The 72,089-nt window shown below is 32.6% G+C and overlaps 4 protein-coding genes across 6 annotated transcripts; 3 read left to right on the forward strand and 1 right to left on the reverse strand.

Moving 5' to 3' along the window:
• Positions 1–1,900: 1,900 nt before the first annotated feature.
• Positions 1,901–9,972, forward strand: LOC132274236 (transcription factor TGA7). 2 transcript variants are annotated; one of them, XM_059775476.1, is made up of 9 exons: positions 1,901–2,354; positions 3,859–4,094; positions 4,199–4,270; positions 4,447–4,506; positions 4,837–4,914; positions 5,027–5,057; positions 5,911–6,182; positions 6,857–7,084; positions 9,491–9,972. In XM_059775476.1, the coding sequence occupies exons 2-9, from the start codon at positions 3,942–3,944 to the stop codon at positions 9,533–9,535; spliced, it is 939 nt and encodes a 312-aa protein (XP_059631459.1). In that variant the 5' UTR covers positions 1,901–2,354; positions 3,859–3,941; the 3' UTR covers positions 9,536–9,972. The 2 variants fall into 2 exon arrangements, with proteins under 2 accessions (XP_059631459.1, XP_059631457.1); XM_059775474.1 differs by having other exon boundaries at positions 1,906–2,354; positions 9,487–9,972.
• Positions 9,973–11,172: 1,200 nt separating this feature from the next.
• On the forward strand, positions 11,173–20,704 carry LOC132274237 (NAD(P)H-quinone oxidoreductase subunit T, chloroplastic). The gene is made up of 5 exons (XM_059775477.1): positions 11,173–11,594; positions 14,332–14,406; positions 15,820–15,959; positions 18,988–19,125; positions 19,913–20,704. The coding sequence occupies exons 1-5, from the start codon at positions 11,330–11,332 to the stop codon at positions 20,120–20,122; spliced, it is 828 nt and encodes a 275-aa protein (XP_059631460.1). The 5' UTR covers positions 11,173–11,329; the 3' UTR covers positions 20,123–20,704.
• Positions 20,705–25,264: 4,560 nt separating this feature from the next.
• LOC132274238 (uncharacterized) lies at positions 25,265–30,337 on the forward strand. The gene is made up of 6 exons (XM_059775478.1): positions 25,265–25,471; positions 26,101–26,233; positions 26,395–26,498; positions 28,622–28,793; positions 28,897–29,037; positions 29,109–30,337. Exons 1-6 carry the CDS (start codon positions 25,422–25,424, stop codon positions 30,063–30,065), a joined length of 1,557 nt encoding a protein of 518 aa, XP_059631461.1. The 5' UTR covers positions 25,265–25,421; the 3' UTR covers positions 30,066–30,337.
• Positions 30,338–34,107: 3,770 nt separating this feature from the next.
• Positions 34,108–44,549, reverse strand: LOC132274239 (somatic embryogenesis receptor kinase 2). 2 transcript variants are annotated; one of them, XM_059775479.1, is made up of 12 exons: positions 44,065–44,549; positions 42,900–43,032; positions 42,700–42,771; positions 39,723–39,866; positions 37,525–37,596; positions 37,363–37,434; positions 37,149–37,261; positions 36,898–36,972; positions 36,613–36,744; positions 36,191–36,532; positions 35,533–35,927; positions 34,108–34,637 (listed from the first exon to the last, which is right to left on the reverse strand). In XM_059775479.1, the coding sequence occupies exons 1-12, from the start codon at positions 44,156–44,158 to the stop codon at positions 34,323–34,325; spliced, it is 1,959 nt and encodes a 652-aa protein (XP_059631462.1). In that variant the 5' UTR covers positions 44,159–44,549; the 3' UTR covers positions 34,108–34,322. The 2 variants fall into 2 exon arrangements, with proteins under 2 accessions (XP_059631462.1, XP_059631463.1); XM_059775480.1 differs by lacking the exon at positions 36,898–36,972 and having other exon boundaries at positions 44,065–44,548.
• Between the last annotated feature and the right edge of the window lie 27,540 nt (positions 44,550–72,089).

Here is a 72,089-nt window from a genome sequence, read left to right on the forward strand (position 1 = left end):
AAAAGGCAAACTTCACACACAAACACACACATATATACACATAATGTATCTGTATATTGGAAACAACTCACTCAATATTCGAATAACTAAGAACAGAGAGATAAATAAGGAATAAGAGAAGATGGGGTAATAATTCCCACATGTTTGGAAAAAATAGTGGAGATAAGAAAGAGAAATTAATTATTTTATTTTGTAAATGGTAATGGTAAAATAAAAATTCACTTGTTTTAAATATTAGGAATAAAAATGGTAATTAATTATTAAATTTTCTATTTACGTATTAATTTAGAAATTAGGAATAAAGTGTTTAAAGTGTTGGATCATCCCTTATTTCCCCTCCTAATCCTCTATTTTCTGACCTCTTAATATTTAAAATAAACAAAAGATAAGTTACCCTCCTTGGGTCCTCCTTTCATTTTTCTCCTTATGTTTACAATAAATAATTTTTTTCTTTTTTTCTTTTTTTCCTTCTAAAGTTAAATAAATATTTATACACACATTAACAAATTGTCAATATGAGACACGACTCGAATTATTTTGGAACAATCCAAAGGCATATATCAAGCTCTCAATATCCTCTCTCACATTTGACCTTTACTTGTAAATGGAAAGACCAACAATGTTGAATATCAAGCTCTTTAATACCCTTTCTCATATTTGGCCTTGATTCATGAGACAAAATACAAAAGAGTAACGTTGCTTAAGCTAAAGAGTTAGACTAAATTATTTGATCGAATACATTTAATTAGTTATTAAAGCATGAGATAAGGAAGTGATCAAAAGGTTTCACTTTCTTATATGAGGCTGACTAATTAAAAATAACAAGTGTGACAATTTTATCAAACTCTTTTAAGTCAAATATCATTACTCAATATGAAATGAAAATAGCCCCCAAGAATTTGATAGAGTTGGTAAGGCAACAACTTGAAGTGCCATATTTTTCAGATTCGAACTCGTCCATTCCCATTATACTTCTTGACTGAAATTGGTGCTGAGGTGTGGAACCGTCGATAGCATCCCCAGCTTTGTAACTTATGGTGGATTCTGAAGGGGTCTTGCCTAGGTGAGTTCTTGGTGTAGATAAAAAATAAATAAATAAATAAAATGAAATGAAAATATAAACGAGAAAACAGAAAATAAAAGTCACAATGATGCTTTTAATACTCTGATAGACGACTAGTTGCTCTAACAACCTGCTATCAATGATTCAACTTAATAAATGTATATCTTAAGTCAATGATAATTTACTATCTTTAGTGTTGAATGGTGTGCAAATGTGATTGCATGGGGGATGCTTTGATGCTATGTTAAATTTCTTATCATTTATAAAATATATATATATATATATAGCCAAAAAAATATGCGGCTGCTCAGATAATATGTTAAAATACATATATTATTTTCTAAAAAAATACTCATATATATTTTTCTTTTATTTGTTGTCAGTGGAATTGTTACAACTCAAGTCTTGTGGGATATTGTTGAAAAAAAATTTAATTGAATTTGGTTGTAACGATAACATGATATTATTAGCTTATTAAATACTAACAAGTAATGAGATCGTAACTACGGAATTTTTTCTCATGTTGTTAGCATTTATATGTGAAGTATATTTTGGTGGATGGCATAAATGACGACATAATATTAAAATGCAGGAAAGTTGCATAAATAACAAAATAATATTAAAATGCAGGAAAGTTGCATAAATAACAAAATAATATTAAAATGCAGGAAAGAAGTTTTTTTATTTTTTATTTTTTATTTTTTGGCGTTTATATGTGTGGAATATATTTCCTAAATACGTAGACGAGTTTTAAAAAGGTTAAGCATAGACCATAACAGGAAAGTGAACGGTATCTAAGTATCTACACTACGTGTGGTGACAAACTAGACCTAGCTCTTGAAATCAAACCCCCTCACACACATTTGAGACAGCAGAGATATGATTAGAGTGGTTCTGTTGGTGATAATGGTGTAGGTGGTGGTGGGGAGTTGGAGAGGAGTGAGTGAGAGAGAGTGGGTATGCATTTTTCAAACTTCCGTGTATTATTAACAAACAAGTGGGGAATGTAAACATATAAGATGACGCTACTTTGTTGACTGTAGCATTCCCAAATCAGACACTTCTTTATCAACTCACTTTGTCTTTTTTCGCTTCTCTGTTTTTGAAGCACTTGAGTGGCCTTTCTATTCTTGTCAGAGATCAATCAAAGCCTTCGATTTTTAGCTGATTTTTTTGCTTATACAATTGATTAATTAGGTACAAAGGATTAGTTTTCAATTTCAGGGTTTCAAAGCTTTTGGGGTTTTCAGAGTTCTTCTACTTTGGCTCACAATTTTTTTCTCATCAATAGGTTGGTCTCTCAATTCATATTCATTCTTATGTTTCTGCTAATTTTCTCATAATATACGTATATATACATGCTTGATTTAATTTGTTGCTTTGTTTTCTTGCTATTGGCTTACCATCTTCTCCTCTGTCACTGTTCTCTGTTCTTGCTCTTATCTTTCTTGAAAGAGTTGGAGTATATATATATATATATATATATAAGGGTATTAAAAGAGTTGAATTCATCATCCCAATTTGTAATTTTTTTTTTTGGAATCCCTTTAACACGCACAAGCACACCTTAATATATATTAGTTTTTGGTGTAATATATGAGTATTTGGAGTTGCAAATTCACTCATATTTGTTGGTGTATAGATTTTGCTTCTGCTTCTGTAGTAAGGTCTTGCTTTCATCAACTCTTTACGGGTTTGATTGGGAGTTCCGGAGCTAATTCTCCTGCAGTTATGTTTGGGAGCACCAAATCGGGGCCTTGGAATTGGAATTGGATTTGGATTTGGATTTGGGAGAATTTTAGTTCAAAGTTTGAACCTTCAATTCTAATTTCAAGACATCGATTCAATGCTCCCAAATGCAACATGAAAGATACCTTTAAATTCGTTGTATTGCCGTGTTTGATTATGTTTCACAAGAAGGGATGAAAGAGTGGGGGCTTAATGAATCTTGAACTTCAATCACCCAACCCGGGTGTCAGGACTTCTTGTGAACAAGCCCTTTGCAAACAGTATATACTCCGAATTAGCTATCTTGGTATGTAAATATTATTCTATATCTGTATATGTTATGCATATTAATGTGGTGATAGGGAACATGGTAAATATTTAATTATGAGAAGATGAAATGAATGCTACATGGCACACCCATTGTGTTTATTTCAGTATTTCGGAAGGTCCGCTAAAATAATTAGTAAGATTGTTATGACATAGCTTTCCCGGACAGTTAGGAATCCTTGGTTTGTCAATACTCCAGCTCATTAGATTCTTTAGCCGATTTCTCTCTGCTTGTCATGATATCTTGAAAGTTTACAAAGAATTTGTAAATGATAATTGTTTTAAAGAATTCATGGAAAAATAATAATAATAATAAATAAATAAATTTGTTTTAAAGAAACCAGGAGAAAATGCCTGGTAGAGGGCCTAGAGGCCTTATATGGTATATGAGTAGGTCAATAGGTCATGTAATGAGCATCTAAATACTGACCAACATCACATTTGGTATTGTTTATGGCTTAAGAGCTTTCTTTTTTATTTTTGGGTACAAGAATGCTGCTTGTTACTGCCCGCGTTAAAATCACTATTTCTGATATGGAGTTAGGGTGTCTAATTTTTTTAAGCGAGCCATTGTAATTATTTTTCAATGATCCAACTATTTGTGGACTTTGCCTTGATTTCTATTGCTTTTGTTTGGCATCTTTGTGTATTGAGATTACGAAGTGTACCGCTTTACTTGTTTTGTCACTGAATTAAATCTTTTAACATTTTCTGACATGTCATTGTTCATTATCTTACAGGCGATTCTGTAACTTTTATCACATCATCTGCAAGATGATGCAACTGAATAAATGAATTTGCTCTCTTATCCGTCAGTGATAGCATGAGCTATCCAACTCAATTTGCCACAACAAGGATGGACATCTTTGAGCCACTCCACCAGATGTGCATGTGGGAGGACACTTTCAAGGGTGATATTAGCCCGAACACAGATGTGTCCACAGTGGTACAGGTGGATGCGAGATTAGACAATAAGGTAGGATGCACGAAGTTTGCTCTTTTGATTTATCGAATTTTGGGTTATTCTTCTGACTTTTGACATCTATTCCATGAATGATTTTACAAATTTGGAACTTATAGTCCGAGTATACTTCACATGAATCTCCGGGACCTTCTCAGAACAATGGAGAAGCAAACAATACTTCAGATAAGGTATCTCTCTCTCTCTCTCTCTCATGTGTGTGTGTGTGTGCATGTGCCAATGCAACCTTGCCAGGCAGAGGATTAATATTTTATTTAAGACACTAAATAGGTTATTTTGCCATTGCAACTTGGAAAAATGAGAAATGTTATGTACCAGTGATTCCTTTGATTTTAATTGACATCAGCAACGAAGACGACTAGCACAAAATCGTGAAGCTGCCCGTAAAAGTCGCTTGCGAAAAAAGGTATGAAGAATGTGTTAACTACCATCTGTTCTAAAAGCTTAAATTGTTAGAAAGGGTGTAACTTTGATATCTATTATGTCCTCTAATACATCCCTCTCATGTGGCTTTCTTTTGATTCAACACGTGTTCAAATTTAATTATTAAGGTGACAGTGAGGTTTGAACTCGAGATCTTTTGATTTTGATACCATGTTAACCACCATCTACTCTAAATTCCTAATCTGTTGTAGAGGGTGTACTTTAATTCAGAATGTATGCTCATGCCGATATCTACTCATGCAAAGTATATTACTATTAGGACCCACCATGTATTCTAATTTCTCTTATGCAGGCTTATGTTCAACAATTAGAAACTAGCCGTATGAAGTTGACACAAATGGAGCAGGAACTTGAGAGAACTAAACAGCAAGTGAGGGGGATATTACCTTTTTCAATTTTTCTCCTTTCCATAATTATGCATTTCCTTATTGACCAAGCATTATAGTATATTATCTGATGGATTTGTGAATGCCTTATTGCAGGGGATGTATTCAGGGAGTGCAATAAATACTGGTTAGGTTCTTGTCTTGTGGAATTGCTGTCGCTGTTAATTTGTCTTCTTGATCTTCTCGACCTTTAGATATTCTATTCTCAATTATCAAACTTTTTCTGTGAGCTACTGTTTTGCTGTTCATTTGCAAATACATCAACTGCGGATTGGTTTCTCTTCTTGATTTTTTGTTTATCTTACATTTTAAGATGTAATTAGAAAATGCATTGTTGATATTTTAACTGGAGGGCTTTGTTTACTGATTTTCCAAATTGAAGCTCTTTTGATAGTTATTGCAATTTTTACAGCTTATTCTTATCTGTCCTGTGACCTTCTTGTGCTTTCATTTTTTAATGCATCTTTGGAATATCATTTGTTCGTTGATTGTTTCGACACTATCAATGTGGTATTGCCTGAATGAAGGTGGTGGTGACTGTTCGGTTAGAATTCTCAGTGGGACCTTTCTTATTATGTTAGTGCCAATGGAAATCCGCATAGGTGTATCAAATGCTATAATTTTTGTGGAGAGTGTTCCCAAAAGAAATGTATGATCGTAAACTTCACCAGAAAACAAAAATTGATAGTTGTTCAAGTTGCTGATATTGGCTTGACACCAGAGAAGTCCAATAGCTCATTATCTTTTCTGACCTTTCATTCTTGTATATCACTTTACAAGTGCGCATGTTCATGCATTCACAAACTTTGTGCATAAATTTTATAATATAGCTCGATAAAAACTAGGTTGACTCTGTACTTGTAATGACCTAATTATCAATTTGCTATATTTAAAAGGTGCACCTATAAAATATTGTGCTTTACCTCCCAGCGATATTGGTTTTTTTTTTTTTTTGAATGGTTCCGACTATTAATATGCAGGAGTTGCTTCTTTTGAGATGGAATATGGACACTGGGTTGAAGAGCAACACAGAAAAACTTGCGAACTTAGAAAGGTGTTACAAGCTCATATAAGTGATATAGAGCTCCGCATACTTGTAGAAGGTGGCTTAAACCACTACTATGATCTCTTCCGCATGAAAGCTGATGCTGCAAAGGCTGATGTCTTCTTTGTGATGTCTGGCATGTGGAGAACGCCAGTTGAGCGCTTTTTCCTCTGGATTGGAGGATTTCGCCCATCAGAGCTTTTACACGTAATGCTTAATTCAGTTAACTCGGTGTTTTAAGATTTTTCATCTTTTAGAAACTGCTGATTATGCCATAATTCAATTATATTAGATACATTCTACAAGGAATTGTCTGAAAATGGCACTTTGATAAGAAAAATGTCAATTTTTTGTCAGATTTTAATCATGATGTCCTTCTATTCAGCCCCACAAAAGAGTGAGTATTCATATTAGGGTGTCATACATATGCTCAGCATTCATGGAAATTATACATTTACTTCTTACTGTTGCATCCCAGATGGTACTTATACTACAATACTACAATGGTTCAAAACGCTACAGTATTATCGACTCTCTGGATGATCAAGTTGCCTTCAAATTATTCACGATTTTTATATTCAGTTGATGAATTGCTTCATTAAAAATTTCATAATATTTTTCTCACCATGATTTCATCATATACCCAAAGAAAATGTGTTGGGTTTTCTTGATTTTTCTGAAAGTATGCTGAATTTATTCTCTTTGTTCTGAAGATGCTGTAACAGACATGTTTCTTATTGAGACCAAAATATGGTATAACAACATGCATTTCCATGGTATTCATTTATTAGATACAAAGCCTTCTACGTTTAACCATTATAACTAGGTTTCAGTGTTCACTTTCTGAATTCTGAAACTACTTTAAGATTTTTATTTTACAGGTTCTAATGCCACAACTGGAGCCCTTGACCGATCAACAACATATGGCTGTCTGTAACCTACATCAATCATCTCAGGAAGCTGAAGATGCGCTCTCTCAAGGAATAGACAAACTCCAGCAGACTCTTGGACAGAGCATGGTTGTTGATCCTACAGTTACAGGAAGCTACAGTTCTCAGATGGCTTCTGCAATCGATAATTTGAAAGCATTGGAGACGTTTGTGAACCAGGTGGTATATCGCTTCTCACCATCAAGAACTTTGTTGTAAATAGTATTGTCTGTATTATGTTTATTCTTCATGGTCTTGGCTTTTACTTTTTTACTCTTCTTATAGTTTTTCGGAAAATGCCGAAGAGGACCCAAAAGGGGAAAAGGAAAAAGTGCAATTACTTGGGGCCACAATAGTTGTTTCATCATTTCAAAAATCTTCATTGCTTTCACCATGTGTTGTCAGTGACAAATGAGCATAAGAAACAATCATAAATTGAGAGAGCAATAAAAATCTTGACATAGAATCTTCTTTTTGCGCCCTCTGGTTACCTGAAAGAACAAGCAAAAAGAATGATAGCACTTGTATTAGTCTTAACTTAAGAAATTCTTTAAGAATTTTCAATTATTTTTTCTCATTTTTTTCAGAAATGGACTATAGTTTTAGGATAGGAAATGTAGCCGTAGAAATAGCAAGAAAAGTTACCTGAACTTTTTTTCAGACAGTAATAGTAGGGCATCCCAGGACAATATGAGCAAATAGGTTCAGTAGCTGTTGAATTAACTGCTTCCATCTCGTTCACTTCACATTTTCATCCTAGTTTTTGTTTTAAAAAGGAGATACTGGACTCATAAGAGGCACCAAATGGTTTGCAAATCACAGCCAGCCATTTGCAGCACCTTATATCATATGACATTTTCTATACTAGACGTCTTTTGATGTTAACTTTTTTCCTTTAAATGTTGGTTCCTCTTGAGTTAAAAAGTCTTTTTTTTTTTTTTTTTTTTTTTTTTGTTTGCCAAATTGGTGGTTAATAGATATTTGAAGTCAGGATTCTGCTCCATACAGGACCTGATTTATCACTAGGCCAAGAGGGCAGTTTAGAATTATCCTTTTTATGTGTTAGAAAGATCAATTGAATTTTTTCTAATTTGTCGGTCGGCTCCACCGCAATAAAAATCAGTTGCTAGAACTATTTAGAAAATTGAGACAGCAGCGTTCATGGTAACATTATTATCTATAGTAAGAGGGTCCCCCCTGCAAGGGGTACTAGGAGGGAAGACTGGAGATAGACTTAACCCTTGGCTATATTTGCACAAACTAACTGCTCTTAGACTCAAACCTGTTTACTCATGCTTGTCAACCAAGCATTTGTAATTGCACCAAGTAATCATCCATGATTGGTAGTGTTCGATTGTGAAGAAAAAAAAAGTTTGGGGAAGACATTCAAATTTCTTACTTCTTTTTCTATCACCCGTGTGTTGAGCCTTGGATGTGGAAGGGGTGTATGTACTTGCTTTCTGTGGTTCTTGATTTATTGAGGTTCTGTTATAGGTTGTACCCTGGTTTTCAATCTAATTAGTGCTTGTTGCACCAAAAGCTTCCAAAAGTAACGCGGTAGGTGCAAGGACTTTAATTATCATAGTCTGGTGCCTCACTGCAATTTAAAGTATCACAGACGTTTCTCTGATTTAAGGTTTTGTTTACATAAAAAAAATGCATCAACCAAATCTCAATTAAGGCTTAATTCCAACTATTTGACTTCATCGAATAGAATACACTTATCCATTCTACTCCATAAAGGGTCCATCTTTCACCACTGCAAGTCCTAAGCTTAGAGAGAGGGGAGGAGTTTTGTTTGTTTCAAATGTTGATTCAATTGAGACTAATACCGTAAATATCAGTGAGCCACCAAACTAAATTATTAAAGTCCCTGCACCCACTGTCTTATTTTGAGAAGCTGTTAATGTGACTGTTAGAACTTAATAATGCATTGTTGGGCCTATTTCTTGAAAGCTCACACTTTTTGGGCAATTTGTAGCCTATCAATGATGAGAACTCATTGGTTTTTCCACCCAAATGTTGGTTATCCTTACGATATACTGTATATATATATATTTTTAATGCAAATAAGTGGTTTTGCATCAGCTCTATGTAATGTATAATTTTTTAGTTGAAGGTTTCACATTTCAATTGGATCTAGATTAGCTTTGTATCACCTGTTGTGAAATCCTGACTGGTGTTCTGTTCGAAATGACTTGCTTTCAGTATGCGATTGTGTAAATTGTTGAATACATGACTGTTCTATTAACCAAACTTCTCGGCACCTGGAAATTGTTTTGGAGGAGAATGTATAATGATTTGTGGGCTTGGTACTTTTGCTTAAATAAATGCAACATAATTTCTTTCCCGAAACTAAGCAGCACAATATCTTCTAGTGCAACCAATACAAAAAATTTATCAACCAAGTTTCCTTTAACCGGCATAGAAATTCATGAAGAAATGGATAGCTTGTGATAGCAAGTACCAACTAGATTATTGAAGAATTGCTTTAATCATCTGTATTTGATCGTTGTGTGTGTGTTGTAGTCCTTAGAAAATATCTCTGTTTTTCATAGTAATGTTGATCTTTTCCGGAACAGGCAGATCATCTTCGCCAGCAAACTCTGCAGCAAATGTCTCGTATCTTAACACCCCATCAAGCAGCCCGAGGCTTGCTCGCCTTGGGCGAATATTTTCAACGTCTTCGTGCTCTCAGTTCACTTTGGTCTGCTCGTCCTCGTGAACCTGCCTAGTTTACTGTGGTAACAAGAAGTCATATATTAGTTGTGATTGCTGCCGAAATCTTGCCCCGAGTTACAATGGGAATATATAGTCATAGCTTATTTAATATCAACTACAATTTATTCTCCTCATAGAATTTCAAAGCAGCTTCTCAAAGTTGGAAAGTGTATATATGAATGATAATGTTGTGTATCAGGTGATTAAATTAACTAGTATCATCAATTCTTGTTGTATAATGCTGTGTATCAAGAGATTAAGTTTTTTTTATCGTCAATGCATGTTGTATGGTATATTGTATCAAAGAGAACAGAAATTGAAATGCCAGATTTGTGTTTGAGTGGATATATTGTACTTCTAATATAAACTTGGTGGTGCTGTTGAATTCTTCTCTCTTTCAAAGTTACGTGCGCTAGAAAATTTGGACTTTTACCGTGAAAAAAATAGAAAAGATTCACTTGACATTTTGAGAAACGCTTTGAAAGGTATCCAAAGTTGTTGTAAAAAACATTGTTTTCACAATTTTTGCAGCTTGCTTTCTTGAGTTGACTTGTGTGCTGTGTGTATGTGATGTGCTGTGTGCATGTGATAAGTAGGAAATACAACCGTCAATTTTTCATGTCAAATGGTGAACATTAGATCTTCTGTCTTAAGAATTGGAGGTTGCTCAACAACTTCATAATATCATTCACTCCCTCTTGGGGTTGGGCCATCCTGTCTGCCGGGATGACAAATTTAGACAATTTTGGCACAAATTTAGATAGTTTCGGGTAGTTTCGGACGTGGCGTTTAACGTGCCACTTGATCATCTGACTCTAATATTAATTTTGATCAGTGGAGTGTTACCTTCTAACCCGAAAGCTTAAATTGTTAAATAGTATTACATATTCATCCATTTATACTCATTTCACTTTCCATTCACGTACGATGGCCTCTAATGATTAACACTCAAATTCAACTCTAGCATAAATTTCTTACAAACTATTTTTTTTTTATTAACTATATTTTGAGAGTAGTTTTCTTACTTCTTGTGGCTGTTTAAAGCTTTAAAGGTACATTCAAAATGTTAACCAAAGATTACCTGGACAACTAAAAATCACGGAAAAAAAACTATAATAAAAACAAAATAGCAAATTTGTAGATATATATATATTTTTTTGTAACTGAATTTTTGATAACCATCCTGATTCCTGAACTTGATGTATTATGCATTAATTCTACAATGAAGGAACATTTTTCAAACAAGATTTTATAACTTTTATTAGAAAATTCTCTGATTTATATTTTTTAACTAAATTTCCAATAACCACGATTGAACCATCTCACACGCACACACAAAAGTTATTTCTTTTTCTTTTTTTCCATACCATTTTCGTAATTGTGTGATACAGGATGGACATAATGGTAAAACAACATTTTCCAACCGTCGAGCGGCAGCCAACCAAACCGTCAACAAACTTAATTTGCGGGGTTTTTGTTTGTTTCTTCAAAAATCGTAGTAAATGAAAAAATAATAATAATAATAAAAATAAAAAGAAAAAATAAAAACTGAAATATAGTCACATTCAAAGAAAAATTTCGCATTTTCAATTATCAAAACTCGATGTTCACTTCCTTCACGTCTTTCAATCTTTCATCAGATTACAAACCGAAAGAGTTTCTCCGATTCCAGCGAGTGATTTGGGGCTCCAAACGGTAAGAAAAATGAGCAATTTGAGAACAATTTGTCGTCCCAACACGGTGTTCTCTTCAATCATATGTTGTTGCAGAGACAGAGCTCGATATCGATCGCAATCCGTTATTAGGGTTTCGTTCCGAAATCCCAACACCAAACCTCGCCTGTCTTCGGCTTCTTGGTTGGAGTTGTCGGACCTCGGCAGGGTAGAGCCGTGGGTTCGATTGAGCCAGAGGAGGACAGTTGCTCGGGCTTCAAAATGGACGGATGAGAAGTCTCCCTACGAAACTCTCGGTAATTAGCATATATGTGTATATATATATATATATATATATTCATATGCATGTATATTAGTATGTGTTTATGCATTTACTTTTCCAATTTGGCCTTATGTTTGGCTTACGATGAATTTTCTCTGAGGGAAATAAATTCAAACTTTTTTATTTTTTCTATTTATTTTTATTTGCAGTAGACTTCATTGATAGTTGATGTAGACTTGATTGATAAAGATTTGTATAGCTTTAAAGACTGGATGTTTGTGGGGATGTCTGATGAACTTTAGTTGGGATATACAAATCTTGATATTTGTTGCATGGGTTGTTGCCACTGTGGTTGCTAATTCTATTATCTCTTGTCTAGTTTCAATTACAGATTTCAAATTATTAATCTTTTCGTTTTATAGGTATGTGATTTTTTGTGTGGTGAAATTTTATCGGAGTGAAATGATTTTTAAATATCATCATAAAAGAAGTTAAGGTCATTTTTTTTTTCTTTCAACAAATAATATTTTGATTGTCTTGATTGAAGCGGCATGCCCCCATCTCTATGCTTTATAGACTTATCTTTCCCAAGCAAGTTTATCTACTAAATTTGTTTTATTTTTTTATTATTATTATTTTTTTATTTTATATATATTATCTAAATTTTAGTTTTTGAGTCCATTTCAATTTTCCGGTCATGGTTTGAATTTAAGTAAAAATAGTGGTGAAAATGATGCTTTGGAGAGGTTTCCTACATGATGTTAGGAGTTATTTTATCTTTTTCCATTGGTTTAATGAGAAGAACTTTGTAGCTTTAAGCAAAGTAATGGCATGTTGTCAAGAAGGTAATAATGCAGTTGTCTACTTTTTGATAGGATTTAAAATCTAATACTCCACATCAATTGGATAATGTTTTTCTACCCTTAGCTGCATATTCACTAGGTTCACTAGAAATTGGGTATTTCATATAAATTTAATACTGTGCATTATAGGGTTTTACAAAAATAAAAACTAGGCAGACCCAACTCTTGAGAGTAGTGACAGACTGATGGGGCATGCATCATGTCTGTGCCTCCCAAAGTGGGTTGTGACGCCTTGGTAGTGTGCATATCAGTCTATGTTACATGGACTAAGTACCTGTGTGCAGCACATGAAACTTGGGTATGAGTATAATATATATATGTCCGATACACTAGTTAGTTATGCACTTAGAAAGTAAAATTTATTATATACTTTTACATAAAAGTCATTTATTATACTCCTTTTTCTTTTACATGATTTATTTAAAATGAATTATGCACTAACGTTAAACACTTTTGGTTGCCCAAAGCACCATCTATCCTATAACTTAAAAAAGCAATATTAAATATGTAAATTTAGCTATATCTCTTTGTCTTTGGGTCTGGGGATATGATAAATCTGACATGTAGATACATATCTCCGCACACAATCTTACGTGTACTCTATTTTAGATGAGAATGTCTTTATTATTTCTAATATTACTAGTGTGTTTTTTAGCTGATACTAAAAGGTTACATATTTATACCACATAATAGAAATAGTTTGAAAATCAATAAGATAAGATATAATTAGCAATTCTATTTTTCAGATACTATTTGGCATCATCATCTAATCAAATTTATGAGTTTGGCTGGTTTTGTGACTTTTGTCTGTTCATATTACTGAAGGAAACTTAACGTTGTTCATGGTTAAATAGTAAAAATAAATAGAAGTTGCCTATGTGTAGATGAATGGTAGACTTCCTTTTAAAGTTTTTCAAGGCATCAATTAGTGTAAGCATTGCACTCAACCCTTAATTACTTAGTTTCTATGTTATATGGACTTGGGTAAGCTCCTCGAATCCCAAATCTTGGGATACGGGGATATGTATCCAAAAGTTGGATAGGGGTATGCAAACACATACTAGCATTTAAATACATATATACTTTATTATGTTGTAATGTTTAAGCTTGTTTTATAAGGATATTTTCAATTATTACCCAAATTAAATGGAATTTGGTTAAAGAAAAGGGTTTTGATCTATCTAATAGATAGGAAATTTATTTTGCTATTAAATTTGAATTTTCCCTTTTTGATATATCTAATAGATAGGAAATTCATTTTGGTATTAAATTTGAATTTTTTCTTCTTTATGTCATGTGAAGGATTGGGTTGTCCAATTTGTGTTCATGTGTCGCTCACATATCCCGTACTTGTACCCACGTCGTATTTTGTCGTGTCATGTTGACACGGGTACTTGAAGGGGAAATAGGGGAGTCCATGTAATAGAGCTTAGTTTATGCTCTCAAACTTAAGTTCCAAGGAATACTTTCAAACAATAAAAGACCAAAAAACGTTGTGCATTATTTGTGTCTTTAAAAGTAGTTTAGGGCGTCAATAAAACCTCTACGAATTATGTGTCTTGAATTTTCTCTTTGTGACTTATTTGCCCTTTTCTTTATTCATTTCTATATTTCTGAAGAAGACTTCAAAAGTTGTGGTAGATTGAAATTCTCTTCAGGATTTCCTGTTGGGCTGTTAGAATTTACTTTCTGAGCAGGATAAGTTCTCTATCAAAATTGAATTTTGAATATCACATGCATGCATGCCTCTTTCTGATGCATTAGTAAAACCTTTTGTTCTTTATGTTCTTCATGTTCTCCTCTTGATGGAGAACAAGACATGTTTTTCATATTACCTCTTGTATCTCATTTTATTATGAAGTGATGAATAATTTACGATATTTAATGCAATTTTATTTTCGAATGCAGAATTGGAAGGAGATGCTGATGATGAGAAAATAAAGTTAGCCTATAGACGTTTGGCCAAGTTCTATCACCCAGATGGTTTGCTCTTTATCTTGATCCTCATATGTTTTAAAGTGTTATAGTTCATATAAAATATATGTTCAAGGTTTTGATGTCCTTTGTTTTATAGGTTAACCACCTGGGCTGTTAGGCCCATTCTAAGTAGGAACATATAGCCATGCTTCATATTTGGATAATTATTATTATTATTCTTTTTTGTTTAGCTACCAAGTAAATTTCTTGATATATAACTATTTTTAAATTAAGGTAGAGGAATAATTATTTTTAAATTAAGGTAGAGGAATATTGGTTTTAGTTTTAGGTGTTTGAGTCTAGTACAGTAGTAATAATGGTGCAAATCTGTCTCTCTAAGTGGCAATATTTTGGACATATGGTATTGTGTTATTTTTAATCTAAATGTAAACAGTACCAATACAGGAAATATATTATGCACTTTAATATAATTTGTTTATGTTGATATTATATAATTAAATCTATATGATTTATGTTGGTATCCCTGCTGTTAAGCCCTGAAAAAGCTGGAGATGATGTAGCTAGACACAAACTAGTAAATGCAGGCCCTCTATTTGCACCCTCTAGCACGAGTAGGGGTAGGGGTTTACTTCAATGCTCAATCAATTGGGTATTTGATCCTGACCAACTATGACCTTTACAGTTAGGTCTTGTTTGGTCCATCCAGAGATACTGCCTTAACCCCACACTGTCATATGGTTTTGATGCAGGAGTATATTTATAGTTTTTCTTTTATTCAAAAGCATTGATAAAAAAAACGGTACCATTAGATTCTGTACTAAATCCTTAAAAAACCTTTTATCTTGTATGTTTGGTTTTCTAGAATAGTGATTACGACATGAATAAAATGGACTTTACACAAGATAATCAGATAAAGATGTGTATGGTAATCTTAGAGTGATCAAATGATTACCAACTGCCTCATGTTTATTATTTTAGGACGAATAATCTGTAGATAAAGTGCTGGACGAAGTCCATAAAATTTGTTGTTCATTAGTCATCTGACCGTGCATATAGCATATAATTTATGGGTCCATCTAATTGTAGGCCATTTGTTAAATTGCACTGATGAAGAGCCCGCTTTTGGGAGATTTTAAAAGAGATGTAGCATTGTTGGTTTTTTTTTTTTTTTTTTACATAAGAATTGCTGTTCTAGGATAGGTCAAAAATCAGGATGTAGCTTGTGTTACATGTCTTTCTTTTGGATTCTAATAACGTTGGAGATTGATGCGTTGCTGTAAAGTTGCACTGTTTGTTTTGATATGGCAGTTTGTTCAGTGTGCCAAATATTGTCCATTCACCTTTAGTCTTTGAAATCTCATCCCTTGGTGTTACCATCATTTTCTATAACATACAGTGTCCACAAGTTTCCGTCTGGTCTTGAACTTGGAACTGATTTATTCTTTTTTCTTATTGAAGTCTATAATGGTAGAGGGACCCTTGAGGAAGGGGAAACAGCTGAAGCTCGATTTATTAAGATTCAAGCTGCCTATGAATTGCTCATAGATAAGGAGAAAAGGAAACAATATGATTACAATAATCGAGTCAACCCGATGAAGGTAATTTTATGTTTACGATCAATTCGTAGCTTATCTTATATGAAAATTTTGAGTTTTGACCTTTGTCAGGCAAAAACCGAGGAATTTTTGTAACTATTTGTGAGACATGTAGCTCTTTGTGTCTACTTATTAAAAATACCTGACTTTGTATGAAAAGCAAAGGAGGAAAAAAAGTGCATGACATCTAGGCTTCTGCAACATCACTTAGTACTTGTTTACTGTAATGGTTCGACAGGGGCTAGAAGCTCTTTAGTTTGGAAACTTATTTTTAGTTGTGTTTTGTGGCAAAAAAAAGTACGGTTTGATAGTCAGGAAAAGGACACAGAATGAAACAGATATGCAGTGACTGAGCCAGAAAATAATTCAAGAGGGAGCGGTCTTGAACGGTAACAAAATAAAGAAAAAAAAAATCATACTATTGTAATCAACAAAAGAACTTTAACTTGATTGATATTTTCATACAAAGTTTGAATCGTTAAAAACATAGCACTTGAAGTTGCACAAAACTGTAAAAAAGAGAGGAGAGAGAACAAGAAGAGAGAGAAAGAGAAAACTCTTCATCACTCTCTAAATCTCTGATTTGAAAAGCCATGAGACATATAAAGAATGAGATATATTTTAAAGAGAAAATGTTGGAGAGAGAAGGAAAGAGAGTTATGGGTTTAGTGAGAGTTTCAAAAGTAGATAAGTCAATTTTGTGAAGTTTAGAGGGGAAGATAGAGGAGATTATTGTGGCAATTTAGGGGGGAAGTATGTATAAGGGGTTTTGTTAGGGGGGGCATTATTAGAATTTTGACAAAATTTTAGGCCAGTAATATAAATAAATAAATAAAGTTCAGTGGGAGCATCATGGCTTTGTGCGTGCAGATATGTAAGCAAATCTTTTAAGGTGGATATGGACATAGAGTAGACACGGTGATATATAAGTGATTTTTTACTTTTATGCATATATTAGATAATTTAGATGAGATAATATAAAACTTTGAGTAATGTGAAAGATGAAGCTACATAAATATCATAAAGATTATTATATTATATATCTCACCAATACTCTCCTGTTGTCTTTCTGCCATAATAATTTATTTTTATTTTATGTTGACTTTTATTGGCCATGTTTACAATGTCAAATTGTCTTTACAAGAAGAAAGCTTGGGTTAGGTTTGTTTATCTTGTTTTCAAGATTATCAGACTTTGCTCTTTTAAGATGTCTTTGCTATATTACATGCACTCGGGTGTGTGCGTCAGGTACGGGATGTATCCATGTGTCGTACATGTCAAATCTCTAAACAGAAAGACACATGGACACTGCTAAATATTCATTTCATTTTATTTTCTAGAGTAAAGTAATGTTTTTATGTAACATAGTGTTCTATACATTTTAAAGTAGTAATATACTAAAATTGAATAATTGGATATGTTTTTTAAGTACACGTCCAACCAAAAGTGTCAGACACATATTACTCAAACATGGGTCAGAGTAATATGTGTCCGACACAGGTTCTTCACTACTTTTGAAGAGTCCATGTAACATAATGTCTTTGTACTACATAAGCATTTGCTGAAGTGTCAGGGATGCGATGGTCAAGTGTCCAAAATAGTGATTTTTTTTTTGAAATTATACACACATCCATGACCATGGGTGTCTTTAAAGTAGAGTATCTGTGAAGTGTCAGTTTTTGACAGATTCTGTATACCAACAGAGCACCTTTATAGAAATATCTCTGCTTCTCAGCTAAAAAACAACCAACACAAAAATTACAAGCAGCAAAACTAATGATATTTTTGGAATAGATTTGTGTCGAGTCTGCTTGTGTAGCCAGACAGAAAATCTTATAATATGTTGGATAAGAAGGTTTCTCACCAGTCTTATTGTATAGTTAATAGTCTGAGGGGTATATCTTTGCCTTTTCCTTCTTGTGCCCCCCTGTAAAGTCAAATAGAGCATGTTTTCATTTCATATATCTAAATTTTCTCATGATTCCTGGTTATGGTATTGTTAATGATCTGGATGGCTTGTAGTATTTTTTCTCCCTTTTGTGCCCAGATATACTTCTATTTTTGCCTCAAAGAAAAATATAAGGATGTCAGTTCTAATATGGGAGGAGGTGTTCTGTCAAGTTCTTGATGTTTGTCTCTTCTGAATATTGTTGTAGTGTACATTTTTATTGATTCAAGGCCCTGCAGCAGTTTTTTGTATAACCCTCTCACTTCTTGGGGCTTTGCTGCAGATGCACTGGATCTTTCTTCAAGGTCTTGGAATTATGGTTCTTGACTAAGATGCTTTGAATTATCAGGCTTATCAACAAAACCATGGATACTTAAATACACATTTTCTATATGAATTTTTCTTCAATGCCTCAATTTACTGCAAGAAAAATGATCCACACACCTTGGTATTTTAAAGCATAAATGCCACGTCGTTGGTGGCCATCCATATCGGTTACAAGTTGCTACAAATCAAAAGGAACTCTTAAAATTTTTAAACTAAAAGAAGATCTCAATTTTGACTGGTATAATAATCGGGTATAAGAGGAATAGATATTTGTGTTCTGTAAGCAACCTTTAAAATTAGAAGTTAATATTAAAAAAAAAAAAAAAATAGAAGCAAAGAATTTTCTGATTTGAAGTTTTTCCTGATTCTGGAATCATTTATTTATTTATTTTTTAAATCGGTGAAATTTTTTCCTGCATCTGTGCAATGTGCCTGTTAGTCTGGTACCATAGGAAAATGACGTGGTACACACTGAATAGTGTCTGCAGAACCACCTGTTCCTGGCTTGTCCTTGTAGAACTTGGATGTGTCGTATGAAGTTTGTTCATTTGCAAATTGCATGATAACATGAAGTACTGGTTTCCCAATTATTGGATTAACACATCCATAGACTTCTAGGTTCTCAATTGCTTTATCTTTACGGAAAGAAAATTTTAGTTGTATAGAAAATTCTCTTGAAGTGAATGAGGCAATTTGTCTTTTCTTAATTCCTCATTCTGATAATTTATATATGTTCTGATATCATTATTTTGACAGGCATCTCAAGCATGGATGGAGTGGCTTATGAAAAAGCGAAAAGCGTTTGATCAGCGGGGGGATATGGCCATTGCAGCTTGGGCTGAGCAGCAGCAGCGAGAGTTGAATCTCCGTGTTCGTCGTCTTTCTCGTTCAAAGGTATTGAATCATTCTTCAGTCTTAATCTTTCTATAGTGACTCAAATTAAGCTCAGGAAGTCCCTAATGGTCACCTAGAGAGCCATTTACCTAGTTTCAATTTTGTCAAAAGGTTATACATCATATTTTTATTTTCCATCAGAGTGAACTGATGCTTGTGGATTGCTATATTTATGTAACAAACTATTCAAATTAAACATGCAAGCTTTTAGTATTTAAAATTAGTTGTCTAAAAATATTTCAGATACTTCAAGTATATTTTCATGATTCAAAATGAAACCAACCCCCTCGTTTCTTTTCCCGTTAGGCACCATTGGGGGGAGGGATTGTGGATATTTAATGCTGCATTGTAATGGAAATGAGGATAAGTAGCCCGTATTTCAAATTAGTTGTCTAAAAATCTTTCAGATACTTCAAGTATATTTTTATGATTCAACATGAAACCAACCCCACGTCTTTCTTATCCCGTTAGGCACCATTGGGGGGAGGGGTTGTGGATATTTCATGCTGCATTGTAGGAGGAATGAGGAAAGTAATATTGTCCTTGTTGTCCTGAACAATACTGTATAAAAGTTATATAAATATATATATATATATATATATTTTGTGACAAAATTCATCTGTTTGTTTATTAAGATGATACTTTTTGGTACGTTGATTTATGTCTTCTCAATGTTAAATTATGGAGGAGACCGACATTGCACACACTTCATCTGGCAGCTTTGATCATACTTTTTAAGTTTCACCCGTATTTCCATGGACATTTATGTTCTCTCATGGAATTTCAGATTGATCCTGACGAAGAGAGAAGGATCCTGGCGAAAGAAAAGAAGGCTTCTTTGGAGAATTTCAATAACACCCTTAAGCGGCATACACTTGTCTTAAGGAAAAGGGATTTAATGCGGAAAAAAGCAGAAGAAGAAAAGAAAAAGATTATCAGCCGGCTTCTGGCTGCTGAGGGCCTTGAGCTTGCTACTGATGACGATGAAGCAAAGTAGACAATGCCAGAGATTATTTGGAGTTGTCTGTTTCTTATTGGAGGTACAACATTCCATACCTTATTTGTTCCCAAAAGAAAATGTTGTATATATGATTTATAATTAATTGTAAATTTCAAAAAATGAACAAAATAGTCATTACTCTCTCTCTCTCTCTCACACACACACACACGTCTGCTTCAAGTTTTTATTCGATAGCTAGAATATTCATTTCCTTGTCTTCAAATGCATCATTTGGACATGGTTGCATTTGAAACATTTACACATGCAAACTGGACACAGATTGTGGCTTTTGCTCTTAATTCTTAATTTCTTCTTTAGAACTATACAATGAAGTAGAGTTCAAGGGCAATTCAGAGAACTAGAGACAAGCATATGAAGTGAGACACAGAAAGAGTGATTTTAAAAGACAGACTAACTACTCTGCCAATTGCTCTTACTGGTAAATTATTTCAGAACATAAATATTTTCCTTTTCCGCCATACTTTACTCCCTGTAATTTCTTTATTTGTGGTGTGTGTGTGTATTTATATATACTAGATACATAAATGTATGCATTTTAATAATATAACTTTGATATCATTTGCTATTCATTTTGATTCTCTTTACTGTTGCTCGGCTCATACTTTGATTTTTGAGTTGAACTTAATGACAAACCGAAAGGAATAGACTTTTGGCTTGGAAATCGTAGGACTCCCATGAGCTCCTCTTAATTTATTGAGTTCAGGTCGGCAATGACAACTTCGATTTATTTATGTGAGTAGGGATTGACGTCATCATCGTGATCTCATTAATATTTCTAACATTATGGTGACATCAAATTCAACTATCGGACTCCATATCATTACTCTTCTCGATATGGATATGCCCAAATCAATTTGAATACTCTTCTCGATATGGATATGCCCAAATCAATTTGAATACCTACGTACAAGTTCAATGCTACTATGCTCATATATATATATGGTTATAGGAAAGTTTCTTGATTCGTCGGAGGAAGTATTATTTCCTCAGTAGTGGACATATTGATTCAAATGATGTTGTTTTGTGTGTTGTGTATGGTAAGAGTTGTTTTGTAGGAGAAAAGAAGCCAAAAAATAGAAAAGGTAGAGAAGCTTGTGATACAATAGAAGATAATGGTTATTGCTGCACATAATATGACATTGATAATCCTAGTGCAATAAAAGGGTCTGCTTTGTTCAGCTTTGCGAATAATTTTACGTAAAAATCTACTTAGTTGATCGTTTCTGAAATTATTTTCTAAAAACTCAGTTAAAAAAATGTCTGCTTTAAAAAAATTCTCTTTTATTATACTATAAAAGGTTGAGAAGCTTGTGATACAATAGAAGAATATGGTTATTGCTGCACATAATATGACATTTGATAATTCTAGTACAATAAAAGGGTATGCATGGTTCAGCTTTGCGAACAATTTTATAGATTCTGAAAATTATTTTTTAAAAACTCAGTTAAAAAAATGTCTGCTTTCAGAAAATTTTCTTTTATAATTTTTAAAAACAATTTTATGTTTTCTCGATTTTTTAACTTTTATTTTTTCAATGACAACCCAAACAAGCCCTATACACATTACGCAAACAAATTATGGAAGAATGGTATAGATAAAACAAGGTAAATTTTAACACGAAAACACTTTTAGAAGCCAAATACCTAAGAATAAGCCTAACACCGGAAAACAAAATGAAAAAAATGGTAAAAAATATATATATATGGAAAATTACATGTTCTACATTAAAAATGTCTTACCGAACTTCTTCTTGTTTCGATGCAAGCATCGAAACATGCTAAGAAGTACTAAAGACAGCACTTATAAACGCAAAGGCATGTTTTGTGTTCATGGACACACTGCCCATACCAAATGGGGACCTGGTTTCCCCACTTGAGAACGCATTCGTTTAAGCACCTGCCAATACTGCAGTTTTCCATTTCTATATACATACCGCACTTCATCTGCAGGCATCCCTCCTCCTCCTCATCCGACGTCACACCTACCGCATCAAAACAAATAAGAAAAATGATAAAAGTCCCGATCGATTTTTATTATTGATTGATGTGATAATAATTGAGTCATTTAAATTAATTATACCAAACTATGAAAGCCCTAATTAATCCATGTGGTGGCCTTTAGATTTCACTAAATTTGTAATTAGTGAATGAAAATCAATATTGCAAATTTGCAAGTTTAGAAATATTTCTCAAATGGTCTTTTCAAGTGGTTGTTTAAATGTCTAAATGATCGAGCAGCTTTTTCGAATTTCCGAACTTTCTTACTCACACCAAAATTATGTATTTTATAAAGTTGATTGTTAAAATTTATAATTGAATCTTGTCAAAGTGGTAAGAGTCTGACTATCAAAAGAGTTCGAGTCTAGGGCAACCAATTGAACTCTTGAATTCTGTGCATTTCTTTCGGCGTCTTTGATTAGCGAAAAGTATATTAAGTATTTATCTTTGTTAGAGTGATAAAAGTTTGACTATCAAATGGGTTCGGGCAATCAATTGAACTCAATGCATTTCTTTAAGCATCTTTGATTAGCGAGAAATATATTAATTTATTAATCTTTGTTCGGGTGATAAAAGTCCCACTATCAAATAGATTCAAATCTAGGGCAACCAATTGAACTCTTTGGCATCTTTAATTAGCGAAAACCGTATTAAGTATTAGCATTTTTCTGAAAACAATGTAGGAATTGATCCCCATTTAAAACCTGACTTTTTTTTAAAAAAAAAATATATGAGTAAAACCTTCATAGTTGCTCTTATTAATTTGGTATACATGCATTGAACATATGCATATAATTCTTTAACTACTGTCATTTTGTAATTCAAAATCTAGAATTTTCCAGATTGATAAATCTAATTGAATTGGGTACAAATTTGAGTAGAAAATTAGTCAAAATAAAATAAATAAATAAATAAAGAACTAATTTATCTATGATGGAGAAGAAAACATACCAGAGCCAATGAGATGGAGTAAAAGCAAGCAAAGAAAGGTAGAGGCAAAGGTCTTCTGCATTATGTTGTTATATTTGAGAGCTTTACAGAGAATGATTTATTAATTAGGAAATCAGGAAAATCACATTTTCCAATTATACAAACAAATGCTATATATATATATATATAAGGCTTGTGTTTCTGGGAATCTTTCACAAGAGAGGTGCGGTCCATCACGCTTATTGTGAGGTCCACTGTTTTTTTTTTGGTGAAAGAGTGGGTACAAATCCTTCATTTGTATATCATTTTTTTTTTTTCCAAATTCATACACATAAACCACACATTATTTTTCTAAAATTGGAATCATTGCAGTTCATTGATTAAGCGTTACGTTAAATTACCCATTTCGACATGACGTATAAGAAGACACACACTGATACACACACATACTTTAAATAGTCCCAAACTTGCCTGGCCAGTGCCTGACCGGCCGGAAGGGCAGCTCGTGCGGGGTTCACGTGTGATTTGGTTTATCTCAATTAATTAAACAAATTAAATGACATAATTGTCTTTAAAAAACCCACTCATATAGTATTTTAGGAAGTACTAACTTATAAATTATATTTTTATTTTTTAATGAATATTATCTTCCAATAAATAATAATTTTCTGACTTTTTTTTCTTCATATGCATAATTATTATGAAGCCATGGTGGTCCCTCTTCCATTATTGAAATTTAATGGGTAAAATCCAAAAAAAAAAAAGAAAAAGTCTCACCTACACTTTTGCGAAAAAAACTCTTGATCTATCTACCATTTGCAAATAACACCCACTCTTGAGTCAGCCATTAATGGCACTGTAAAATTAACTACGTGCCCTCATAAAAACAGAAAATTCAAAAAAATGCAACAAACTTCCCTAAACTAACACAGTTTTGCAAAATACCCCATAAATTATTAATTTGGTAAAAAAAAACCCTGAACTATCCAATTTTTTTTTTTTCTAAGTACTCACACACACTTATATCTTCCGAAACTTAAAACCCTAACCTATGTATATATATGTGTGTACGTATAAATATGAAAATATAATAAAAGAGCGAACAAAGAATCAATAATTCTTCTAAGACCCTCTCATTTCTTTGGCATCTCTTACTCTTTCTTCGTCTTTGCTCAACTCATCTCCACCATTATCATCATCTCTCTAGTCGCACACTACCATTTTATGCAATTTACCCTATATATACATACATATATATATATATATATATATATATATATATATAATTAATGGGTGGCTCAATTGTAAAGAAAATTAAGCAAAATGATATAGTTTAGTTAGGAATACAACTCGGGCAAGTTTAGTTGATTGAAGGGTTAATCTTAACCCAAGCCCGCCCCGTTAGAAGTTGAACCCAACCTTAACTTAAAGAGAGTGAGCCTAAAATTAATCATGTTTGGCTGGGTTGATGTGTAGTCTAGTCAAGCAGAATAATTTTTCAAACAACTCAATTTTTTAAACACGAATGCGCTTGCATTTTTACACACAAATACATATTTATATGCATAGTATGATGAAGATTTAAGGAACACATCAATGTGTGTGTATTTATATAAACAAATGTATGTCTAATATTATTATTCTTTTTTTTTTGTAGGTATATTATCATCATTTATCTTTCAATTTTTCCTTTTCTCAAAAATTCTTTCTTTTTTGTTATTTTATTATTATTATTGATGATAATCTAATTGACATAGTATTTATTTGGTAAATATTTGACGCTCCATACATACCAAAAGACTAAATGACGTCTTGATATATGCCGCAGCGTGCAACTCACATTTTTTACATTCGAATAATGTTCATTTCTTTTTTATATATATGTGTGTATATAGATTGATTAGGGTAGTTCAGTCATTTTAGTTATATGATATTTTGTATTAAAATGTAATAAAGAAATGAGGGTAAAATTGTTCATCCACATTTCTTTAATGGTGGGAAAAATAATTTTGGGTATGAGTGAAAGTTATTTTCATAATCTGTCTACATGTGAGATTTGACCAAACCTCAATGGTATTATTGTAATTAACCCTAAAATATTTCAGAACATTCCATTGATGAGTCATCAGACACGACAGGTCATTTCGCTTAAAGGATGTGCTCTACGCTCTGCACACGGCTTTGATCACTTTCAGCGAAATAGATGTAACAAATAAAAAATATCTGTGGTATTATATATATATATATATATATATATATATATAATCATATACATATTCATTCATATCGTTATTTGAATTACTGTTTCTGTTAGGAATTCTGATCTGAGCTTTGGAGAGAATCGGCCATGTCGATGCTCAATTCTTTCTTCAACCAGGGCTTCAAAGCGGCGAGATGGTTTGTATAATTTTCTCGAAATTCGATCTTTCTGTCTTCAGCAAGAAATTTTTTCACTTTCTGGTTGCTGATAAAATATTAGTATTTCAAAATAAATATGAGTGCGCGCAATTTTGGTACTTTTCTTTGTTGCAGTTCTCCAATTCCTATTGTTTTCCCTCAGTTTCTCAACAACCAAACAGATGGAACTGGATAAACTGTTTTTTTTTAATTCTTTACTAATTTCATTTTTGCTCCGATTTTGCTTTCATGCACTTTGTTTAAACACAGAATTTCATAAGCTTAGTTGTGATTGAAATGCAGTTCCATACGTGCACGAACACACACACATTGACACACACACTTACGCTTTTGAAGGTACATGTTGATGGTTCTTCTTATGATAAATTACATTGGGAGTACCTAATGAAAATTTAGTTCAAAGTTTCACCTAAATTTGTAGAATTTTTTTTTTTGTGAGTTCTGAATTTTTTTTTTTTTGTTATGTATGAATGTAGTTATATCTAAATGATGTCTGTATTATTACATACATACACTCCTATAAGTGACAATACTTTCATGTGCAACTCAATGTTCTGAAACTTGGGGAATTATAACATTAGTTATGTAATTTTTCTCCTTTCATACAGCAAAACACTACTAAAACTGACCATTCCGCGCATAAAGTTACTAAGGAACAGGAGAGAGATTCAGATAAAGCAGATGCGCCGTGACATTGCCAAGCTCCTTGAGACGGGTCAAGAAGCCACTGCTCGAATTCGGGTAAAAACCAGTGTAGTTCTTAGTATATGAGTTAATGTGGATATGAATTCTCTGAGGCATGAGCTTGATGCCTTTACAGAATTATGGGTGAGTTATAAAAAGGATTGTATCGATGATGTTTGTATCCTGGTAGTTATGTTCTTTTGGTATTTGTTGTTCAGGTTGAGCATATTATAAGGGAAGAGAAAATGATAGCTGCACAGGAGATCATTGAGCTATTCTGTGAGCTTATTACTGCCCGCCTTCTCATAATTGAAACACAAAGGTACTTCCGAGTGAAATTCTTTGCTTTAATATATTTATATATATTTACTGTTCTCTTTAAATAGCAAATTAATTGTGAAATCTCATTCAAAACTATGGTATACAATTGTCACTTATGTGACTAATATGGTTAATGTGAAAGTTTGTGTAAATTTTTTGGACAAGGAGTCATTTGAATTTATGAATAAGTTGAGTGAAAGTTCAAAGAAGAAGTTCTGTTTTAAGATTCAATGGAAGTTTTAGGAATGCAAAAAAATCAAGTAACCAAACTTGGACATAATTTGGAAATTTTGGCAAAGCCAGATTTGGGCTTGAAAGAATTTGCTAGGAATGTTGCTGGCTATATAATTCTATTTTAAAGCCTTATTGTGTTAAATGTTTGATTCTTCATATCTCTCATTTAAAATTTTCTTGTATTAACTGGTGTAAGATATGGATCAGAAAATATTGCTGGAAATTCTGGGACTGCAACTGTTGAATTTATGGGTGCTATTATGGATGGAAACAGATGTCTGTAATGAGACATGAGGAACCATTGATTAACACAATGCAGCGGTGTAGGACAATTTATTAAATGAATGGTGAATTCTTCCATAAAATTGAATGTGGAGAGTAGGGCTTTGGTTTTTCGGTTGTACAATTAAAAAGGTGGAAATGGCTTTAGGTTTAAATTGGTTGGGGTTTTAGGTTGATTGTGGTATAAAAAATAATGGAAACTGGTTGAAGTTGGAGTGGTATAAAATTGTAGGAAACAGGTTGTAGGAATTCTGGACTGCGAGGAAAAAATTAGGGTTTTTGGTCTGAAATTATATGGGGTAAATTAGGCTTATGGCTTTGTGGATCAAACTCTTAGAATTTTGTGAAAAATTTTGGATTTTAGTTACCATAAATAAGTACTGGCTAGTGTGCCATGAAACAGCTAATGTAGGGCAAAGCACCAACTCTGCTGCCCCACCTGAATCAAGTAGATGTTATTTTCTAATTGTGGTTCTTGAATGAATTATGTTTTAATTGGAACAAATTTGCTAATGGTTTCAGCAGTGGGGAAACTATTGACAGATTTCACTAAACTCACTATGTCAATGAAGGAGTGGTAATGGAAATGATAAGCCTAATAAGAGTATGTTTTGTTGTTATTTTGTCTCAGTTCATAGAGTTTATATGTCTTTTGCTATTCATGCAAAATGTGCCTCTTATTTGTTGATGTTGGTGTCCTGAATAGGGGTGCAACTTGGGTGGCCAAGGTGGTCTCTACAAGGACTTGGTTAACTTTTCATTGCTTGGATTGATTTTTGTCAACCCGATCCCAATTCAGGTTGGGTTTCATTCATCAATAGGCCCCTGCTCGGTCACCACATTCTCCTTCGGCCTTCAAAAATGAGGAGTTTGGTTGAAATGTTTATAAATATCACATGGTCTGTGGATGGAATCCCCTGAGAAGGGTTAGATTCAGGGAAAATTGAGCCACCAAGGGCAAACCGTCCCAATGTCACTAGATGATGCAGGAGCTAGCTAGCTTTCATTTCCTAAATTTGAAATAGGACCCCCCTCATTCTTTCGTCTACTCTGATTGATAGATACTTCGCTTTCGCCTGCGGTGTGATACTTCGCTTTCGCCTGCGGTGATAACCCAACCCGCATGACTTCAACCTAGCTAACCTAATCAACTGAGCTAACCCTGTCAACCTGGGTTGGGCTCGGGCTTGGATGGAGGGTTCTACATCTTGACTTGGGCTTGATTTGATCTCTCAACCTGCCCAACTAGTGCAAGTTGCACCCTTAGTCTTGAAGTTAGTCATAACATTGTAGCTATGCTACTCTACTATCCACATGATATTATGTCATTTCAGCTTTTAGACATCTCTAAATTCTTATGTCACTTCAGTCAATTTTCCCACTATTATAGTAAATGTGGTACTAATTTTTTGGTCTATGCATAAATTATAGATCTGTTTATTGATTTGTCTAAATTGGCTTTTGTTCTTTTTTAGACCGTATTTACTGATACTTGCCTAAATTGTTATTTCTGTATTTTTCTAGACCTTTGTACGAACTGCTACTTAGCTTCTAAATGCTCAGTAAGAGTTGCTTCATCCTCTGAAATTGATTTTTTTCACCATGCAGGGAATGTCCTCTAGACTTGAAAGAAGCGATTTCTAGTGTGTGTTTTGCCGCACCAAGGTGTGCAGATCTGCCTGAGTTGCTGCAGTTTCAAATGCTATTAGCTAGCAAATACGGGAAGGAATTTGTATCAGCTGCAACTGAGCTCATGCCAGAATGTGGTGTCAATCGCCAGGTTATATTAGTTTTCATCTTATAGGGTAATTAAATTGGGAGGTTAGCTGCTTTATTTATTTCTATATCTCCTTAATGACATTGTTGTTCTTTTTGTATTGCAGTTGGTAGAACTGTTATCTGTCCGTGCTCCTGCTGCCGATGTGAAACTTAAGATGCTGAAGGAAATTGCAGAAGAGCACGACTTAGATTGGGATCCAGCTGCCTCTGAAACTGAATTTTTGAAGCCACATGAAGACTTACTGGTAAGTAATATTTTTCACCGCCCTTGTTCCAGTTATCTCTTCGTGCCTAATCTGTGTCATCTTCTTGCCAGAACGGGCCAACGCAGTTTGTCAGTGGGCCTAAATTGCCCCTTTCCGAAGAGGAACAAGACGAATCATTGTGCTCTGCCGTGGAACAAGTCCCCAATAAACAATCAGATTCCGATCCAGCCTTCAACCCATCAGATTTTCCTGAAGTTCCCAAGGAATCACTAAAACCAAGTGTGGGTACTGCCCCAGCACTAGAAATGCTCCCTTTCCCTCTCCCTCCACTGCCTGAGGTCAATAAGGAATCACCAAAAAAATCTGAAACAAATGAGAATCTGTCGCATGAATCACACACAGAGCCTGCGAAAATGTTGCAGAAGGAAACGGTGGTGCCTAATGAATGTGAACCTCCGAATATTTCAGTTGGTCCGGTGGAAGATAAACAGTTTTTGCCATTCATATCTCCTCCACCACTATCTTCTGAGTCATTTTCTGCGAGACAAAGTGATCCTCCTCCCTCCATCCCAAGGATCAAAATTAACGGCAATATAGATTTGCAGGATATATTGGCTGCTGCTCAGACCGCTGCGGAAATGGCTGAACTTGCGGCAACTGCTGCTCGCTCTGCAGCTAACCTTGCACAGGTTAGAATCAGTGAAGTTGTCAAGAAAAAGGATGATGAGAACTTGTTCCATGCAGATCCTTGTCAGTCTGGTGCAATGGAGAACCCATATTTTGATCATCAGAACTCCCGGGATGATTCCGGTGATGCTTCAAATACCCCAAGCCCTCGTCAAGAAAATCACCCTTCATATGCCAATCCCAAAGTGGAAACTGGTTCTCCTATTTCCAGTGAATATGTTCTTGGACATGATACCACACTTCACCAACCTCAGCGGTTGAATTCGATGGATAATGAAGTTTTCTTCTCATACCCAAACTTGTTCGTATCAAAGGACTCGAATTTGGAATCTGGTGTCCGTCCATTAGCAGATGATATCCGGACCACCCATGAGCTTTGAGTTGGCTATCTACCAGTCACTGAGACTTCTCCATAAGTTTTTTTAGCTCTCCGGTGAGTGATTTCGATGTGGTAATGAAGTTCTTAGACATATTTATGAAATGTGGTGTTAGATTTATTCATTTCTTCCGTAATACAGAGCAGTTTTAGGCAGTTCAAAATACACAATGTTTTTGAAGTATGTAATATATATATATAACCTTTATCTATTTCAGGAAATAGAGGCCTTCCATATATTTCACATCTATATTTTGTGGTGTTCTTTAGATCAAATGCTACTCTTAAATGTACAACATATATGTATACTATATATTTATGTATGTATAAATATTTATGTATGTGGTACATTTGTATGTAATAATTAAAGGGTAATTTACACAGACCTCTCCTATGATTTGCCCTAATTACAGGGAGCACTCTTCCTGTTTCAGAAATTACGCCACTACTTTTGAAAATATTCTATACGGACCTCCCTTCTGTTAGAGTCAACGGCAGTCAACAACGGAAAAATGATGACGTCATTTACTAATTTTACTAAAATTTTTAAAATACCCTCGATAATATATATATATATAAAATACACATATATAACCCTATTAGTCAACCCACAGACAGTGTACTGCATAACTTTACATATATAACATTAATCTGAATGTTCTGAGCAAACATAAACACCTCCTGATGATGATGAACAATCTCAAAAACCCATAAACAAACAATCTCAAAAACCCATAAACAATAGTTGCAATCAGGACACAAGAAAAATGAGAAATTGTCAACCAAATCGGACCGGCTTAGATCTGTCCAGCTATGGAATCGTTTCAGTGATGGAGGTCAATTGAATTATTAATGGTTGTCGATCTGTGGTGCTTTGCTAAGAGAGAGAAAATATGTGGTTCACCTTGTGTGGGGTTATTCGTGTAGAATAAAGGCTTAGATCTGTTCAGCTACGGAAACAGGGGTCGCCGCCATCCCCACCACCAAAACAATAGCCATTGAAATCAACCAATTCTAACCCAAAATTTTTTTAACTCATGATTTCCAAAAGAGCAATGATATGGAACCGAAAAAGAATTTCCAAATTAACACCGAATTTAACGTGGTTGACTATACTTATCACTTGTTAAACAATTATTTTATAAAAACTATTTAAGTAAATAAGGTGGACAAAAACACTTCAGAGAACTTATTCGGAAAAATCATTCGGTGACGTGTCATTTTCCTTTCCAAAAATAAATTGGCGTCTTTTAGGCTTCCTCCAACAATTTCAATGCCGATCTAGTCGATTTACATATATTTTTTATTATTTTATTTTTATACTTTACTGCTTTCTGTTCTTTGAAATTTGTGGCAAAGAACTTCTCATGGATTACCATTCACAGATTTAAAGGGGGGGAAACGGGATTATATATATATATATATGTGCATACCTCAAAGAAAACCCAATTCATGTTGTTGTCCCAGCGACCTCCACCCACCGGCGAATCGTTCCGGCAACCTCTTCCTCCACCTCACGCACACTCTCTCTCTCTCTCTTCACTTTCTAACTTTACATAATATACGCATACACAACAAATATATATATATATATATATATATACACACACACACAAAGATGGAGGAAAACAGAGATGTTGGTGGCGGTAGAGGTGGCGGTGGCGCCCATGGTGGTTTTTTATGTAGATAGCGGCGGCGACGGCCCCAAAACAGTTTAAGATTATTATTATTATTATTTTTTTTTTTTTTCTCTCTCTATATATCAGTCATTTATCATATAAAATTAATGGCATTTCAGTAAATTAGCAAGGTCCATTAGTGTATTTAATGGTCCGTCACACATAAGGGAGGTCCGTGTAGAATATTTTCAAAAATAGGGGAGGTCCGCGTAATTTCCGAAATGGAAAGGATGCTTAATTAGGGCAAACCATATGGGAGGTCTGTGCAAATTACCCAATAATTAAATAACACTCATTTATTCGGCTGGATCATGTGAAGAAGAGTACTCAAGAAATGAATCTTGGGGTTAGTTGGATGTAGGGATGGCAAAATGGGTCATGACTCATCAATCCGTCCATATCCATTCGCTTTAAAATGGATATAGGTGAATCATTTTAAAATATAGGTCAAAATGAGTGATCCATATTCAAACCATTTTTATAAATGGTTAAATGGGTTAAATATAGGTTATTCATTTTGACTCATATTTCATCCATTATATAAAAAATCCCGTTTCACAACCTCTATTTGACTCAAATTTATCTCTTCCTTTCTAAAATCCTCTCACACGATTCCAAATTCTTTCTCTCCCACTATCTCTCTCTAAAATTCTTTCTAAGATTCTCTCTGCATCATGGACTCCTCGTGTATATAATACTATGGTTCGAAAGAAACCTATGTTTACATCCATATTTCAAAGTAGGACTACCCGATTTATTCATTTAATTATTTATTCTATAAAAAGCTTAACAAATGATTTCATATATATATATATATATATATATATATATATAATATCTTACCTTCATGCATGTTTAGTCACAAAATAAAATAATACTCTATAAATTTAAAGAAATTCCAAAATAAATTAGAGGATTTATAATTATACATACATATTTTTACAAGCTTTTATCCATCTAAAATAAAAAACTATAATAATTGTTATATATATATATATATATATATATATATATGGTGTGGGGTCCACTATTTATGAAAATTTGGAAGAAATGGAATTAGTAGCGTGACCCACTATTGAGAGAATTTGGTACGCAAGTTTAAATTATGTGTACAGGTTCATTATATATATAATGTTGTAGGTGTGAACACATTAAGTACATATAAGCAAGTTATTTCCTTAACTTGCTTTGTAAATTTGGCTTATGGCTATATATATATATATATATGGGTATTTGTGTGTATTCAAGATGCATAGAAAAAGCAAAAGGAAATAAAGAGAGTTCTCTCTACATTCTGTCTCCTCTCAAAGTTCTTGGTTTTGATATTTTTGTTTATATTAATTAATATTTTATAACAATAATGAGATTTTTAAAAATAATAATTTTTTTTTACTTAAAATGGGTTGGCGAATTATAACGGGTTGACTCGTCCCATTTTCACCCAACCCATATTTAACCCGTTACAAGCGGGTTCAATATGAGTCACAATCTATATTCAACCCGTTCATATTTGACCTTATCCAAACTTAACCCAACCCGCCCGTTTGCCACCGGTTGGATGGAATAAGTTAGTAATACGCGTAATTTAATGAAATTCAACGAATGCCGTTGAAGGGATAACAGCAATGTGCGGATGTTTCTAACCTTTATGTACATGATACCCATGCAACTCTTCCCAAATAAATACAAAATTGTAGTTTGTGTAATTTAAGATTTGCCACCCATCGACTACCAATTTTTTTTTTTTTTTTTTTCTGGAAATAACCCAACAACATAGCTTCATAGCGCGTACCACGCCTCTAACTATCATACATACAAGATACAGAACAGAAGTTCAGCAGAACTCAGCTCCATCAGTGCATTTTTTAATGATTCTTCTGTTATCCATAGGTTCATCTCTTTCAAAATACACTCTAGTACTTCAGAAAGCACTAAATCTGAGTTTTGACCCGAAAATAATAATAATAAATAATAAATAAATACAATAAAATAAAATAAAATTTACAATAAAACAGCACTTGCATGGATTATGGATCCAACACAGGCATAAGAAGTCGAAACACCATAAGACTATTGAACCACAGCCCTTACGGAACCCTAACATAAGAATGACCACTTCAACGGGATCCTTTTTCATGTTCATCTCTGTATGCCGCGGTAGACTCTACATTCAAAAACCCTGCTAGGGCTGCCACTACACCTCTTACTTGGGTGCCGCCGGGGAGGCTGTCTACTAGTCTGTTTATGTGGAACATATCCTCTCTAATAATCAGAGTATTCTCTTCTAGCCTTTAAAAGCTGTTGCACTATGTCAACAAAATTAAGCAAATTTCACTGATATTTCTGCTGTAAATATCGCAGCATGGATTGTAAAAATTGCCCGTTGATACTACTTCATATATGCACAAATGTAATGAATGTAACTCACAATGGGCTTACAAGAGCTCATAAGGGGGTATTTGGTAAAAACATAAATAAAATAAAAAAGAAAAAAGAAAAAGGCAAAAGGCAAATTTTTATGACAAAAAAGAGAAAAAATAAAGGTCATTATAATTCCGTTCTTTACTTGAACCATGGAGGTGTCACCTTGGACCTGATAATTCAACTGCATGTAGATTCTCCGTTGAGTCAACAATCCAATCAGAATTTGGGTGGGGAGCGAGTTCCACCTCCTGGCGGAGAACTTCTCCCTTCTGCCACTCATCCCATCTTTCTGCCAAGCCATCACCCTCTAACATTCTCACCACTTCAGACATCTTGGGCCGATCCATTGGGGAGCCTTGTGTACAGAGAAGTGCAACCTGGATTAGCTGTGCCACTTCAGCCTCTACATAGTTGTTCTGTAGATCAGGATCTACTAGCATTTCTAATTTTTTCTCCTTCAAAAGTCCTTTCACCTGAAATATAGGACATTTATGTCAGATTCTGGAGCTTGGGTGTAGACAGTACTGGCAAGCAAGGCGGTGAGCACTGGTAAATATACTACATAGAGAGCCTTATTTTCATAATTGCTGATTAGTTATTTGACTAAAAGAGAGTGCTCTTGAGGTGGTGGGCACATCAGGCTAAACGAGGTTTAAACCCTTCTAGATGCCAAAAAAAAAACATTTGGAGAGTATTCTAGCTTGTGTTGAAGTTTTCCTAGAGTTAAAATTAGAACTGCTCCAGAAGTGAACAGATATAACCAACCAAAACATGTACTATTACATTATTCTTCCTCTCTTTTAGCTCTTAACATCTGCCAGAAAGAATATGATGATGTCTACAATGCTTTAACCATCTAAAGAAAGATGAATCCAGCTTTGCAATCCAGCCTACAAAGGAAAAAAATCTTGGTAGATACAGAAACTAAGCCTATGTTTAGTAGGAGGGACAGAAGGGGAGGAGAGATGGAGCATGTAGAGGAAGAGGTGAAGGATGGGAGGATGGTTGAGGCATCTCTCCTGTCCCACAATTTTGTTTCTGTCCAGGAGGAAGAGGAGAGAGAAAAAAAGGATATATGTTGGATAAAGTTGAGAAGCTTGGTTAACCTCATTCAAGTATATTAATTCATATATTTAAGGGTAGATTGGTAAAAGAGTGATATTATCCATTTCCTTCCCTTCTATTCAAACAAACAAAAGGATGGTATCCAAGAGATGCATACCAATACCTCCTCTTCCTTTCATCTGTTTTCCATCCCTCTAACCAAACAAAGCATAAAATGTGTAACTCAAATAAAGTCCAAGGAGTTGCAACATAGACAGAAGATAAGCAATACCAATAAACATAAAGAAGATTGTAAATGCATACCCAATCAAGCAACATGACGTCGTCATCATTTGCAAGACGAGCAAGATCAAAAGCCCTTTGTCCTGTAATTAGCTCCAGAAGCATAATCCCATATCCAAAAACATCAGTTTTCTCAGAAGATTTTCCAGTGGAGAGGTACTCTGGAGCTATATGTCCAATAGTGCCACGTACGGCAGTAGTGACGTGTGTATCCTTGTAGTCCATCAGTTTAGCCAACCCAAAGTCTCCAACAACAGCCTCAAACTCCTCATCCAACAAAATATTTGCAGCTTTCACATCACGATGAATAATCTTTGGGTCACAATGATCATGCAAATAAGATAGTCCTCTTGCAGATCCCAATGCGATTCGCTTCCGTGTAGGCCAATCAAGCGGCGGTTCAGATGGTGGGCGTTCTACAAAATTGCACAAATAAAATCAAGTGAATAACTGAAGATGGCAAGGCCTTTCCGCTTTGTAAATGGCATTCTACAAATACTGAAACGGAATTAAACGTGTAGGAATGATATCAATAGTGCAGCCGATGAAACCATATTGTAGTTTGAAACATGAGCCCTCACAGGAACAGTACAGCCAATGGAAATGAAGAAAACAGACCTAGTGAAACGAATGAAAAGAAAGCTTCCACAAATGCTTGGAAATTTTATAACAAGAATACCTCTCAAGCATGATGCAACACTTCCATTAGCCATATATGGATAAACGAGCAGCCGTTCGGTTGGTGTCATACAAAAGCCACGTAATCGGAGGAGATTTCGATGCACAGCCATGCTAATCATCTCGACCTCTGTTTGAAATTGCAGCTCTCCACCAGGTGTGCGCTCCTCCTTTAGTCGTTTCACAGCCACCAACGAACCATCTGCTAGGCGTCCTTTATATACCTTTCCAAAACCACCTCTACCAAGAATATTTTTATTGCTAAAACTATCTGTTGCAACTTGTAATTCTCGTAGAGAAAATCTTTTAAGTTGCCCCAAATGAACTTCTGGATCCTCTTCGGCTGCAGATACATGTAAAAATGAGATAATTGGACTGTATAACATGTTAAAATTTAATCCAACTTTCAGTTAGACCACTAACCAGGCACATCAAAGAAGTACTCTCGTGGTTTCCTGCGACGCCACCATGCAAACGCTATTGCAGGAGCAGCAAACAGTAGAGCAGCACCAGCAGCAACCCCTCCAGCAATTGCCCCGGTGGCACTATTTCCTCCTGAAATTTTATTTCAAAAGCTAGATTGAGTTTTTTGTAGATTCACTTCTACCGTCAAATTTAAAATTGAATGCATTATTCTGAATTGTATTAGAAGACCATTTGAGGTGAAGAAAGAGGAGGAGATTGCCCACACAACACGAAAATGCATACTTCGGGGATGCCCCTGCATACTTCGGGGATGGTCTCTGACTTGATTGGCTGACCTAATAAATGCATACGCAACTCCTAACCGAAATCACAACATATGGGCGTAAAGATAGAAGGTCCATTAATTTCTTGCACATCGAAACGAACCAAAACAATGGAAGATAGGAGAAATTAGATTAGAGGTGAAGACATGCTACAACATATTCGGCATTCAATAGAACTCAACTCTTAATAAGCAAGAGTAGGACAATCACCTGGATATGAAATTGGCGGTGGTGGGACAAATGGAGGGGGTGGAGAAAACGGAGGAGATCCGGGGCAAGGGCGTCCAGTAACCGGGCCGCATAGACCCACGTTATTAGCAAAACTGCAAAACCGAAAAACAGAAAAACCGAAATCAACTATTAAGCATTATCCCGGAAACCAAAGTCAGTCAAGATGAATGCATATTAATTTATTAGCAAGGACCTGATGGGCGTAAACAGAGAAAAAGAGCCATTATCTGGAACTGCTCCTGACAAACGGTTGTTTGATAGATCCCTGCATGATAGTGCAACGCGATAATATTGCATTCTTGAAATCGAGAGAGATCGAGAGACAGTAGTAAAAAAAAAATCAATCAGTACTCACAATACTTGCAGTGATGAGATATTAGTCAATGACAATGGAATAGGACCCGACAAGCTGTTGTTGTTAAGTCGGCTATCCTTGCACAGACATTTAAAGATTATACAATGTTAGGATCCAAGATGGTTTGAGAGATATAACGCTAATCAAAATTGTTAATGTACAAGCTAAGCAAAACCAGGATACTTCAGAGCACAAAACCATCTAGTGAGGTGCATATAACTTATATAAGAAAAGGGTGCAGCTTGGACAAGTTGAGAAGTTAGCCCAAACTCTACCAAAGGTATGAAATTCAACTCAAGTCAACCTTCAACCCAAGCTCTCCAATTCATGATCAAATCTTTGAATTGGAGTCATAAAAATCATATTCGAATTCAGGTTGGTTGTGGATTATACTTGGTTGAGTTTGGGGAACCTCCGTAAAAATAAATAAATAAAAACTTACCAACAAGCCAGTGGTCTAGTGGTACCAGGCCCCTACTTCCCAAAGGGAGGTCAGGGGTTCAAGCCTCAGTGGAGGCATGTGTGTGTGAGTACAACTAGGGAATAAATAAATAAATAAATAAAAACTCCATCAGAAAAGACAAATAAAGGTGAACTGAAACATTTTATTTTAACTGGCGGCGCGCGCGGGGGAGGGAGGCAGAGAGGGAGGGGGGTTGTTGGTGGCTGGGAAAGGCACCCCAAAGTTTCATCATAGACCTAATTGCACCATAAAGTGACATATATATCCATATACATATATATAAAGTGGGTTGAGATTTGGATTAAACTCAGGTTGTCTATTCTGCTCAAGGTTTGGAATGTCTATTGTCACGGGCTCTTTATTATGTTGGGTAATGTTAGCATCATATCATGGCTCAAATACATTTTTAAATTTCCGCTGAGGAAGATTGAAATAATCTAGTTTATTGCTTCAGAAAATAACACATTTGAATTATGCATTTATATTTGATATAAGATACTTTTATAACCACAAAATTCTATATGTCATAGTGTACAGCATTCCGACCTCTGCCCCCCTCAACACACATACAAAATAAAGAGGGAAAAAGCAGTTCAGCATAAAGAAATACAGTGGACCCAAATTTCATTGGAGAATTTTACTTTCACATAGATCCTTTTAATCCTAACAACTCATTCCTTCTTTCCAGATACTTAAACTTCTAAGTTATAATGCTACAAAAACAGCTTTCCTAATCAATCATTCAATGTGCAAGGAACCTGTCCTTATCAAATTGAATGCCTAACATTCTTACATTTGAAGCAGGCGTGTTTCTATCAAAAAATATAAATTATTGGATAAGGAATTTAACACTTATTCTGGATAATTTCAAAAAAAAAAAAAAAAATTACCCATGTCTTGATTGGTTCCAGTCCATAATCCCTTATTAAAGTTCAATACAGCCATTCCTAGAACCACCCAACAACACCTCAATGCTACTATTAAGGAAGCCTAAAACTACAACCCCATTGAAACACCACCACCAGCACACCACAACTGCTGCACAACCAGTGAAACACCACCACCATCACTAGAACCGTGGCATTGATACTTGGTAGTTGCTATGACTGCCACCCCCGTTACCACCAAGGTTTTCAGTCATTACCATTACTTGACAGTGACCATGTCAACTATAAGAGCTCCTGCTGTGAATTTTGAGTAACAGCAGGAAAATGGCAGGTTTGTACATTAGGTTTTCCACTACATCAATTTCTCTCTCCAGCTACATCAACGAGTATCTTTGATTTTTTACTGTATACTGCTCTCCTTTTTCCTTCTTTTTTTCCCTCTTCATCTGGTCTCTGGCCATTATAATTGCCATAGTTTTTAAGACGAATTCCTTCATCTTTCCCTTTGCTATTATTTTTCATGGTGTTCAAGCCTTTTTGCTGGAAATTGCAGGAATCTACTCTAAAGTTAAATTTTGTAAGTTGTTGGCCCATCAATGTCAGATTGGTCATATGGGCTATATCAACCACAAAAACCTACATGTCACCCAAACACACCAAGACCACCACTGAAGCACCCCTCCCCTCTTCCTTACTGTCAAGTGTCCCCCTGCCACCCACATCAATGCGTTAGGCACATCCCTCTTGTTAGTATAAATTAATGGCAAAAAAGCAAAATGAACATGTAAATTTAGAACTACAACATGAATGCCAAACAGCTGAAGAGAAAAGGTGACAAGTGTACATACAGGAACCGCAACTTTGACAGCTTGCCCAAAGTGTCTGGGATAGGGCCAGTAAAACTGTTCAGGTAGAGATCCAAGCTCACCAAGTTAGTCAGATTACCAAGATCACTAGGAATCGGTCCGCTTATGTTATTACTGTAGAGTTCCCTGTCATGCAAAAATTATGTTAACGATTTGTAGATGAGAAACTTCACAATATCATACAACTTCCAAGTTAAAGAGCATTAAACTAAGTTGTACATGAAAAGTTTCCCTTGGGCTGGAAGGAAGCCTAAATTGGGTCCAATATTTTATCTAGCAAGTTCAATGGTGCATTACAATCAAAAAATGGAATGAAAATTTCAAAACATATCTGATATTTAGAGAACAATTTTAAAGCAAAAACTTCTACGGGATTAGAGCCCATTCAAACCATAATTGGATATGTTTTGCAAATTCTCCAAACAGATCCAATGGACCAGTCATGGGGGACAAACATTTCAAGAGTTAGGCATATGCTTATAAAATGCATGTTCACGGTGTCATCCATTTTGAACCAGCAATTACGGTGCTTTCAGCATTAATACATAATATACAGGCTGTTTTAGCATGAGTAAAAATCCGTGACCCCATGCGCAGGGACGGAGCCATTCACAAGTCAGTGGGGGCAAATTGCCCCCACTGATTTTTTTTTTTTTTAGCAATATACCCTATTAATTTACATTTTGATATATGTACCTACAAAATTACACTACTGCCCCCACTGGAATTATTAGAAAATTACACTATCGCCCCCCCTCACACAATTTTCTGGCTCCATCCCTGCCCATGCGGGAGACGTGCAGGGATCAATCACAGTCAGGAATGTATGCACGTGTTTTGTATTATCCAAATACGATTATGATATATAAACTTGATAAGTTGATATATGATGATTATCATTAATGACGTTATTGCTGTTCAATCCACGTTTTTTTTTCCCTGGTAAACCGAAGTATCTTACCAAAAGCCAAAGGAGCACGGCACAACCTATAAGTCGCTCTTTAGCTTATTAGATGTATGACAACTTTTAATGAAAGAGAGATTCCTTCTGGTCCAACAAGGTGGAAAAGGAAATGAAATAGATTGATGAGAAGCAAAGAGAAATAAGTCGAGGGTTCACACCTCTAAAAAAGAAGGAAAGGCCTAGGGAATGACGAGGGTACTTCGCATTCACACTTAAGTGAAGATGCATCAAATTACAATTTACAAAAAAATTGGCTTAAGAATTTTATTATTCACTTCCTTTAGTAGGTGTCAATATTTCTTCTCTTCAAGAAGAGAGCTCTATTTTTAAATAAACAATGCTTAATGATACTCAATGATATTAGTACCCAATAATCTTCTTATTTTTTCCAACTATAATTTGATCTTTGTCTCAAAAAATTCTAAATTTCAAGGAGTGAATTCAGAGTTGCTCTGATAAGGATTCTCAAGATCATGTTCTATTATTATGATTATTTTGTTCTTTTATTTTAATTAAATTTCATTTTTTTTAAGTAATATTATTCATGAACCTTAAAGAAGCTTTAGTAAAACCACCAACTTTTTTTTTTTTGATAATTAACCAACCTAGACCAATCAATGATTTACCGAAAAAAAAACTAGACCTATCAACAGTTAAAAGTTGATTAATTAATTCTCACCATGATATTTGATACCCATACTCGACTAATCATGCATGCATGACTGATTACATAGTGAGAGTAACTCGACTCAAGGTCACCAATCTACAAACTTTTTGATAACATATACGATTTTTCAAAATACTGACTGAAGGCCCCCCCCACCCCCACCCCAATTTAACCTTAAATTAAAATGAAAACCCGATCTCTCAAAAACTAAAATAGTGCACATGGTCCCACCACCAATATGGCAATATCTTTCATGCAAAAGAGAATCTTTCTTGTCCTTAAAAAAGTTCCAAAAGATATTAAGATGAATGGCTTCAATATGCATGGGAGCCAAGCTAGAGCGATCAAGAGATGCACAAGGCTGCTCACCTGCAAATGGAACTTTTAGTCACAGCATCCTAACTCATTGGAAGCCACATGGAATTGATCAAAAGCCAGCTGGTTAAATATACCACAAGCTGTCTCTCTGTGTTAAAAATATTTTCTCTACAAACAACAATTTAGTCACACCCTAACTCATCCAACAATATAAATAATTGGATAGCCCTTCCAATTTGTTCCAAAGTCATCCAAATATGCCTCTTGTGTTTCTTTTTTTTATTTTTTTTTCCTAAATACCTCTTGTATTTCAATACGAAGAATATCACCTATATCAATTTAACTCATTTAAAAACCCATGCACCAACCGTTTTTCCCATTTCTTAAAGCAAAAATATCTTTAAGCAGAATTCACAACTAGGATACACGAAGTATTCTCAATGCAATATGCATGAAGTACCCCTATTGGACACAAAACAGTTGGTTATGAGCATGAGATACTTGTCCACATGCCGGACATTTTTTATTTGACATGCCCTAGAAAGAGTATCCAATTTTCAAATATTGTATCTGTACACAGAACTCTCTTACTAGGCTTCTTTTGCTGCCTCTATGTTGCACATTTTCTCTATCTCTATAGGATTTCCTTCGAGATCCATTTCTCTTTCCCACCAAACCAATAGCTATGATCTTTGTCACAAACTGTTAATGTTCATGTTACCAGATGAAACCACAATATGAGGAATCGTTTCTAATGCAGGGAATTCCAAAACTGCTTTACACATAAGCAAAGGATTAAACATAAATCTTAAGAACATGCAACCATATTCATTATATTAAAAATAATTATGAGTACTATATGCAAAGAAAAACACAAAACCAGCAGCTAGCGAAATTTATTGAAGACAACAAAAAGGAAAAAGAAAGAGCGATGCAGCATCACTGATAAATCCTATAAGAACAAACTAAAACAGCTAAAAGAAAGTCCTTAGCATGAAAGTATGGCTTACAAATATTGTAAATTCTTTAATAGGCCAAGCTGGGGGACCAATTGACCAGATAAAGCTGCATTCCCAAGATCTCTGAAAAAAAAAATGTAGGTGGGTAAAGTCATCAGAAATAGTACCATTTCCAGATTAATTCATAGGCCAGCTTTGAAGGTTAAATCATAAGCATATACATGGAATACATGTCTAGAGCAGCCGCTTACACTCTTATAACACTGTTATCATTGTTGCATGTAACATGAAACCACGTGCAAGGGTTGACAAGTGTAGGATCCCAACTCTGTAACACATTGTTGGGATCTTCTAAGTTGGTCCTTAAGCTATGCAATGCATCACCTGGTCATATATCAAAGAAACCAAATTAGATGGCACTTGTAACACTAGAATTGTAAAGGCATGCTATGATAAAGCCTGGACTGGGCAAAATAAGAAAGCTTCATCCCCAATTGCCACAAATCTTGCTACTCCAACAAAGAAATGGGGCTTTAGTTCGAAAAATGGGTTTAAATTCTAAACAGTTTATCCAAAGAAAAACGCTTAGGTTAGCAGAGGCAACTTGGATGTGTGCCACGCTGCTTTGAAGAGAAACAAATGGATCTGTTAAAACCAAAAGGAGCTTTTGATGTTTTGAAAAAAAAATTGTTGTGGACATAAGAAATTGTGAATGTAGATTTACCAGAAAAGCTCTTCTAATCAATGTTTATTTTAATTTGTAACTATTTCAAAATCAAAAGTTCCACTTGATTTTTTAAGTTCATTTTGAAACCAGTTTTTCAGAAAAGCACACGTTGCCTGCTTGATCAGCGATTACTCAATGTCCTGTGGCTGAATGGTATCTGCCAAAGCCCCTTAAGTGAATCATCGTTGTAGAATATAACCCTTGAGAAAGCTACCCAAGAACAAGTTTATCAAATTTAAGGCAATTGCCAGAGTTTTACAATAAAAAAAAGTAATGAAGAATCAAAACATGTTTCGAATGTCACGGGGTAATTAGTCACAGTCGCAGAGAATAATCTATCATGTGCATACTGTAGCCATTTTACATATTAAGCATGTGAGGAATAATGTTCAATAAAGGGCATTGTCCAAAAAATACATTCAAGTGCCCATTTTTCTAAAGAAGATCAGTGATGATCACTACTGTATTCACCCATTTCATACAGTTCAACAGAATAAATAATAAATGCCACAAGGAAGATAAAATTCAACTACATGGTCTTTTTTGGTCCCTATACTACAAAATTGAACAAACCAGAATCATACTGAAAATACCCATTTCTATATATAAACAATACAAGATAAAAATTTACATAAACAGAGAAAAATCAGACAAGAATGAAAAACCAACCCACATACGCATATACACACCTTCCGTATTAGCACTGATGAATTTCAGTACATAAGCCAACACGATGAACCAGACAAAAATCGATGCCACCACCCCTCTCTCCATCACTATCATCCTGATATTCTCAGATCCAAATCAACAACCTCCGAACACAGCATTCCAAAGCCCTCAACGCCCAAAAACCCTAGCTCCCCAAAATCAACAACAGCTCGCCCAAATCTCCACCATTGTCGTCCAACAAACCATCGATAAGATCAGAACCAAAAGCCGATCTCAACACAGTTACCGAAAAGGCAAGGCAAATGGGAATCAAACAAAATCGTCTTTCATTGTGATTTATTTTCAACAGCCCTCTTTCTGTATATGTTGCCTTTTTCTTGCCCCCTTTTTATCCCTCTGAAAACTTTTCACCTCTGCACTCCTCTTTTTCTCTCTCTAGAACTCTTACTTTCTCTCTCTACTCAGTTGTCCTCAGTAGTGTGTGTGAGAGAGATCATTATCTTTTTGGGCGTGTGCAGTGTTTAAGAGCTGCCCGAACGGTGGAAGGGTCTGCCCCGTCTGCCCGAGCTGGGTCAAAACGGCCTATCGCTATATATAGTATATTTGTACGTATAGTTAGAAAATGACCCGACTCAATAAGGAGAACCCCGTTCTAGGACAAGGTGGGCCCCACAGTTTTCGAGTGCAAAATCCCACTGAATATATTGAGTGAGAGAGAGAGAGAGAGAGAGAGATATATTTTTATTTTTCTCTGTTGAGAAAAATACTACGCGAATATTACAGAATGGACTGGTTTTTCATTGGAGTCAACTTTGAGTCACTTTTGAATATTTGGAATCCTTTAGATTAAGACATCGTCTTTGAAAAAAATGAAAAAGTTTGAAGGCATTGTCACTTTGTATTTATTGTGTTTTTGTGCATGCCTTAACAATTTTATAATTTTGACTCATTCTCGTAACAACTTTAAATTGGCAATATAGTTTAATTTCTTAATTTAACGGTGTTATAATATTATAATAGGTAAGAAATATATATTGCATAGATATTGTTTTTTTATATATAGATATGTTGCATAATTTTTTAAAAATTGGAATAGATGTAGCTTTTTGTGATATAATTGTGTTGCATTATGATAGAACTATGTTATACTATGTAGATAGGTTTTAAATTGTTTTGTTAAGACATATTTGAATTATATTATTATTTTTAAAAATTAGTGAAATGTATAAAAATTACAACAATTGGGTACAATTCTTAACAAGACTCTATTCGAATTCATTTTTCAATTACTAAATTTAATTCAATATTGTAGCTGAAACAAGTTTAGATTGAGATTAACCGATGTTACTAGTTGTGTCATTAAAATAAAGTGACTTTAAAAGACTTGTTTTGTTCATATTTTTAAAGACATTTTTATTCACATAAATTTCAGAAATGATAAATAGTACGTAAATTTGTTTGGATGCAGTTTTTAAAAAACTGGATTAGAATTGATTCTGTTTACTAATAACAATTTTATTTTAAAAAAACTACAAAAGGTTCACTTCGAACCAAAATCGGATCCTGATCTAAGTTGTTGAAAGTATTAATTGATTGTTTTTAATTATAAAATTCCGTTTTTGGTTAGAACTGAACAAAACATATCTAAGTTGTCCAAGTCTTAATTAAATTGGGTTAATTTCAGACCAAAATCGGATCATGATCGGACCAGTTTATTGCCCTACCAGTTCTTGTCTTTAAAATTAGGTGAGTTTTAGTTGTCTTTAAAATTAAGTGAACCAAATCCGGTTCATGGTTTTTAATTCATTTCTGTAACCATTTTTCAGTATCTTAAACAAATCTATTTGCACGTATTGTAGTAGGTCTGGATGGTCCAAAGGTCAGTTGAACATCTCACAAATATTATAGGTTTGGTCCTATATTGGACCCAATTTTTAATTAAAGGTCTTAAAGTTATACAAAGTTACAAACCTATTTTTTTTCTTAAATCTCATCTCTCTGGTTAGTTGATAACAATAATTGATGACTCAATTAACTCTTGCTCTGATGGATAATGGGGTATTCTAAAAGTTTTGATCAAGATTTGCAATTGCGGTATCGGTAACAATCACAGTGTAACGAAATTGGATTCGTATCAGTTTTTCGTAACAATATCGCAATCGTGAATTTTTTTTATAGCTCACACATAATACCCAAAATTTACCAATAAGCAATTTTTTACCACATAATTTAATAAAAATGTTTTAAACGAATGTTATTGAATTTTTAAAAATCATTTACCACAAGTAATAATCTAATCATGAATTTTAGATGTTGTTAGCAAAAATGCCGATCAATTATATTTTTTATGAATAAGTAATTCAATTAGTAAATTTTATTTAATATTGAAGATCATTTAATACAATTAGTTAACTATTCTTGAATTAAAGAGTTATAAATTTTATTGGGCTAGAATAAATAAAAAATAAATAAATAAATAAATAAATAAATAAAAACATCTTGTTTTCAAAGGTCAAATAAGCCCCTCAATTATCAATCAACCTCCTGAAATCACGTTGCCCCCCTTTACATGACAATTAACTTGTTGCGAAATGACAATAATATTCTTGATAGTATATTAATATTTTATTAAATTGAAATTATAGTGTGAGAAGGGAAATTTCGTTATTACGAATTACAAAGTTATTTTGATCAAAAAATGATGTAACTGTTGCACATGATTTTCATGTGATACGATCTCGTTAAATTTAGACGGAAAACTATAAGAGAATGGGTGATATGATAGACTTTTTAAAACATCAAAGGGTAATATAATAGTTTTTAGAACATCAAAGGGAAAGATAAAAAGATGGCAAATAGTTCGTTTAATTATTTCATTTAATGTAATTATTTATTTGAATTAATTCTTTAAGCATGTTTGGTTATATGATTTAATTGTTAATGAATTATTGAGTTAATGTGTTTAAGTGATATTTAATTGTGTATAATTGATTATTCAATTTAATGAATTTAGTTATTGTTTAATTATTTGTTTGCTTGTGAATTGTTGTAGTTACATGTTAATTTGATTGTATTAGTTTAATTAGTTGTTAATTGTTTATATGTTTGTTGTTTTAATTTATTTTAGTTTTAAACTAGTTGGGCTAAGTTAATGGACTATGAGTTGGGCTTTGAAGGAGAAGGCTTTAATTAATTTAAAGGCCTGGTTAGGTGAAAGACTATAAGCCCATATTTGTATTTATATCTATATAATTTTTTATGTGGTTATATATATTTATATACATATTTATTTATGTGTATCATTAAATATATATATATATATATATATATATATATAATTATTATATGTCTTCCTAATTAAATTAGAATTAAGGTTTTGATAGTTATACAGTGTGTGTAGCTATTAGGAGAGTTTTTGATACATGAAATTTGAGAGAAGAGAAAATGAGTTGTAGCATAAAGGTGGAGGGAGAAGGTTGATTAGAAGAGGAAGAAAAAGGTGATCGGAGCAAGAAGTATTAGCTGGAGATAGCTTGAAGGTTGCCAAAATGAGAAAAGAAGACCAGAGAGCTTGTGTAGTTAATTTTCAATTAATCCGAAAATAATAAGGCAAGTTCCTTATCTATCTCTTACCCTTTGAATCTATAATCTCTCCATCACATGCTAAATTTTAAGGCTTAAATCAAAAAATTAATTGAACAATTAATTGCTATGCATGAACTGAACCAACTATTTTCATGTTTATATGTGTTTGTTTTTTAATTTAATGGGTTCTTTGATTTTATGCATGAAACTTATTTTTAATTGTTGGGTCTTATATAATTTCGTTATATATATACCATTGGTGATCGCATGGGACTTTGAAGTTATGTTTTAGGACCCCAATGACGGAGTTACAGACCTAATACGGACCTTTCGATCTGTTGCCGCGATTTGTGCTTAAGCACAACACTGTCCCGTACCTAGTGCTTGAGCATTAGGATTTGTGCTCGAGTACATGGAGGTTGTGCTCGAGCTCTGGGAACCCGTTTTCTTCAAAAGTGTTTCAAATGACCCCGGTTTGAGTATAAATGATCCTGAACATGTTTATTAGTATTGAGAACAGTGACATGGGTTTAAAATATATACAATTATATTAGACTATCGATATTTGATATTTGATGGAAATGATTAAATTAAGTAATAAGTATAAGTTAATCTTTCATGATATTTAATTTGTGTAATTAAATGTAATTGTTGGATTCATGATTAGAATCATGGTTAATGATGTACTTACGGTTTACACACATGTTACATGGCTATAGTTATTAGTTTTACCATTGCTTAATAATGTGAGTAAATGATATTATGATTTTAATAATGATTTTATTATATTATGATTTTAGATTCGATAAATGTCTATTTATATTTGTTGTGCCATTGTTAGATATGGTTATAATAAGATTTATGCATGTATGTGATGAGATCATTAAGATAACTAATAAATTAGGCTTCTTGATATTTTATGTCATTATTAGATATGGCTTTGACGATTTGATGTGTATAATTTTGTATGAATTGCGATACGAGTTTGATGTCTCGGGATCAATGGTTATAACTCAAACGTATATTGCCGGAAAGATGAGTAGCTGAATATAGGAGATGTATGTGCCTTGGTAGAGGTGGACTTTTGACCACATTGTGTACGATTTTTATCAAGATAGCCACTATTCGGTTGAGACTGCCCTATATGTCAATAAACATCTTAGTGTGTATATGTATGTATCGACTATGTAGTAGTTATTGCATGAGTTTACCTAGGGATCTATTGATTATTAGTTCTCGTGGGTCTAACACATAATTTATTTTTCAGGTTCATGTTAGTTCCAGGCTTAGAGTTTATTCGTGCTGATCAGAAACTTTATTATTCATTATTCCGGATTGTCGACGTAGGACGATATCCTATATTTTATTTATTGTTTAGACTCTATTATGGGGTTTATTTATGTGTCATGTGTTTATGGATTCCCAAGTTGTACAATGGAGATTTATTTTATTATTATGGGATTTTATTGTACCAGAGGATTTTTACAATTTAATTTATTATTTATTTTTTCCTTTCAAATTATATTTATTTTTTATTATTATTTTATTTTATATTCCGTAATTATTTAAATATTAATTATTTGATATCTTTCGATTTTTAGGTGATTACTTGATTAACCTCGTTAGGAAATTGGGGTATCACATAATACAATTGATGTTGTGCCTGCCCTGCATGGTGGTGGCGTTGAAATTTCTTAACATTTTTTATTTATTTTTCCACATAAAAGTCTCGTTAATGCATCTAATTAATCATTTAATCGGATGAGTTACACCTTTTTGAATATCCACTTAATTTTATTGAGTTAATTGGACAAGTTACACCTTTTTGAATATCCACTTAACATACAAAGAAAACTTTTTTTTGTTATTTCTATATATTTTTACTCAATTTTTTTTTTTTAAATATGGATTGTCGTTTTTACCATAAATCTATATCAATACTTATAATAAATTTATACTTACTATAAAAGTATAATTCTATATTCTATATTATATCAATACTTACATATATAATTTCAGTAATTTTTATGTATAATTCTATATTGTGTGTATATATATATATATATGTATTATATTTTATCATAATAATACTAATAAATTTCTCTATTTCTTAATATTTTTAAAGTACAATTTTTTTTTCACTTTTAATGAAAAAGTTGCCTTTTAAATTAAATTATGATTATTACTAATTGAATAACCTATGCGTTTCCTTTTAGCGAAGACTATCCAAAAGACACAAATATTCATTATATATTAATTGCTAAACATTTACTTTCTATCTATTGCCATATAATTATCCGTTTTCTTTTGCTATAAAGAATTTCTTAATATTTTTATTTTTATTGTTTTCACTTAAAAAATCTCATTCATGCATGTAATTAATCATTCAATTGGATGAGTTACACCTTTTTTAATATCCACTTAATTTTAGTGAGTTATAAATATTCCATATATAATTTCAGTTATTTATATGTATAATTTTATATTGTATCTATATCTGATATCTGTATATATTGTATTTTATACTATAATAATAATAATAATAATAATAATAATAATAATAATAATAAATTCAACATTTCGTAATATTTTTCTCTATTTCTTAATATTTTTAAATACAAAAAAGATTTTTTTTCCTTTTAATGGAAAAAAATTATCTTTTAAATTAAATTATAATTATTAATAATTGTATAACCTCTCCGTTTTCTTTTATACTAATTGTTAAACATTTACTTCCCATCTTATTGCCATTTAATTATACGGTTTCCTTTTGGTAATTAATGTGAACAAGGAAATGAGTAAGAATGTGTGTGAACAAGGAAATGAGAAAGAATATCAATTTGGCAAATGTAGGTCAGATAGAACATTGCAAATGAATAAAACAACAGCAAATATGGTATTATTGATTTAAATTATTATTATTTTTTATATATTGACATCCAAAAGTATTAAATGTCCGTCCAATACAAACTCAGTTTGGATGATGTTAATTTTAGAATTTTATTACAACATAAGGTAAGCATTTTGTGTGCCTCTTTTGTAATCATTCAACACAAAGAGATAGACCACTTATTTTTTTCTTTTATTTATTTGGCACCGGAACCTTTTGAAGGTCTTGAAGGTGAGGAATCTCAAATCTTTGTTAATCATTCAACACAAAGAGATGGACCATTTTTTTTTTTCTTTGTCAATTTATATTATTGATTTAAATTAAAATTTTTATACACGAATGTCCAAAATTGTTAAATGTTCGTCCAATAAAAACTTAGTTTGTATGGAGTTAATTCTAGAATTTTCAATGGATCAATACATACAAGGTAATCATTGTGCCTCTTTTGTAATCATTCAAAACAAAGAAAATGACCACGTATTTTTTTCTTTTATTTCTTTGTCAATTTGTATTATTGATTTAAATTTAAATTCTTGTGCACAAATGACCAAAATTATTAAATGTTCGTCCAATACAAACTGATTTTGCATGGTGTTAACTATAGGATTTTCATTGCATTACAATACAAGGTTATGCCCTTTTTATAAATTTTGAGTTAAAAGACCACGTTTTAACAAAATCACACACATAGCTACCTATATATATATATATATATATATGGGGCTTAATTTGATGTAATGCCTTTTTTTTTTTTTTTTTTTTTTTTTTTTTGTTGCTAAAGTTAATATACACACACACACACATGTACACGCCACAATATAGTTATTAACATACGAAGAAAACTTTTTTGTTGTTTCTATACATTTTTACTTAATTTTTTTTTTTTTTAAATATCAATTGTCGTTTTTACCATAAATCTATATCAATACTTATAATAAATTTATACTTAGTATAAAAGTGTAAGGATTATTAAATATTTCTATGCTTTTATAGTCATTTTTATCAAATATGAAACACTTATAGTATTATTAAAAGTGTAAATCATTTTAAATTATTACTATACATTTAAAAAAATTAACAAATAAGATTTTAAATTTTAAATATACATAAATTGTAAAGTTTACCATTTCAAAAATTGTAAATAATAATTTAAGTTTTAAATACAAAGAATAGTCACCAGTTCCAACAATTGTAAAATAATATTTTTAATGTTTTAAATACAAACAAGTTTCATAGTCCACCATTTCAAGAGTTATAATATTTAAAGTTCTAAATATAAAGAAGACCATTTCAATATTTTAAAATTTTAAATACAAGAAAGTTGTATAGTCAAGAGTTATAAATAACATTTCAAGTTTTAAATACAAAGAATATTAACCTTTAAATACAAAGAAGTTATATATAGTATAGTCTTTTAACAATTATAAATAATAATTTTAAATTTTAAATGTAAATAAATTGTATAGTCCACCATTCTAGAAATTATATTCATGTTATAAATAAAAAAACACAAAAGTTGAAAATATATAAAAATTATATATTTATAATACAAAATTATTTATTTAATCTCGTACATCATGTTAGTATATACTATCTCTATTCCAAAATAGATGTTACTTTTTGAAAAATGGTCACGGTTCTCCAATCGCAATATCCTTTTTGAAATAGAAGAAAGAGTATATATACACTATGTACGTAATATATACACTTCGTAATATATACACACATGTTAAGCCCACCTAATTCTTTGGCTTGGACTCGATCGATCAAACATTTTCATACCACTGTCCATTTGGGTTCAAGGCCTCAAACCTTTGAGAGCTCAAACCAGGTTTAGGGCACAGTCTTCATCATTCAGACACTTTCAGAGAACCATAGAGGGAGAAAGAGAGAGTGATAGAGAGAGAAAATCGAAAGAGAGAGTCATAGGGAGAGAAAATCGGATCACTTCAAGTATATGAAGATCCCCACTTTACAGGCAAGTACTCATCCCTATACTCTTTGCTGTAATTGACAGCATATTATATTGGAGTATATAATACATCACTGTGTTTCTTCAAGAAATGACTATATATTTGCAAAAGTCTCATCTCTCTCTCTCTTAAGAATTCGTCACATCTCAACAAAACCCCAATCTCTCTTTTCTTCTCTTCCTCTCCAAAAAGCCCCATTAATTGCTATGCATGAACTGAACCAATTATTTTTATGTTTATATGTGTTTGTTTTTCAACTTGATGGGTTATTTGATTTTATGCATGAAACTTATTTTTAATTGTTGGGTCTTATGTAATTTCGCTATATATATATATATCATTGGTGATCGCATAGGACTTAAAAATTATGTTTTAGGACCCAACGACGGAGTTACAGACCTAATACGGACCTTCCGATCTGCTACCGCGATTTGTGCTCGAGCACAACACTGTCCTGTACCAGTGCTTGAGCATTAGGGTTTGTGCTCGAGTATAGGGAGGTTGTGCTCGAGCTCTGGAGACTCGTTTTCTTCAAAAGTGTTTCAAATGACCCCGATTTGAGTATAAATGATCCCGAACATATTTATAAGTATTGGGAATAGTGACATAGGTTTAAAATATATAAAATTATATTAGACTCTCGGGATTTGATATTTGATGGAAATGATTAAATTAACTAACAAGTATAAGTTAATCTTTCATGATATTTAATTTGTGTAATTAAATGAAATTGTTGGATTTATGATTAGAATCATGGTTGATGATGCACTTATGGTTTACGTCTATTTTATATTTGTTGTGTTATTGTTAGATATGGCTACGATGAGATTTATGCATATATGTGATAAGATCATTAAGATAACTAATAAGTTAGGCTCCTTGATATTTTACGCCATTATTAGATATGACTTTGACAATTTGACGTGGCTAATAAGTCAAAACACTTTACTTATGGCATTGTTTGTTGGAAACGGAGCATTAAAAATATAAACTTTGAATGAGATTTGAAATAGATTCCGCTAATAATTTTTTACGGATCTCTAGACAAGCGCGTTTCTTTCCGCAAGGAGATGAACGTGGTATATTTACTTTCTGAAATCCGTTTCTGGATGAATGAGAAATTAGCTCCAAAGTGTGGTGTTTTGATAAGCCTAAATGGGTATGCAAAATGTGGGAAGTGTTTGTCTCACATGGAAAAAATGTTAAAACAAATTGAAATTTAAATAAGGTGAGTTTATGATTTGGGCTTGGGCTTGGGCCTAATTGTAAAGTCCAGATTATTCTTTTTTGGAATTTTGGATTGGGCCTAATTTTGGGCTGGGCTTATTTAAATGGGTTTCACAAATGAGTGGGTTTTTTGGGTGGTTGGCTTTTTGAATAAAAAAAACTACTTTTTAGTTTTTCTAAAAGGTTACACCTTTTAAATTAAAAAATCATATTTTAGTTTTTCTAAAAGGTTACACCTTTTAAATTGAAAAACCACTTTTTAGTTTTTTTTTTTCAAAGGGTTACACCTTTTTCCGAACCATCATAACCCATGGTTGCACCCACTCGAAAAGACACCATGTGAACCATTGCAACCTATTGGAATTGATGTGTCTATTGGTGAACAGACACCATGTGAACCATTGCAACCTATTAGAATAGATGTGTCTAGTGGCGAACAGACACCATGTGAACCATTGCAACCTATTGCAATGGTTATGTCCAATAATGAAGAGATACACCCAATCCGAAAAGGTATATCTGTTTCTATAAATACTCCCCTTTGGATCATTTGCAATAAATTCATTTTCATTTTCTTCTATCTCCCTCTCTAGACTGGAACCCAACCCAAGTGGGTTCAAACCATAGGTTAAGTGGTTCGAGTCACTTCGACCCTAATCCAATTTCATCGAGCCACTTCGACCCTAATCCAATTTCATCGAGCCATATTAAGATTGGTTCGAACCATTTGGTTCGGATTACACCCAATTCAGCATTTATATAGTATATAGATGCATTTTTGAGTCAGAGAGAGTATTACATGGAGGAGGTTCGCCGTATCCACGAGTTTGTAGTGCTGCTACTGGTGGATGTAGACCGTTGTATCCTGGGAGATAGACGCCACTGAGTTCGTTAGCACCATAGCGGGGCGAATCTGTCTTAAGGACATAGTATCCAATATTAGCCTCGGTCCAGGTTCATTCCTTGCATATTATTATTATTTTATTACTTTATTTTGCATATTTAATTAAATATAGAGTTGCATATTTATTTAATGATTTATTAGCATATTGTTAATTATCTCATGACATATTAGTATAAGGGTTGTTATATCTTAAAAGTCACATTAAGCATATATTTTACCAACATTGTTAGATATCACTTTCATTATCGATGATGATATATATAATTTTGTATGAACCACGATACGAGCTTGATGTCTCGGGATCAATGGTTATCACTCAGACGTATATTGCCGGAAAGATGAGTAGCTCAATATAGGAGATGTGTGTGACTTGGTAGAAAGGGACTCTTAACCACATTGTGTACGATTTTTATCAAGATAGTCACTATCCGGTTGAGACCGCCCTATATGTCAATGAGCATCTTAGTGTGTATATGTATGTATCGACTATGTAGTAGTTATTGCATGAGTTTACATAGGGATCTATTGATTATTAGTTCTCTGATTAGGTTATGGTAGAGAGGCTTTGCTCGTGGGTCTAACACATAATTTATTTTTCAGGTTCACGTTAGTTCCAGACTTAGAGGTTATTCGTGCTGATTAGAAACTTTATTATTCATTATTCCGGATTGTCGTATGATATTATCCTATATTTTATTTATTGTTTAGACTCTATTATGGGTTTTATTTATGTGTCATGTGTTTATGAATTCCCAAGTTGTACAATGAAAATTTATTATTATGGGATTTTATTATAGATTGTGTGTATCAGGGGATTTTTACAATTTAATTTGTTATTTATGTTTTTCTTTCAACATATATTTATTTATTCTTATTATTTTATTTTATATTCCGTAATTATTTAAATATTAATTATTTGATATCCCCATTTGGGCGATTACTTGATTAACCTCGTTAGGAAATTGGGGTATCACATAATACAATTGATGTTGTGCCTGCCCCTACTGTGGTGGTGGCGTTGAAATTTCTTAACATTTTTTATTTTTTATTTTTCCACATAAAAGTCTCGTCTTTTTGAATATCCACTTAATTTTATTGAGTTAATTGGACAAGTTACACCTTTTTGAATATCCACTTAACATACAAAGAAAACTTTTTTTGTTGTTTCTGTATATTTTTGCTCATTTTTTTTTTTTTTTAAATATTGATTGTCGTTTTTACCATAAATTTATATCAATACTTATAATAAATTTATACTTACTATAAAAGTATAATTCTATATTCTATATTATATCAATACTCACATAGTCACATATATAATTTCATTAATTTGTATGTATAATTCTATATTGTGTGTGTGTATATATATATATATATATTATATTTTATAATAATAATGCTAATAAATTTCTCTATTTCTCAATATTTTTAAAGTACAATTTTTTCCACTTTTAATGAAAAAGTTGCCATTTAAATTAAATTATGATTATTACTAATTGAATAACCCCTACGTTTCCTTTTAGCGAAGACTATCCAAAAGACACAAATATTCATTATATATTAATTGCTAAACATTTATTTTCTATCTATTGCCATATAATTATCCGTTTTCTTTTGCTATAAAGAATTTCTTAATATTTTTATTTTTTATTTTTTTCACTTAAAAAATCTCATTCATGCATGTAATTAATCATTTAATTGGATGAGTTACACCTTTTTTAATATCCACTTAATTTTAGTGAGTTATAAATATTCCATATATAATTTCAGTTATTTATATGTATAATTTTATATTGTATCTATATCTTTATATATTATATTTTATACTATAATAATAATAATAAATTCTACATTTCTTAATAGTTTTCTCTATTTCTTAATATTTATAAATTCAAAAAAGATTTTTTTTCCTTTTAATGGAAAAAAATTATCTTTTAAATTAAATTATAATTATTAATAATTGTATAACCTCTACGTTTTCTTTTATATTAATTGTTAAACATTTACTTCCCATCTTATTGCCATTTAATTATACGGTTTCCTTTTGGTAATTAATGTGAACAAGGAAATGAGAAAGAATGTCAATGTGGCAAATGTAGGTCAGATATAACATTGCAAATGAATAAAACAACAGCAAATATGGTATTTGTTCAACTTGAGTTGAAGCTCTTGAAGGGTGAGGAATCTCAAATGTTTGTTACTCATTCAATACAAAGAGATGGACCACATTGTTGTTATTATTGTTGTGTGTCTCTTTTTTTTCCTGTCAATTTGTATTATTGATTTAAATTATTATTATTTTTTATATATTGACATCCAAAATTATTAAATGTCCGTCCAATACAAACTCAGTTTGGATGATGTTAATTATAGAATTTTATTACAACATAAGGTAAGTATTTCCTATGCCTCTTTTGTAATCATACAACACAAAGAGATACACCACTTATTTTTTTCTTTTATTATTTGACACTGGAACCTTTTGAAGGTCTTGAAGGTGAGGAATCTCAAATCTTTGTTAATCATTCAACACAAAGAGATGGACCAAATTTTTTTTTCTTTGTCAATTTATATTATTGATTTAAATTAAATTTTTTATATGCGAATGTCCAAAATTGTTAAATGTTCGTCCAATAAAAACTAAGTTTGTATGGAGTTAATTTTAGAATTTTCAATGGATCTTTTGTAATCATTCAACACAAAGAGAATGACCACGTATTTTTTTCTTTTATTTCTTTGTCAATTTGTATTATTGATTTAAATTTATTTTTTTGTGTACAAATGACCAAAATTATTAAATGTTCGTCCAATACAAACTGATTTCACATGGTGTTAACTATAGGATTTTCATTGCATTACAATAAAAGGTTATGCCCTTTTTATAATTTTTGAGTTAAAAGACCAACAAAATCACACCCATGGCTACCTCTAGATATATATATATGGCTTTGATGTAATTGCCTTTTTTTTTTTTTTTGTTGCTAAAGTTAATATATAAATATATATATATATACACACACACCACAATATAGTTATTAGGGCAAATTACACTCAGACCCCCTGAGGTTAGGTCATTTTTTAACTAGATGAAGATTTTGGTTTTAACTTTCGCTTACACCCCAACTTAATTTTTGACCTTTGATACATGCAAATGGACCATTTTACCCTCAACTTTTTAATAAAAAATATCTATAATTTTAAATGACAAAAAAGCCCTTATATGTGTGTGTGTGTATATATATATATATATATATTCAAGCACTGTTAACTACCGCTTACTATTGTTTGGATTAAAATTATCTGTGTTAACTACCGCTTACTATTGTTTAGATTGAAATTATCTGTGTGTCCATTCCATCCATTTGTATGGCTTGCTTGGGTTGGTTTCTGTCTTCAGTGAAACCCATATCTCTCATTCTACTGTTCTTGAACTGACCCGCTCTTTGCATTCTCTTTCTTTTATTTCGCCTTGTGAAATATGTATAGCTGGAAGAGAAGGGGAATGAACTGCTAAATGCTCTTTTCGTAGATGGGGATGAGACAAAATACATGATTTAAGCAGCCATGGGGCTTTCTCAATGGGCAGTGAATCACTTTAGTGAATGATGCTGAATGTAAAAACCACCGGCCGGAATAGAAAACAATCAATTCTAATAATAATACAAAACAATAAAAGAAATTTTCTTTTAAATAAATTAAAAAAACCTAAATTTAGTGAACACAATTCAATAAACTAAGAGTAAGAAGAAGACAGGACGCTGGTTGTGGTCAAAATCCACCAGTTCCGGTGGGAGAGGTAGTCAAACTTTGATCCTCCCGGCGTCCATGACGTCGAGATTGTGCCGTATGTTGTCATTTTCGGCGAGTCTCCGGTGAAACAATGTCGCTGACTCTCTCTCTATTCGAATATAGCTTCGCCGACCATCGGAACAGCCATGACCAACTCCATAACCGCCATCGATGAACCCCTACAATTTCGAGCTCTATGCATTGATTCTGCCGCCGACGCCCATGGTGGTTTGGCGATGGGTTCGTGGTGGCCGTCAATGGAGCAAAGTGAATCAGGGTACCCCGGTGGAAGGGTATCGGAGATTGGTGAAGAGGGATATGGGTGATGACCGTGATGGACGAGCAGGATTGATGGGTGTAGTTTTTTTTTAAAGATAAAAAATTATTAAAGATTGATGGGTGTAGTTGAGGAAGAATAGGAGAGGAGAGAGAAGGTCACGTCGGTGGAAAAACAGAAAGGTGGGGCAGTGGTTATTGTGCTCGGGGTAGTTTGGTCACAAAAATGGTCAAAAATAATTAATAGAAGGTCAAAGGATAGCATAGTCATTTTATACCTAAAAAGTAGTCTGACATCATTACAAATTGATATTTGGGGTGTAAGTGAAATACGAAATCACTCTTTCAAATAGGAGTGAAAATTAAAACCAAAATCTCCATCTAGGTGATAAATGACTTAACCTCAGGGGGTCTGAGTGTAATTTACCCTAGTTATTAACATACTAAGAAAACCTTTTTGTTGTTTCTATAGAGTATTTGAAAAAGCCTGAAGTTACCCATTCGATTCTTTCATTTCTCCAGGAAAGTGGTTTTTCTAATACCCATCTCAAGCGTGTCATCAAATGCGTGCCTCAAGTTCTTTCTGCAAATCTTGAGCGCTCCATCAAACCCAAATTCAAGCTTTATCGAGACTTGGGTTTTTCTTCTAGCAATGTTGTGGAAATCGTTTCGTCTGACCTAAAGGTTCTAACTAGTAGCGTTGATAATCCGCTTAGCCTGTCGATTTTAGCATTGAAGAGTGTTTTGGGTTCCAATATGGATGATTTTTCTAGGTTTTTAAAAAGATATGGGAGGATTTTGAGTTATGATTTGGCGAAAACTATGATACCCAATATTGAATTTATTATGAAGAGCTGCGATATGAGTTCTACACAAATAACCCGGTATGTGTATAAATGCCCAAAATTATTCGTGTATAAACCGACGCAGATGAGAGAATATGTGAATATGATACCCAATATTGAATTTATTATGATACCCACTACTGGAAGTCTAAGATGTTTGTTCTTGCGATTAAGGCTATTCAATCCATGTCTATAGAGAATTGGGAATTGAAATTAGAGGTGTGTAAGAGTTTGGATTTTCTGAAGATGACATTCTTTTCGTTTTTAAGAGGGCGCCTGTGGTGTTTGCTCTGTCAGAGAGGAAAATTAAGGAAATAACATAGCTTTTGCTTAGCACGGGCAAATGTGATATCTCATATGTTGTTAATAACCCACTATTACTTACAGTGTTGAGAATAGGCTTAAGCCACGGCTAAGAGTTCTGGAGGTTTTGGAAAGCAGGAATTTACTTCTTAAAAAGCCGAGTTTGTCGTCTGCATGCAAGATCAGTGATAAGAAGTTCTTTGAGAAATATGTACTCCCTTATTCAGATGAAGTTGGCGACTTATTTGTGGTTAAGAAGGTCTCATAGAAAGAAGAAATATGTGCTTAAGATCATGACATTCTTTGGGACTTGATGATTTAATACCTAGAGGCAGGTTGTGACTGAAATCTTTTTCCCAAAAAACAAATCACTTGGCGGCATAGCATGTGTGATACCCCCTAATTTCGGAACACGGGTTGATCAAGTCCGCGCACAAAACCAGAGGATATCAAAACAATTAAAGTATTTTAACAAGCACAGAATACAAAGATGAATAGTAAAGAATAAATAAACCGCTGAAGAAAACTAATAAATAAATATTACTTAATGATTCTCCAACAATTACAATTCGGAAATCCCATAACTCAAGGACCCCTTAAAACATTATCCAATAATCCAATACTATTTAAAAGTACACAAGATGAATAGACGAATGACAGTCTCCCAGCTGCGGATCCTCAACCTCGAGACTGGAACCTCTAATAACCTGAAAAATAAATCGTGGGTTAAACCCTACGAGCAAGTTCACTCTACCAGGCCTCTGAAAACCAATAAGCAGACCATCTCTGATCAAAACCAAACCTAATAAAGTTTTAACTTTAATAAAGCACGATATACATGTCTATATATAATTATATATACTATACTAATCACATCCATTAATAGGTTTATTAAATTTCCATACCTATTAAATAATTATTAAAATAATATTCATACCTAGACCAATCTACCATTTCATTTTATAAAAACTCCTTTGACCTTAATCCCATCATAGTCAGTTGTTTAATCATTTAAACAACAAATTATAATAAAAGAAATACTCTATTTAATCCCAACCCGATAATGATTTTAATTGTTTAAATCACATATCCAAAACCCAAGTTTTGACAAATCATCCACGTCTTCCCCAATATTATTTTACTAATGTAAAATAATACACTAACCAGTAAGTACTAAACTATTCTCATTTAAGAATATCTAACCCTAATCCAATCCATACATACAACAACCATAGATGATATTTTAATCATCTAACACATAATAACGTAATTATGCTTTGGCAAATCAATCATGCCGTTACAAATATTTTTATTTATATATTGGCAATTCAACCATGCTTCCACAAGTATATATATTTATACATTGGCAATTCAACCATGCCTCCGTGTATATATATTTATACATTGGCAATTCAACCATGCCTCCACAGGTATATTTATTCATACATTTAATTAGCAATTCATCCATGCGTCCCATGTATGTATTATATTCATACAAATATTTATGTAATATTTTTAATCCTTTGGCAATTCATCCATGCCTACATCTTAACCATGAATCACTTGAAACTTAACGATACGCTAAATCCTACATAACTATCTCATGCATATTATACGCATATTATTGATTTAATAATCAACCTATCAAGATACAACAAATAAGAATGATAATATTAATCATTTTAAATGATATATATTTATATATATACCTACACATATATTATTTAATATATATATGTGTGTTTAACACATTCCTTAATAATCCTTAATTTTTTAAAAAATCAATATACATATATGTATGTATATATATATATATATATATACATATATTCATCCTTTTATACAACTCATAAACGAATTAAACTATATATACGCATATATAAATATATATATATATATATATATATATATATATACCCACACACACTTCCCTCCATAATAAATTATTAATTTATTATATTTACACAAATTAATGCTACTAAATATGTCAGAAATAGTTTCCCCTAAATACTCCATACCGGTTTAAATAGTTTTCCGACACCGTCTCACTAAAACGTAAATATCTCTTATTAGGATGAGAATCTGATAATGAAATTGGTACCATTGGAAAGAGGACGAAAAATCCTTGAATTTGAGCTCAAGAATGACCCAATTTCGATTTAAGATGACTAAGTTATGATCGTTTTAATTTTATGTCACAAACAGACAAAATAATTGGCTAAGCTCAAACACTACTGTGAGCGCGCCCACACTTAATTAGCTCACTTGAGCTCACACAAACACACCCACACCAGATTAGCTCACTTGAGCTCACATGTATGCACCCACACCAGATCAATCTTCTGTTGACCAAACTTAATCCATGGTCCAGATTCACATGCGCACTCTTTTATGTACACCGTAATGCACCAAATCATTCCACTTATATTTAAACTATTCCAATGGCCTAGATCAGTGATGTAACCTTTTACTATGCATTCTACCACACTAGATCATACCTCGAATCACCTATCTCCTGATTTATGCGCCGATTCACACAGAGTGCATAGAATTAATTTAAAATTTAATAAAAATAATTCTAAAATAAATTCCAGAATATAAAACAAATTACAAAACAAATTCTAAAAATATTCTGAAAAGTACAGAAAAATTCCAGAAAATATAAAGAACCAAAATTAATCCCCTTAGGTCACAGTTCCACCTATACATTGATTTTAATATATATATACAACACCTACATATACAAATAAAATCCAATAATCCAAAATTAAAAATATATAATAATTCATACTTTTAAATAATCATATCTAAACACGATTTAATAAAATAAATTAACTTGATGCTTTTAATTAATCCAAATTAATAATTTAATTAAAGCCTTAATACTTAAGGTGAAATCCTTATAGGTTCTAAGAGGAAAAATAGAGAAAACTCGCCTGAAGGTTTCGAAACGAAACCGACGCTTCAAGCTTTAATTATCTCTTCCAATTCCGACGTCCTCCTTTTCAGATCCGACCTCCTCATTGTCAGCCCTTCTTCTTCCTCTCTCTCTGTCTATTTTATTTTTCTAACGTGTAAAACCTTTAACCCTAAAGCTTTATGTGTATTTTTATACACATTAAATTCCAAATCCTATTCCAACTTGTATTATGAATTAAAATTATAACCTTTAAATAATTTATATCTATAAACATATATTATATTACATATATATATATATATAAATATATATTCCTTCCATAATTAACCCATTAGTTAATTAAATCATATATACATATATATATCAATAAATATATATCTATATATATATTCCATAACAATTATTAATTAATTATATATATATATATATATATTTATAATTAATACAAAAAGTGATCATTTAAATAATTAAATAACCACGGGCCTTCATTAATTATCCTAATAAGGTTTCATACAAGCCCAAGACCACGTCTTTTGGTCCAACTTTCCTTAAACCCAATCCAATTAATTTAAATAAATAAGATAATTAATTAAATACTGAAATTAAAATAACTAATTACATGAAGTACATAAACAAACAAGAATTTACAACTAAGTCACACAATACCAATAAAATCAACACACTAATAATTCAATCAATAATCAACCACACAAACAATCAATCATCATACATAATCACGAAATATAACTTAATTAAAATAAGATAATTAATCTAGCACTCAATAAAATAAAATAAATCATTGAAGAATAAAATAAAGTAATTAGTCCTAATTAATTAATCCTTTAAAAATATCGGGGTATTACATTCTTCCCCCCTAACAAAAGGAATTCCGTCCTCGGAATTCACGAATCCATGAAATAAAAACTTTGATTATTTAATTTCAAATTTCATTATTCCTTTTATCCGTGTGGAAATTAACCCATCCACACATATTCATAACTAGCAGACACATCTCGTAATTAGCTAATTCCATATTTATATAATTGATAAATATAAATACACACTAGAGACTCTCACTGGACTAAAGCAGTCTCAACTAGATAGTGGGTATCTCATGTAAAACGCACACAAAGGTGGTCACGAGTCCTTCTACCAGAGCCCACACATCCTTAAATCCAGCTACCCATCTTAATCGGCAATATACGCCTCCATCCTAACCACTGATCCTAAGACTCAAGCTCATATCGTGGCACATAACTATATAATCCATTATATCCAAACATAAAAGTAAACTATCCATCCATATTATTTCAATGGCATGCCATCCAACTATTCCGTTGACCTGACACGAATAAGTAAGACTTAACTCTATGGTTAATCCGTTCCCTTATAAATATATTGGTAGGACTTAACTTCTTTGGTTAATCCGTCCCTGAAATGCCACCGTCCCATACCGGTGCATTAAACCATACAATCCATAAATAAATAGGTAGGACTTAACTATTCTGTTAATCCATCCCTAAAATACACAAATAAGTAGGACTTAACTTTTCCGTTAATCCGTCCCTAAAATACAACCATATTATTTTAATGGTGCATAAATCCATAAAATTCATAATTGATGCAACATATATAATTATACATCAAATAAGCCAGAAGTAAAGATAACAAGAATCCGACAAATACATGATTATATTATATGCCAATACATGATTAAAATCACGTAAATATACATTGAAATAACATTAAGCAACAAAATCCTCCATTCACCACAAATTAATTAAAATTTCAAATTGTTCAAGTCCTTAGCATATTAATGTATATTATGCATTATGAAATTTTAACCAGTTTATTTCAACCATGTAAATCACCTAATTTGATCTAAATAACCTTGGAACACCTCAATCCTCAAAACAGAACTTAAAACCCAATTCTGCAATTACATTTATTCTCCCTGAAAAAAATACTGAGTGTAGAAGTAATAACTTCCCACAATTCAGTTATCTACACTATCTCACATCTGTGTTTACTATGTAAACGTAAACTATCGACATTCGTAGTCTATGTCATTCAATCAGTTTCTACAATAAATATTGTCTCACTGATTTAGCAAACAATACTGGCACCTACGCTCTTGCCTCCTCAAATACCTTCCAAATCGATATCCTACCGTTTATAGATAAGACTAAACGATTTAACTATAGGACGCACTAACGGACCAAATTTAGAATACAAAGAATCCTAAACTTAAGCTCTAAGTAAAAGAGTACACAACGCGGAAGTCACACAACGAAAGACACCCTAGGGACACTTGAACCTGGAGTGCTCTGATACCAACTGTGATACCCCCTAATTTCGGAACACGGGTTGATCAAGTCCGCGCACAAAACCAGAGGATATCAAAACAATTAAAGTATTTAACAAGCACAGAATACAAAGATGAATAGTAAAGAATAAATAAACCGCTGAAGAAAACTAATAAATAAATATTACTTAATGATTCTCCAACAATTACAATTCGGAAATTCCATAACTCAAGGACCCCTTAAAACATTATCCAATAATCCAATACTATTTAAAAGTACACAAGATGAATAGACGAATGACAGTCTCCCAGCTGCGGATCCTCAACCTCGAGACTGGAACCTCTAATAACCTGAAAAATAAATCGTGGGTTAAACCCTACGAGCAAGTTCACTCTACCAGGCCTCTGAAAACCAATAAGCAGACCATCTCTGATCAAAACCAAACCTAATAAAGTTTTAACTTTAATAAAGCACGATATACATGTCTATATATAATTATATATACTATACTAATCACATCCATTAATAGGTTTATTAAATTTCCATACCTATTAAATAATTATTAAAATAATATTCATACCTAGACCAATCTACCATTTCATTTTATAAAAACTCCTTTGACCTTAATCCCATCCTAGTCAGTTGTTTAATCATTTAAACAACAAATTATAATAAAAGAAATACTCTATTTAATCCCAACCCGATAATGATTTTAATTGTTTAAATCACATATCCAAAACCCAAGTTTTGACAAATCATCCACGTCTTCCCCAATATTATTTTACTAATGTAAAATAATACACTAACCAGTAAGTACTAAACTATTCTCATTTAAGAATATCTAACCCTAATCCAATCCATACATACAACAACCATAGATGATATTTTAATCATCTAACACATAATAACGTAATTATGCTTTGGCAAATCAACCATGCCGTTACAAATATTTTTATTTATATATTGGCAATTCAACCATGCTTCCACAAGTATATATATTTATACATTGGCAATTCAACCATGCCTCCGTGTATATATATTTATACATTGGCAATTCAACCATGCCTCCACAGGTATATTTATTCATACATTTAATTAACAATTCATCCATGCGTCCCATGTATGTATTATATTCATACAAATATTTATGTAATATTTTTAATCCTTTGGCAATTCATCCATGCCTACATCTTAACCATGAATCACTTGAAACTTAACGATACGCTAAATCCTACATAACTATCTCATGCATATTATACGCATATTATTGATTTAATAATCAACCTATCAAGATACAACAAATAAGAATGATAATATTAATCATTTTAAATGATATATATTTATATATATACCTACACATATATTATTTAATATATATATGTGTGTTTAACACCTTCCTTAATAATCCTTAATTTTTTAAAAAATCAATATACATATATGTATATATATATATATATATATATATATATATATATACATATATTCATCCTTCTATACAACTCATAAACGAATTAAACTATATATACGCATATATAAATATATATATATAATATATATATATATATATATATATACCCACACACACTTCCCTCCATAATAAATTATTAATTTATTATATTTACACAAATTAATGCTACTAAATATGTCAGAAATAGTTTCCCCTAAATACTCCATACCGGTTTAAATAGTTTTCCGACACCGTCTCACTAAAACGTAAATATCTCTTATTAGGATGAGAATCTGATAATGAAATTGGTACCATTGGAAAGAGGACGAAAAATCCTTGAATTTGAGCTCAAGAATGACCCAATTTCGATTTAAGATGACTAAGTTATGATCGTTTTAATTTTATGTCACAAACAGACAAAATAATTGGCTAAGCTCAAACACTACTGTGAGCGCGCCCACACTTAATTAGCTCACTTGAGCTCACACAAACACACCCACACCAGATTAGCTCACTTGAGCTCACATGTATGCACCCACACCAGATCAATCTTCTGTTGACCAAACTTAATCCATGGTCCAGATTCACATGCGCACTCTTTTATGTACACCGTAATGCACCGAATCATTCCACTTATATTTAAACTATTCCAATGGCTTAGATCAGTGATGTAACCTTTTACTATGCATTCTACCACACTAGATCATACCTCGAATCACCCATCTCCTGATTTATGCGCCGATTCACACAGAGTGCATAGAATTAATTTAAAATTTAATAAAAATAATTCTAAAATAAATTCCAGAATATAAAACAAATTACAAAACAAATTCTAAAAATATTCTGAAAAGTACAGAAAAATTCCAGAAAATATAAAGAACCAAAATTAATCCCCTTAGGTCACAGTTCCACCTATACATTGATTTTAATATATATATACAACACCTACATATACAAATAAAATCCAATAATCCAAAATTAAAAATATATAGTAATTCATACTTTTAAATAATCATATCTAAACACGATTTAATAAAATAAATTAACTTGATGCTTTTAATTAATCCAAATTAATAATTTAATTAAAGCCTTAATACTTAAGGTGAAATCCTTATAGGTTCTAAGAGGAAAAATAGAGAAAACTCGCCTGAAGGTTTCGAAACGAAACCGACGCTTCAAGCTTTAATTATCTCTTCCAATTCCGACGTCCTCCTTTTCAGATCCGACCTCCTCATTGTCAGCCCTTCTTCTTCCTCTCTCTCTGTCTATTTTATTTTTCTAACGTGTAAAACCTTTAACCCTAAAGCTTTATGTGTATTTTTATACACATTAAATTCCAAATCCTATTCCAACTTGAATTATGAATTAAAATTATAACCTTTAAATAATTTATATCTATAAACATATATTATATTACATATATATATATATATATAAATATATATTCCTTCCATAATTAACCCATTAGTTAATTAAATCATATATACATATATATATCAATAAATATATATCTATATATATATTCCATAACAATTATTAATTAATTATATATATATATATATATATATATATTTATAATTAATACAAAAAGTGATCATTTAAATAATTAAATAACCACGGGCCTTCATTAATTATCCTAATAAGGTTTCATACAAGCCCAAGACCACGTCTTTTGGTCCAACTTTCCTTAAACCCAATCCAATTAATTTAAATAAATAAGATAATTAATTAAATACTGAAATTAAAATAACTAATTACATGAAGTACATAAACAAACAAGAATTTACAACTAAGTCACACAATACCAATAAAATCAACACACTAATAATTCAATCAATAATCAACCACACAAACAATCAATCATCATACATAATCACGCAATATAACTTAATTAAAATAAGATAATTAATCTAGCACTCAATAAAATAAAATAAATCATTGAAGAATAAAATAAAGTAATTAGTCCTAATTAATTAATCCTTTAAAAATATCGGGGTATTACAGCATGGCAGGTACTCTTTTGCCCTACATATTCACATTTTTCTCTTGTATTCCTATGGTGGTACTGCTCTGAAAAACATGGATTAATTTTTGTTTACAAGACTCGGCTTATTGACTATTTATGAAATTTATTTACTTTACTGAAAGTAAAAACATTCATGTTTGATTGCAATCCCAACTTGGTTCAATATTGTTTTCTAGTGTGGTTTGTGTCCATGTTGTCTTTTTTATTTTGGGGTCCACCCGTAAACACCTGATATTTTCGTAATCCCATAAAACTTTCTTTTTGATAGTTCTATTTAAAAGAATTCTAATTTATTTTTGAAATTAGAGGGGTATGCTTCACTTCTTTAGTATTCCTAAATACAGCCACACACGAGGTCGAACCCTTGAAAGTATACCTAGTTATTCATCCCAAGTCATATACGCACCCTAACCATGATCCTGAGACTCAAGCTTATATCACAGTACCATAATCATATATATAAATGAATATAATCGATCCTAGTACAGACCATAAAATAAACAAACATCCGATATGTCATTCAACTGTTTTAGTTGACCTGACATGAATATATGTAAGATTTAACTTTTTTAGTTAATCCATTCCATTATGGATGAATATGTAGGAATTAGCGTTTTGATCTAATCCATCCCTAATATGTCACCGTCCCATACCAGTGCATATAATCCACAAAATCCATAAATGATTTAACATTCAAAGTAATACATCAAATAATTCCACAAACTAGTCCAATTATTGATAATACAATTCCAAGAGTATATCAAATAGTCCAAAGTTAAACATAATAATATCATATCATGCTAACACAAGATAGGACAACTTATAATTTATTTAAGTTTCCTATATCACATATCCTATACATACTGAATTTTACTCAGATTGATATATATATTTTTTCTGTACAATCACTTAAGAATTTTCCATACTTTGTTTGTTTAAAAGTTATTTGAAACATTCCTAGTCCTTATTTGATGTTTAGGACTCCATAAATCCAATCTAAAACCAATACAACGCTGTTTCCGAGAATTTTACCAGCTAAGGCTCGAGCTTCTATCCGAGGCTCGAGCACCCTGTCCAAGGCTCGAGCATCTTACTGCAGACTCGAGCTTTACATCCCCAAATACTCGAGCTTCACAACCAAGTGCTCAAGCATCACAACCAAGTGCTCGAGCTTTTCATCTGAAGGCTCGAGCTTTGCCCCCAAGGCTCGAGCACTGTAACAGTGGTATGAACTTTTAAGCGAAAACAACGTTGTATTTCACTGTGCATTCATTCTTTATTTCAAGGAATCCTAGGCATGTTTCTAAGTTCCATCCACATACAGATAAAACAAAACCTCATAAAAATCATGAAATCAATTCACAAAACAATTAAATCGAATAATGAATTTAACAATTTATGCATAAAAAAACAACTATAGAAAAATAAGATTTACTAGATCAACTCAATTCAAGCATGATTAACAGATTATTTTTAATGTTCGCTTAAATCCTGGAGACTACCTAGACATGCACAGAACACAAGTTTAAGGAAAAAGAGTTAGAGATAGAAATTGCCTTTAGGTTTCGAATTGAAACCTAAACTCTTTCTTCTCAGTTTTCCCGACGATCATGACTGCCTTCAAGAACTCCTCTATTCTTGTTACAACCCTCGAACAACCCTCCACCTTCCTTCTTGGTCCGGCCTAATACTTTGGCCTAAACCCTAGTTTCCTCTCTCGATTTCTCTCTTGTTTTTTTTCTTTCTCTTTAGAAAATATTACGTGATCAATTCCTAGAGACCCCTATAGCTATATATTCATAGACTAAATATAACTAACCCTAGTCCTAATTCCCCAATCCAAGTCAACTTTAAAAAAAAAAAAAATTAAATTATTAAAAAAGGTAAGTACAATTTGTTACGTATATAATTTATGTATGTCTTTATTAAATAAATAAATTATACGCATCCCATTACTTATTAATGGATTATCCAATAATATTTAAGTTACCATAAAATTATAAAGTAACTTAAAACATAACACGTATCAAATCTATGTATATATTTATTATTTAAATATAAAACATATACATCAGATTAAATATTAATACCCAAGTTACCATAAAAGTAATTTATAAATTACCTTCCCTTTTATATATGTATATAATATATATATATATACATACACAACCATCCATGGGTAATAATCCATACCCATCCAACCTCCTATCCAATTAGTCAATGGGACCCAATTGGTTGGCTCATTACTACTAACCATAACCATAAAATAAAATAAAAATAAAATAAAACATTTAATCATTCAATTTACAACTAATCAAATACATCATTTATACACAATCTAATTAAACAAATAACACATAGACAAAAACAAATAAATCTAATTAAACAAATAACACATAGACACATAATTCAAGTAACAAATAAACAAATAATTCAATTAACACACAAACAAATAGCCAAATAATCTATTAAACAATTAAAACTTTAATTAAAATAAATAAATAAATATCGAGACTATCCTTTTAAAATTAGGGTTATTACAGGTCGAGTTCGAGCCCAACCCGAACACGCCTAGGTTTTGTTAAAACCCAACCCAATTTGAGCTCAATTTGTGAATTTAAAAGCCCAAGTTTCAAAATTTTCGGGCTAAGTTAGCCCGTCCAAGTTGCACCCTATTAAAATACCGAGAGATTTATACATAAAATGATTATAGATAAAAGTGTGATAAAACTAAAGAAATATTTAAACCAAGTAACAAAAACACAAATTAAAAATAGAAGTTCATTTGTGATATAGATGACATATGAAGATATATTTTCATATTCCTTATTTCACATTGAAAAGTATCAAATCAAATAAATTACAGTTTATCTAAGTTTTCTTAACCACTGAATACTGATCAAATAATTTTTTTTTATAATTTATTATAATCTTATAATTTATTTGGATTTACACCACACCACACCATGTACATTTATACATTGATAGGGAAAACTAAACCTATCTTGACCTAACGATAGAGGCAACCAAGTGTTGACCAGCCGCCAGATCTTTTCGGTGATCAACGATCATATTTTGGTATTAGGGGTAATGATTTCCATGGAAAAGAATGATGACAAATCTTATACAAGATAAGATTTCCATGGGGATGATGACAAATCTTATCAAGGATAAAATTTCCATGGATAAGTTCCATGGGATAAGGATGATGAAATTCCCTTATCGAGAATAAGGGAAGCGACGATAAATAGGATGACGACTCGGGAATAAGGTATGACGAAAAAAATTATTATTAAATTCTTACCTTCTTTTTAGACCTTCGGTGACTAACTTGACCGTCGGAGAGCTCTTGGCAGGCACCACACCGGTGCCACCAAGGTTCATCGATCTTATTCTCTCTTCCTTGTAGGAAAACGGTATCATATCAGACCGCGTGAATTTCACCCTCAACAGTTGGCGTCGTCTGTGGGAACAACGATTCCCTTGAATCAATTAATTAGTCTGTTGGGTATATACGTTTGTAGTCCCGTATGGTTACCGAAAGAACACCGTTG

The sequence above is a fragment of the Cornus florida genome, unplaced genomic scaffold (assembly GCF_030987335.1).
Source record: "Cornus florida cultivar Cherokee Brave unplaced genomic scaffold, ASM3098733v1 CherokeeBrave_3.0.0_Hap2_Chr09, whole genome shotgun sequence".
In the NCBI taxonomy this organism is placed as follows: Eukaryota; Viridiplantae; Streptophyta; class Magnoliopsida; order Cornales; family Cornaceae; genus Cornus; species Cornus florida.

Coding starts and splice junctions, on each gene's coding strand:
- LOC132274237 (XM_059775477.1), top strand. CDS start 11,330: ATGAGCAATTTGAGAACAATTTGTCGTCCCAACACGGTGTTCTCTTCA. Junction 11,595..14,331: donor GTCTCCCTACGAAACTCTCG/GTAATTAGCATA, acceptor TTTCGAATGCAG/AATTGGAAGGAGATGCTGAT. Junction 14,407..15,819: donor CAAGTTCTATCACCCAGATG/GTTTGCTCTTTA, acceptor TTCTTATTGAAG/TCTATAATGGTAGAGGGACC.
- LOC132274239 (XM_059775479.1), bottom strand. CDS start 44,158: ATGATAGTGATGGAGAGAGGGGTGGTGGCATCGATTTTTGTCTGGTTC. Junction 37,597..39,722: donor CTGTCAAAGTTGCGGTTCCT/GTATGTACACTT, acceptor GTGCAAGGATAG/CCGACTTAACAACAACAGCT. Junction 36,973..37,148: donor ACCGCCAATTTCATATCCAG/GTGATTGTCCTA, acceptor GATTTCGGTTAG/GAGTTGCGTATGCATTTATT.
- LOC132274238 (XM_059775478.1), top strand. CDS start 25,422: ATGTCGATGCTCAATTCTTTCTTCAACCAGGGCTTCAAAGCGGCGAGA. Junction 26,234..26,394: donor AAGCCACTGCTCGAATTCGG/GTAAAAACCAGT, acceptor TTTGTTGTTCAG/GTTGAGCATATTATAAGGGA. Junction 26,499..28,621: donor CTCATAATTGAAACACAAAG/GTACTTCCGAGT, acceptor TTCACCATGCAG/GGAATGTCCTCTAGACTTGA.
- LOC132274236 (XM_059775474.1), top strand. CDS start 3,942: ATGAGCTATCCAACTCAATTTGCCACAACAAGGATGGACATCTTTGAG. Junction 4,507..4,836: donor AAAGTCGCTTGCGAAAAAAG/GTATGAAGAATG, acceptor TCTCTTATGCAG/GCTTATGTTCAACAATTAGA. Junction 4,915..5,026: donor TTGAGAGAACTAAACAGCAA/GTGAGGGGGATA, acceptor GCCTTATTGCAG/GGGATGTATTCAGGGAGTGC.